At 48.2% G+C, this 71,454-nt stretch overlaps 1 protein-coding gene across 2 annotated transcripts; it reads left to right on the forward strand.

The window, feature by feature from the left end:
* The first annotated feature begins 846 nt into the window (after positions 1–846).
* FAM167A (family with sequence similarity 167 member A) lies at positions 847–43,940 on the forward strand. 2 transcript variants are annotated; one of them, XM_078445593.2, is made up of 4 exons: positions 847–1,171; positions 6,908–7,007; positions 19,800–20,591; positions 40,685–43,940. In XM_078445593.2, the coding sequence occupies exons 3-4, from the start codon at positions 20,226–20,228 to the stop codon at positions 40,946–40,948; spliced, it is 630 nt and encodes a 209-aa protein (XP_078301719.1). In that variant the 5' UTR covers positions 847–1,171; positions 6,908–7,007; positions 19,800–20,225; the 3' UTR covers positions 40,949–43,940. The 2 variants fall into 2 exon arrangements, with proteins under 2 accessions (XP_078301719.1, XP_060509705.1); XM_060653722.3 differs by lacking the exons at positions 847–1,171; positions 6,908–7,007 and adding an exon at positions 19,311–19,468.
* Positions 43,941–71,454: the final 27,514 nt, after the last annotated feature.

Consider the following 71,454-nt stretch of genomic DNA (forward strand, 5'->3'; position numbering starts at 1 on the left):
TAGGAAAGGAACTTGGCCATGTCCCAGACTGCCCTAAGAATGAAGCCAACTTCCAGTAATCAGCCCTGAGGTCAGGGGTTCCAGAAGGAAGTGGAGCCCTTCCGCTCTGGACTGGAGCCCTGTGTCTCCAGTCAGGACTGACCCCAAAGGCCAGGATGGGGCAGCTGAGCTGCTGTCCTGTATATGTTGTAGGTGCCTGGACCTGTAGACTCTGGTGGAGCACAGACTGGTTCTTAGACCATAACTCTCTCCAGTGGTTGACAGGGCACATAGTAGTTAGTACGTGTCATCAGGCACCCTGTGGTTTGTGGGGAAAACACGTGCTCTGGGGCAGGTCTGGGAGACAGACCTGGAAGACGTCTGTTTCTACTTAACCTCTGGTTTGTACTTAGCCTCTCTGAGCCTCAGTTTCCTCATCGGGAAGCTGGAAATGCCCACATCTGTCCTGCAGAGTCGCTGTGACGGTGTGGCGTAGGTTAGGTCCTCAGTAACGGGATTTGCTGCTGGTAGTCTGAACTCAAGCCGCCTGTGGATGGGGTGTAGGCTCTAGGCTCGCTCAGGCCCGCTGGAAGATCGTTCTCTTGCCCCCTCCACCCACGCAAACTGCTGACACTGGCAAAGCCACGTTGCCATGCTTAGGGGAAAAACTGCTTTGGTTTCGGCTTTAATAATAATAATAATAATAATAAAATGGATATTTGGGTTTGGTTTCGTCTAGGCTTTGGCAAACGCTTGTGGTTTGTTTCTACTTGCGGCTGGGCGGCGGCTCTGGTTCAGGTCCCGGCGGGGACCGAGCAACTGGAAGGGCTTTAGGACCCGGCTGCGCGTCTGCGGGACCCCGCGCGTCCTGGTCCCGGGAGCGGCGCGCGGAGAGGCTCGAATGAGAGGCTGGAGGGGATCGGGCTGAAACCGCTCGCGGTGAAATAGCTCCGCCGTCGCCAGGCAACCGCCCTGACGCAACGCAAAAAAAAAAAAAAAAAAAAAAAAAAAAAAAGTCCCTTAAAAAAAGAATAGTGCTGAGAATTCACGGGAGCAGAGAGAAAGGGAGGCAGGAGCCGGCTCAGCCCCGCAGGCTGGGGCCAGGAGGCTGTGGCGAGGGTAGCCCGCGTCCGGAGAAAGAGGCGGGGATCTCGGTGACACCCTTGGAAAGGGCCTCGGAGCGCCTCGCAAGGTAGGTTCGCAACAGAGGCGGGAACGTTCCCAGGGCTGGGGTCCAGGCTGGGGTCGAGGCTGGGCGTCGGGCTGGGGATGGGCCGGGGGCTCGGGGCCGCAGGTCCCTACAGTAGGCTCTGGCAGAGACCAGCCTGGCCCGGGGCTGGGGAGCACCGATCCTGCCGGCCCCTGGGGGCTCAGTTCCCTCATATGGAATGGGACAGCCTGTCGGAGTCTATCTCCCTTCTCCTTGCTGGCCCGTTCCGCGGTTAAGATCTGGATGGAGATTTGGGGTACACGGTCTGAGAGGGAGGAGCCCCACTCAGTCTCTCCAGGTCTACTCCCAGACTGCTTATCATCTCTGAGCCCACTCTGTCCCTTCTGTCCTACTTCAGGCTCCGTGACATGAAGTTCCTGCCCTCCCTAACTCAGAAGAAGTGGCCCAGGGCACTTGGGCCTTGGGTGTTCTGAAGGGCTGAGGCCAGTGTGATCAGAGGGGACTGCGCAGCCCAAAGGGCCCCAGAGAAATGAGCAGCTCAGCCTTGAGACTGCATTCCCTCCCCCCCCCCCCCCATCCTCACTGAGAGAAGGCAGGAAGGTCTTTGGTCCTTGGCTAGTGGACAGGTGTCTCCTTCCACCAAGTCAGGTTGGATATTCTGCTTTTAAAATAATCCCTTATTGCCTATATCTGGTCTTCATTCCCTGTGGCGTATGGTTCCTCCGGAGAAGGTCTGGAAGGCAGGCTGGTTCCAGGCTGGTGGGCCGTGACCTCATCTTAGCCCACAGGCATGTCCTCGCAGATTAAGTTTCCATCCACTCCCAGCCATTCCTGGTGAATCCCAGGTGGGGTGAGCCCAGGTCCCCATCAATAGGGAAATCCCCAAAGTGCCCAAGGGAGACATGGCCGGGAAGCAGCTTTCCTCCTTATGCCCCAGAGATGGTCCTGCCACCCACCAGGCAAGGGATGGCGAGTGCTGGGCAAAGTCCTAGGACAGCGGAGGTGACCATGGCGCCTCTAGCCTGACCACGTCCGCTAGTTTCTGCTAGCATGTTTTTCAGAGGTTTGGCAAAGCAACCACGAGCTGTACTTAGAGTGGATAAAGACGACAGCTCTTTCCTGAGTGCACTTACCAGTCAGGCACCGCTTGAGAACGCTTCGCATCCATTGGACATTTTATCCTCACAATCGCCCTTGGAGAGGACATCGCATCCCCATTTTGCTGATGGGACCCCCCAGAGATTCAGTAACTCTGTGCAGCTCAGGTGCCTGGTGAAAGAGCAGGGAGGGTCAGCCTCACGTGCCTGACTCCTAAGACAGTGCTCTCACAGGAAGGCTGCTTTAGGAGATCGGGAGGGAGAGGCCCAGAGAGGGGAGGAAACCAGTGGCACCCAGAGAAAAAGAGAGCTGGCTGGCAGGGCTCATCCTGTGCCCTGGGAATGTCCCTTGCCATCCTGTGGAGCCAGGAAGCCCATTTCTTGCATCAGTAGCATGAAAGTCCCTGTAATGAGGTCTGGCTCGCTTCAACCCCACTTGTCCCAAGTGGAGAGACGGATCCTCCCTCACCCCCTTTTCCTCTTTGCCCGCCCGAAGTCCTCCAACTTTTCATGCACTTGTTCCTGTTTTGTCCTCCCAAATACACGCATAGGTTTCCACAAAATTAGTAGTCGCGCTTCTGTGCCTACCAGCTTGGCCTTCCTCCAAAAAAGGGACTCTGGCGGAGGAGTAAATCAAGGCGGTGCCTAACTGTTTGCTGAGAGAGACCCACAGAGCCTCAGGCCCACAGGGAAGAAACCGCTTGTTAGGCTTCTCACACACTCGGGTGGTTTCCTCTAGGTAAATTTTGCTAGTGGAAAACTCCCGTGGCCCCACAAGAGCATCTGGAATTTTCAGACTCCTCTGGGAGCTGTGCTTTAACTGGCAATGGCTCTTTGCTTGACTGGGATGTTGAGCTACTCGCAAAGCTGAAAGATGAATGATAACTCTGAATGCGTGGCTCCCCGTTTTACAGAATAGGAGTGAGGGAGTGCTTCCTGATTGGAAATGTCTGAGGACTAGCCAGGATGGCTCTCAATACGCAAATGTACACTGGGATTTGGATTGGGGTGAGAAGAGAGGAAGGCTTCAAGGCAAATTCTGAAGCCGTCCTCAGGCACACCTGGAAGGCGTGGGGAGGGTCTAAAGAGAGGGTATGAGCAGGAAGGGTGAGCCTGGAGGAGGGAAAGGGCTTTAGCAAGCACGTGGCAATCAGCCTGTAGAGTTTGGGTTGCCCTAGAGGGTCCAGTTGCCCATAGGAGTTTGGAAGGCTGCAAATGTCAGCTTTTCCACGGTTAGGACAGTTGCCCCGGTGCGTGAACGCCTAGAGCTTCCCCACCCCTCCCCCCATGTCTGTCTGGAGAAGCTAGGGAGAGAAAGGAAAGGAGAAAGAAGTGGGCAAGAGGAGAAGTGAGAGGCTTGCACTCCCCACACCATCTGCTTTCTTCCTGAATGCTACCCGACCCCTACCTCAACCCTGCAACAGTGCTCAACCCAGAAAAACCCCTTAGAGACGAGATTGCATAAAGCAGCAGCCCGGTTCCCTGTGGGCACTGCCGTCCAAGGAAAGGCTCTCATCCCTAGGGGTAGAGGAGTAACAAGCACTCCAGCAACAGGGGACTTCTCACCCCAGGGCCCCTGCCCAGCAGCCTTTGCAGAGGCCTAGGAAGGGGCAGGGGTTCGGCTTATCCAGAGGTACAGACTGAGCCCTATTTCTTCAAGGCAATCTCTCCAGTATGGCCAGAAATCCCCCTTCCCAGTATCTGATCTAACTGTGGGAGCTGGTAGTAGGTCCCAAAAGATTTCCTCATAGGGCTTGTCCCGTGAGACCTCCAAGGGAAGGTCCAGCTAGGAGCTGGTTTTCTGGGTACATAAGGGGCCCAGACAGGGACCTCCACTGTGGCCAGTTTCAGGGCTTATTGAAGGCTGAGCAGCGTTTCCTCATTCCAGGAAGCCAACAGAGCCTCTGAACATGAGCTGAGCACTTCAGCCCTGCAAGGCAAGCTGGGGAACTCTCAGGGCGATAAGGACCCAGGAAGATCCTGAATCAGGATCCTTGACTGAGAGGCCACTTAGAGCCCTCACTGTGCCCCTACCCTCACCCCCCAGAGAGTTAAAAGTGACAGTACCTCCTTAGGCCTGTGAGCATTTACGTGTGCTGTGCCTTGGGGACACTGAGGTCCGTTTGGTCCTTAAGCCCATTTGGTCATAACTTTAGGTTTTGCTGTGTTGTTTGTTTGTTTACTTGTTTGAAAGAAACCACTAAAAACTATGGTGAAGGTGAAGGCAAATCTCATTAATAGGTTGGATGGAAGCAAGCCTCAGACCAGACTCTGCCACACATGTACACATTTTTTGAACAACTATTTATTTGCAGACAAGTCCCGCAGAATTCATAAAGCTCGTTCTGTGGACTCAGTGAGGTCACAGCCATCTGTCTCTCTAGGCGCCCTGGCCACACCTTCCCCGAGAGCTCCCGAGATTCTTTCACCCTGCCTTTCAAGGTCAAGAGTGCCTCAAATAATTTTGACCAACCCACATATCTTGAATACCTCTGTTTTCACTAAGGAGAATGCATTTCTAACATTTCCTCTGTTAATTATCAAGCCCAGTGTTGAGTAGAGAGCAAGAAAGACATCCAAAGCACCTGCCACAGCCACCTGTGGAACGTCGACCCTGTGCTTGGGGCTGCTGGCCAGGAGCGGGGAGTCCTGATTTGAATGCACCCTTGTTAAATGCACCTTTGTTGCAGCTAGCCTAGTGAAACCATATAACATCTCACTCCATCTACAAAGGGTTTTAAGATCAATAATGGTCATTGCATCACAGATAAGACAATAGTCTTGCCCTCAAGGAATGTGGCTTCTGATCAGGGTTGCACATTAGAAAAGACACTTTGTGCAGCCTAGAGTACTGAGCTGACAGTAAAGTCATGTTCTGAACATTCTGGAGCACACAGGTGTACATGAACTAACTTTAATGGTTTGGTAGCCATTTACCACTTTGACAGGCCAAGGAGAGGCCCAGCCAAGTGTTGATATGGACGGGAGGGGACAGTCCTATTAGAGGCATAACTGAGAATCCACATATACCCTATCTCACTGGATCCTTCAGAGCTTTGAGGTAGGTTCCATTATGAACCAACCCCATTTCATGGATGAGGAACTTAAGACCTAGAGGGTTACCCAAGGTCATAGAATGAGTAGGTGTTAGAGCTGGGCTATCAACCCCTGTCCACCAGACAGCGTGGACATTGCTCAGCAGGCTGAATCCATGCTGGAGGCACCCCATCCCCCACCCCAGCCCCAGCCCCTTAGGACAGGCCCTGCCCAAACACAGGGAAACTCTAAGGACCCTTCAATCCCTGGAGGGGTAAGCACTCCCAGACAGAGCATGAAGTGAACTGACTTGCATAAGCACAGAGCATATCATGAAATTTCTTAGGAAGTCCTTGCTAAATCATTAGGCTTTGGAACTTGTAGTGCAGAGTGAAATAGAAAGCCCATCCTCCAAACAAATTCCCATTTGAGCTGGAGTTTGTTTTATTTGAAGTTGAAGCCAATTATCCTGTGGATTTGGAGAATCCTAAATCTGCCTTGTTTAAGGGCTGAGACAAATCCCAGTCGGGGGGCATTTTGGTGGGCCGCACCCCACAGGGAGAAGGTGCACATCCCCAGGGCCTTTAGCTGTGAAATGGCACCCTGAGTTTCAGTCAACTGTGAACTGTTCCCTACTTTTATAGCCGGAACACCCACTTGAACCGTGTTCTGCTTTGATCTCTGCAAATTGCATTAAAGGCAACTCTGTGTCTGCTTTCTGCCCCCTAATCCCCAACACCATGGCCTTTGGCCAGGAGAGTGCTGTGGTCACATGTGGCATTCGGCTGGGGGGACAACAGGCCGCCTTGGCCCCCGCCTGGGCATCTCTGCCTTGTCAGGCATTTTCACAGAGGAGGACCTTTGCTTTAGACTCCTGAATTTCCCATGGCTAATTCTGTCCCCCCTTTCCCGCTCTGCCCTCTCCCCTGCTCCCCATGGGACTCCAGGCACCTTTCTCCCTGCCTGTCAGAGCACAGCAGCCCTTTCCCAGGGCCTCACAGCCTTGGAAAGGACACTGTGGCGTCGACTCTGGGTGGCCCCGCAGCCCCCTCCCTGCAGCAGCTCTCTGCTTTCAGTGAGACAATAAATTAGATCTTCAGGTCCCTGGAGCCGCGGCCTCTCCCCACAGCAACAGGAAAGCACAACTCTTTCTTGGTGATTTTCTCGGCAACTTCTTGCACTGGGCAGAATGATAGGCAAGGTTTTCACGTTCCCAGCCTTATGTGTAGCAGGAGGCCTGTGCGTCTGCTATGAGCAGCCGGGAGCAGAGCCCATCAATTATTCAGCATGGACTGAGCACTTTGAATGTGCAAAGGTCTTAACAAGAGTTTTTTTTATAGCTTCTTGCCTCACTATATCCCAACGACATGAAACAAGGTTTCCTCGTCTTCTAGACAATAGAAGCTCAATTTGAATCAGAGGAAGAATCCAGGCCCAGCCAAACCCACTCACGAAGCTGTGTGACCCCAGACAAGTTTCGTAATGTCTCTGGTTTGCGGTTTGTCTGTGTGGAACTCTCAGGAAGGTCTCTCCAGCCCAGACCATAATGTGTGGGGGAAAAATTGTAAACTTTTTTTTAAGAGAGTGACTTCAAAAATGTTTGTGATTGTTCTTGTGGTTTCAGGTATGGAAACAGAAGCTTTGAATGATAAATCGAGGTGCAGCCATTAGCACTGGACCTGAGAAACCGAGTTTCACTGGGAGACACTCCCAGAGGAGCGTGGGTAAGTGGGTGGCTTTGCCCCCTACCCTCATGGGTGCAGCTTGGTGACATGGTGACAACCCATGAGCTGCTGTGGTCTAGACTCTGTGCATGTCAAGGGGGAAGGAAGCGTAGAGGCCACAGCACCCAAACTGCAAATTTTGCAGGGGGGAAGCAGAAGCCTGGCGGCGGGGCAGGTGAGTTGCCACAGTGGCTCGGGATGGGGACAGGGTCCCCGGAGCTGACTCTCAGGCCAGGAACTCTTTTCTCTCCCACCCTGGGCTGGGTCTGTCCAAAATGGTTGTCTCATTCCCATCTGCCAGCAGCAGTGCTGTGACCCTGGATGGGAGCAGGAAGGTGGAGGGGAGTGAGGAACACAGGCTGCTGAGCCTCCCTGCACCTGCTGGGGTCCCAGACTGGGATCCACACCCATCGGCCCACCCTCCCTTGCCGGAAGCCTCGGGTCCAGGCACCCCAGCTGCCCCTGGGACTGGCCTGGGAGCCACCGTGCCCCCCAACAGAAACACCACAGACGAAAGAAAGTTCTGTCTCTCATGCTCCCATGCCAGGCACTTCACTCAGGTTCCAAGAAGTCAGGTAACTTGTCCAGGAGGGTTTCACAGTCAAGCGCGGCAGAACTTTCCTGAGGCTCAGGTCCTCTCACTGCCAGGCCCTGCCCTCAGAAGGGGGCTCTAGCCCAGGAGAGAGCCCCCATGCCGCAGCAGTTTTGCTCACCGGCGTCAACAGAGAGGGACTGCAATCTAGGTGCTCGGGTCTCGTCCCCCTCAACTGCCCAGATCAATTTTCTAGGCAAATAAAGCATTGCCATAGTAATATCCACTTTATCTTTTTTTTTTTTAAGTATTTTTTTTTTTTTTTTTTTTTTTTGGGACAGAGAGAGACAGAGCATGAACGGGGGAGGGGCAGAGAGAGAGGGAGACACAGAATCGGAAACAGGCTCCAGGCTCCGAGCCATCAGCCCAGAGCGCGACGCGGGGCTCGAACCCACGGACCGTGAGATCGTGACCTGGCTGAAGTCGGACGCTTAACCGACTGCGCCACCCAGGCGCCCCATCCACTTTATCTTTTTTTAATGTTTATTTATTTTGAGAGAGTGAGAGAGAGCATGAGCAGGGGAAGGGCAGAGAGAGGGGGACAGAGGATCTGAAGCAGGCTCTGCACTGAGAGCAGAGAGCCCGATGTGAGGCTCGAACTCACAAACCATGAGATCATGCCCTCAGCTGAAGTCTGACGCTTAACTGACTGAGCCACCCAGGCGCCCCCATAAGAATATTTAAATGTTGTTATTTGCCCCTGGGATTCCTAAGAGCCTGGGCTTTCAAACATTGAAACTACATAATGTGTGTGTTCCTATTACTTTTCTACATATGAAGCTACTTTGGGGACATGGTCACAATGGTGGAGTAGGAAAAACTTGGGCTGAAATGGTGGTTTCTTCACTTACCTGTGTATGATCTGTCAGGTAGAGATAATATTCCTATCTCAGGCCATTTCAAGGCTTCAGCTAGATGTTTGCACAGTGCCTGGTACATGGTAGCCACTGGAAAATGGTTCTCTTCCCCCTCTTCCTCTTGATTCTAGGAACTTATATATATATATATACATATATATATATATGTATATATATATATATATTTAACATTTATTTATTTTCAAGAGACACAGAGAGACAGAGTGCGAGTGGGGAAGGGGCAGAGAGAGAAGGAGATACAGAACCGGAAGCAGGCTCCAGGCTCTGAGCTGTCAGCACAGAGCCTGACGCGGGGCTTGAACCCACCAACAGTGAGATCATGACCTGAGCTGAAGCTGGACGCTTAACCGACTGAGCCACCCAGGTACCCCTAGGAATTTATATTTTTATTCCTGCATTCAGATAGAGAGAAAATGGCCTCTTATATATTTCTTTTATTTATACAGAAAATACACAATAAAATTGAACTGATGACACCAAGCAAGTAGCTATAAGAAGCATGGGGAAGAATTGGAATCAGATTGTGCCTAGACAGATCCCAGTTAGTGTAGGGAGGTGACTTAGTCCCCTTTTGGTGGCAGGGGACAGAAGTCCAGCTTAAATTAGCTCAAGTAAAGGAGAGGATTTATTAGTGCATAGAATTGGAGGTTTACGTCTTTGGGCACTGTTGGGTCAATGGCTCTGAAGATGTCATGTCTCTGTCTCTGTCTCTCCTTTGGTTCTCCTTCCTAAAGGCTTATTCCTTCTCAATGCAAATGAGTTTTCTCCATGAGGCTGAGAAGATGCACCTTGGAAACTCCAGGCTGAAAAGCCACCCTATTTCTTCAGATGCCTATATTTAAATCCCATGAAAATATTCAGAATAGCACTGGTTGGCCATGCACACATCCATTGGACCAGTCACTCTTGCCTGAGTAAGGTCTCAAATGAATGTCTAAGTCTGGGTCACATGAGCACCCCTGGGGATGGGGGTGATGGGCAGGGATCTATGACTCACAGTCCCTTCTGAACACTGAAATGACACAGGAATAATCCCCACAGAAGGGATGCTGAAGACATTTTTGTCCATCTAACAGGTACATCATAAATGTAACAAAGTAATGTGGTCCAAGGAGATAAATGGTCATTACCTAAAACCTAGTTGGTGCAGAAAAGTTCAAAAAAATGTTGTTAGGGGAAGAAGCAATCAGTTCCATTCAGAAAGAACATGTAGAATGAGGTGGTGTTTGAAATAAGCTTAAAGACTTAGTCATAGTCATACATGAGGTCATGGGGGGAGGATAAAACATAAAGTTGAGGCCAGCTCCCCAAGCTACTTGCTCACCAATTCAGACTCATTCTGACCTTGAAAGTCTTACCTATGATCTTGCAGAAGGTCTTCTACTGGACAGGTGTGGAGGTAGAACTATTCCAGCTAGAATGTGTTCACCAATTCACAACATCGTCATCCTCAGCATTTATGGAGCACCTACTGTTTGCAGAGCCTGTGTTCAGGACACAAAAGAGAAAGTAACACTCTTCTTATTGAGGAGCTAGACATCTGGTCAGGGAGATGGGACACTCCCACAGTTCAAGGTTGAACAGGCCATTGTGAGCAAGCATGACAGAAACCAGTGCCGGGAGAATTCAGAGAAAAAATGACCCGGCAGGTGAGGTGTCCTAGCGAACTTTTGAGAGGGAGCAACCCCTCAGCTGAGGTTTAAAGCAGAGCTTTAGTCTTTGTGAGGAGCCGGGAGGTCCCAGGCAGGCCATTCATTCATTCAATAAGTTTATTGAGCACCTACTACGTTCTGAGTGCTAGGGGCACAGTAGTGAACAAGATAACATCACTGCCTTCACGGAACTTACATTCTAGTGGGTGAAACATACTGAACAAGTAAACAAATCAACATATAACATCAGAGTTATATGGGGAGTGATAGCAGCTACAAATTAAAATGAAGGGAGGATATCTCCATAGGATGGTAAGAGCCGGTCTCTGTGCGGTCTCTGTCTAGCATTGGAGCAGACATGAGTGAAGTGGGTGCATGAGATCAGGCAGAAGTCAGTTGATGGAACCGAGGCTGCAGGGCAGGGAGTACAGTCCCAGACTCTTAGAAGATATGGCTGGATTGTCACAGTGGCTTGCTTGCTGCCTGGAGGAGCCATCCAGGCAGCAGACAGACGACTTCCAGGAAGTAGAAAATGAAGGGTTCTTCCGGGTTCTCCCCCTGCAGGTGAGCTGTCTGTAGATCATGGGGGCATTGAGGAAGACCCCACTGATGTGCACACCCCGGATACATCCCCCTTCCTTACCATCATCCCCGACCACATGCCCAGAACACACATGCGACAATATAACCCATCACACACACACACACACACACACACACACACACACGCACACACACACACCCCACACAATGTCCTAGCACATTTCACCCCCTACCCACCATCCAGTCTCTGCAAGATGTCATTCCCCCATCTCAGGCGCTCCCTTCCAGACACCGACTCAGACCAAGACATGGAATAAAGATGAGCTATGTAGGGCCAGACCAGCGGGTGTCCCCTCCTGCTTCAGTCACCATGGCAACCTCTGACAGGAGAGAAAACACGGGCTTTCTGGCAGCTCCTTGGAGCTCCCTGGCTCCTTTGGGCAGCTCTGTAGGGCGCAGGGCTGTGTACCCCCCACCCCCTCCGGGCCTCTCAGCCTGGATGTTAGCACTCCTGCAAGTCTGCAGAACACGGACTAGAATTTCACCGCCTGCCTGGGCCACCACCACCCGAAGGTCAGGCCTGGGTGGGGGCCCTGGGCTCTCTGATTAAGATAAGCATCAGGGTTTTATGGTTAAACCTAGCCTGAAAAGCCTGCCTTGTCAAAGCTCCGCCTCCACGTCCCAGACCTCTTGACCCTTCACCCACCTGTGGGGGAGGGGGGGGAGAATTAGCTGCTTTAGAAAAGGAAAGAAATAAATTCAGGTGTGAGTTGTGGCCTGGGCCACCCTTAATTTAAGTTTATTGAACATGCCATCGTCTACCAAGCCCTTTCCCTCACTCTCCCTCTTCTCAGCCTCACCACAGCTCTGCAATAAGGACACTGCAAGAGCCTCACTTTCCAAACAGGGGCTCTTGTGACTCTCAACTAGAGAAGGGACCACCCTGCTCTGAGGGACACATGGCAATGTGGGGAGGGGAGATTTTTTTTGGTTGTCATGCTGTTTTATGACACTGCTTAGCCCTCAGTTATGTACTTTGTCTCCCCAGATGAATTCTGCATTCCCCCTCATTGCAGTCAGGGCTCTTGGTTGTGAAGGACAGAAAACAGTGTCACCTACGGCCCTTCCCAAACTGGCAGGAGGCAAAGACCCAAGGGAGAAAACAGGCAGAGCCAAGACAGCTCCAAAACACAAAGAGTGGCAGGCACAGCCCTGTGAATTAAATTATTTGCCTGAGACAAACTCGGTGGGGTGCTAGGTTTTTACTCACACGATATCCCCAAAACACTTCTGACTCCAGATGTGTGAGTTTTCCGCACCAAACAACCCTCCGGCTCTCTGCAGGCACCAACTGGGTGTTGTTGGATTTAGCTCCGTTTCGACACCATCTAGCTGAAGTTGGTGTCAGATCCTGCCAGGCGAGGGCTCGGTCCCACCAACGGCAGCCACTTCACATGCCAACTGCAAGTCCCAGGCTGTAGCCTGTACTTCTGACCTACTGGCTCTAAGTTGGGAATTGTCCCCAACCCCCACCTCTGATTAACTAAGTTTGCTAGAATGGCTTAGCAAAACTCAGGGAAGCATTTGCTTACATTTACCTGCCAAAGGGAGAGGCACATAGGGCAAGGTGTGAGGATGGGGTGTAGAACCCCTCCAGGTGTGCCCCTCCCGAATTTCCATATGCGCACCAACCCCTCTTTGAACTCCTTCAGTTAGGGTTTTTATGGAGGTTCATTAGGTATGCATGATTGATTAAATCACTAGCTGCTTGTGATTGGCTCAATCTCCAATCCCTCCCCTGCCCAGGGCAGGGGTGGGGCTAAAATTTCCAACCTTCTCATCACAGAGTGACAAGCAGCCCCATGCTGGTGGGGGGGGGGTGCTTTCCAAGAGTCGCCTCATTAACATAAACTCGGGTAGGTTTGAAAGTGGGCTTGTCATGAATAATGAGACACTCCTTTCACCTCTGTGGCTCTAGAGCTACTTCAAGAACTAAGAACAAAACCCAGATATGTCAACAAGAAATATTCTTATGCTCTTATCACTTAGGAAATTCCAAGGGTTTTAGGAGCTCTGTATCAGAAACTGGGGATGGAAACCAAACACTGTATATATTTCTTATTATATGTCACATCCTCCAACAATCCTTTAGCAGGGATGGTCTGGCTAAGAGGATGCTACCTCATCTGCACTGCACAGCTGCCTCCAAGGCTCATGCGGCCACAAATGAATCCTAACCATTTTTCCATCTGGGCCTCACACACACCAGATCCTGAGGCCTGGGTCTGGGCATCTGACTGGCCAGGCTCAAGTCACAGGCTCACATCTGGCTGCCAGGGCACGGGACAGGAGGGAGGGAGGATCTGATCCTCCCCTTCCAGTGAAGCAGAGGTACCCAACCTGCCTGCTGTCCAGCACAAAAGGAGGCACTCCCTGAAAACAGGATAAGGCAAACAAACAAGACAAATACCAACAAATATCCACTGTGTTGTTTTATATTCTTTGTCCAACGCATGCTTATGTTGGTTATAAATGTCAGAAACACAGTTTCTCCCTGTGGTGAGCAAGATGGCCCCCAGCAACCCCAGGTCAGCATGGAACACAGCTGGTTTCTGGATAATTCTGGTACAGAAACCTAGGAGAGTTCTGATTAGCCCGGATTGAGTCAGGTGACCACCTACTCAGGACAGAGGGCATGCCCATCCCCTAGGAAACACACAAAGAAATGCTCTTTCCAGAAGAGGGAAAGGACCCTGGGTAGAAATCACCTCGTGATGCTGGACACAGGAGAGGTCCTCCAGTTACACCTGTGATGCTGGAATGCCCTTCGTGCCAGCTCCCAGTCCTGGTGCTTGATGCAAGACAAAGCTATTCCTGTCTTCCTAGGGCCTGGCAGCCTGCGTCTGGGATTCTGAGGTCAGGGCAGGTCTCATAGGATGGGTGGTGAGGGTACCAGGACCAGGTCCCCTCTGCTTCTCTGAGCCCATCCAGACTGGCTCAGACTTGAGCAAGTATAGGCCACAGTGCACCGGGTGGGGGCCGGGAGGAATCTGTTCTTTTGGCTGGTTCATGCCATAAACATTTATTTTTATTTATTTATTTATTTATTTATTTATTTTTAACTTTTTTTTTTTTGAGAGACAGAGACAGAGCGCTAGTTGGGGAGGGGCAGAGAGAGGGATACACAGAATCCGAAGCAGGCTCCAGGCTCTGAGCTGTAAGCACAGAGCCTGACATGGGGCTTAAACCCACGAACCATGAGATCATGACCTGAGCTGAAGTCAGACGCTTAACTGACTGAGCCACCCAGGCGTCCCCATTCCATAAACATTTAGAGAGAGCAGCATGGTGTTAAGTGCTATGTGTTCCAGGATACGAAGCCTGGTTCTCACCCTCATGAAGCTCAGAGTCCAGTAGAGGAACCATCAGGAAAGTGTCCTGTAGAAGTGCTGTGGCTGGGTTGTGAGCCAGCCCGGAGCTGTGCCACAGCGGTTAAATCCCAGCTTTCCCCTTCGTTAGTCCTGTGACCTCAGGCAAGCTACTCAACCTCTCTGTGCCTCAGTCTCCTCATCTGTGGAATGGAGACCATGCTAATCCTTGCCTTATAGGGTTGCTGTGATGATTATGTGTGTTAGTACATGTACAGCTCCTAGAACAATGCCTGGCGTGGTCCGCTGTGCCTAAGTGTCAGCTAATGTTGTGATGACATAATTGTTTCTCCGACATGCTCTCCTTGCATCCCAGGCACACGCAGCTTGGGCAAGTCAAGGAAGACTTCTGGAAAAAGAAAACCCCTGAGCAATGCGGGGTAGAAGGGAGGGAAGGGTGTTCCAGGCTGAGGGACCGGCTTGTACAAAGCCACGAGGGTGCCAGGGAGCGTGGTACTCACTGGGACAGGGGTGTTGGAGAAGAAACGGAACAGTTCTGGCAAAGAACCCCGGACTGGAAGGGCCAGGCACGAGTCTGGGGATCCAGACAGGGGGAGGGCGGCTTCTGAGTTTTTCAGAACGGAGAGCAGTAAGGAGTGGGAGCCACCAAACTACCCAGGCTCATACTACCTTCACCCTTGAGAGAGACAGAGACAGAGAGAGTGCGTTAGCAGTCCCTGTACCCTTCCCTGCCCACGGAGTCCATCTAGGAAGTGGGTTTGAAAATCGTCCAAGTAAACAGATTAGGTCATAACGAGACCAGGTCATAATTGGCTGAATGACTGAGCTGCACCCACCTGGCTCCTCCAGCGGCTCAGGAATTAGCTTAAGGCGGGCACAGCCTCCTTCGTGGCAACCACAATGGGCCAGAGTGAGCCAGGAGCGTGTTTGAGCAGCGGTCCTCCTGTGCCGTGTGCGTCCCCAGGTGCTGGCATGTCACTGCCCAAAAAGGCTGATGCGCCCCTGAGGCCTGTCCTCTGCTGCGGGGAGTTTCATGTTCCCCTGCAGCCGGGTGGCCCGCCTGGCAGGGCACGCCTGGGCCTGGTGGGGTTAGGGTCTGGCCTTGTTCTTCTGGGTGCATCCTCTGGCTTCCCTCCTCCTTGGGCTGTCTGCCTTTGCAAAGCTCAGAGTGAGAGAAAATGTGTTCCTCGGAGCAGGAAGGACTTAGGTTAGATGTAAAGAAAGCCTGTTTGCCCAGGTGTCAGAGGCTTCTTCCTCCCAGGGCCTGCACTCCAGAGTCCCTGGTTTGTCCCTACTGCCCTTTCAGACCAGAAAGCTGTCCAGTGCTGGCCTCTGCTCCCCTGCACTTGGCTGGCACCTCTCCACCAGCTCAGCACCCACTAAGTGCCCACATCCCTGGAGTGACTTGAGTGGGTGACCTTCCGGCTCAGCTCGCAGCAGCCCAGCTGGAGGGGAGGGACAGCTCCATATGGGGCTCTCAGGCACCAGGGCATCCAGAGGGTACGCTCCCTGGGACAACGTCTGATGACCAGGAGACCGGAGAACAGATCCTTTTTCAGCAAATCCTCACCACCTGGATGTGCTGGGGGCATAGGAAGCAGGCTAGGGCTCTGTCCCTACCTGCTATATGCGACAGGGATGTAGTGATCCCAGGATGAGTCCTTGACTCAGACCTCTCCACACCCCACACATGCCTCAATGATAATAATAATCCTCAGGTGGGTACAGCTCTTCAAAGGTTGCAGAGAGCTTTCATGTACAATCCAACTGATCCTCCCACCATCCTCATAAGGCCGGTTGGGGTAAGAAGCACCCTTGTACAGAGTAGGAAACTGAGGCCGAGAGGAGAGAGCTGAGCCCATGCACTGGGTTTATGGGTAGCAGATCTGGGACCAGGGCTGAGGTATTCGGCCCCCTGCCCTTGCTCTTACCAAGTGGATAACACACTGTCAAGGCTGGATCACCGCCCCCCCCCCCCCCCCCCGGGGATCCTGAGCTGCGGACAGGGGTGTTTAAAATATGAGCAGGGAGGGAAGGGAGTGGGGATACAGAGTGGTGTTTTCCTAAGCTGGGCTGTTTTTCTTCCTGTCGCAGGCCTGCTAGTCACCGCTGCATGGGGAGAATCTGAGCAGGAGCCCTGAACCTCTGGGGGGAGGTGGGGCCGGCTGACTTCATCTCAGTCGGCTTCCAGGGAAGGATGTAGGGTGTACTTCAGGGACCAACAGGGTGACTGCTCAGTGCAGTGCAGAGGGGTTTATGTGGTAATCTGACTGATGTAGCACTGATAGCTCTCATCATCTTAGGTATAATATTTTTGGGGGGGTGGCGCCTGGGTGACTCAGTCGGTTAGGTGTCCAACTGCAGCTCAGGTCATGATACCACGGTTCATGGGCTCGAGCCCCGCGTCGGGCTCTGTGCTGACAGCTCGGAGCCTGGAGCCTGCTTCGGATTCTGTGTCCTGCTCTCTCTGCCCCTTCCCCGTGTCCATTCTGTCTCTCTTTCTCTCTCAAAAATGAATAAGCATTAAAAAAAAAGAAGAATATTTTTTAAAGTATAACTTTGTCTAGGGCTTACTGTATAGCAGGTACCATGAAGGGCTCAGTATTTGTTACTTTAGTCCTTGAAATGACTCAGGAAGTGGACATTATTACCCCCAGGGCCGGCTTCATGAGCGAGGGACCCAGGCAGCCCCACTGGGCCCGGGCTTGTTAATGCTCTCCTGTTGCCATCTTCAAATTCTTTTTTAGTACTTTTTTAACAAGGAGCTCTGCATTTTCATTTTGCGCCAAGCTCAGCAAATTACGTAGACAGTCCTGGTTACCCCCGCTTCGTAGAAGAGGACACAGAAGCACAGAGTGGTTGTGAAGGGACGGGTCCAAGATCACAGAACTGGGCCCCTGGCGGGGGGGGGGGGGGTCTAACCCCAACGCCCACACCTTCTGGAGTGGAGAGGCCGACCAGAGTCAGAAGTCTGTGCTCAAGTCCCACTGCTTGGGACTCTCTGTGGTCATGGGTGACTCACTCCATCCCTCCCAGCCTCGATTTTCTCATTTGTGAAATGGGATGATCCCCTCTGATCCTCGGGGCCATCATGAGGCTTGAGGGAGAGGATGCACACGCACACGAGTAAGCTCAGAGGATCAAAGGATCATCATTAGCTGACTCACAGCGCATTGGCGTTCCTGTTGATGCCTCCTCCAAGTCATTCTGACACCGTCTTCACGGGCCTTCCCTGAGAGTTAAGAGAAACTCCCCCTGCCCTTAGAGGCAGCCACATAAAGTCATCGAGTCCTAGCTGTTTCCCACCCCAAAGGGAAGACCCTTCCCTTACAGGTTCTCCCTCTGGCCACGGATGCCCCTGCCCTCTGCGGTGAGTGTGCAGCTCGGGGAGAGAAAAGGGGGACTTGGAATCCACGTGGTCTCCTAACACAGCTGTGGTGTGGGGAACACTGCTCGTGGTTTGTCTGCAATTAGATCCTCTCCAAAAATCTTCACTGGAAATAATCAGAGCTCCCCTGTCAGTGGAGAGAAGTCCTATAAGGTAGCGCCGCTGGGAGGCCCGCTCAAAACAGATCCTGGTACCTCTGCAAAGAGGTAGAGGTGTCTGGGAGGGGCTGCCAATGGGTCTTTAGATTTGGAGAGAGATTCTAAAGAAGTCTGTATGACCTTGAGGCTGCCCAGAAACACCCTTAGAGAACACCCCATATTTGCAGAGCAGCTAAACCTGCAGAAAGTGTGAACAAACCTTAGTCCCGTCAATCCCCCAAACCTCGGAGGTGGCTATTAGCACCCCCATTTTATAGGTGGGGAAACTGAGGCTCAGCAAGCCTGACAGCACCTACAACTAGGCCATCTGATCCTTAGCCTAGTGTTTCTATCTCAAGACCAGTGGTTCTCGACCCTGGCCACTCACTCACATCACCTAGGGAGCTTTAAAAATATGTGATGCTTGAGTCCCACCCCAGAGCCCCTAGGAGTGGGGCCTGGGGAATCCATTTTGGTAGAAGTTCCTCAGGGGTTCCCAGCAGTGTGGTTAGAGGTGAGAACTAGGTTTCTCTGCCATTAGTTGGGGTAGAATATTTCTCCTCATTCCTCAGGGATGTCCCAAAACGGGGGCCAGCCTCCGAGCAAGGGGAGGGCCGCTAGATTTCCTTAAGTCACATCACGTTGCAGGTGGGGATTGTAGAGACAGTCCAGAAAGACAGCAATCTCTCTTCTTCTTTTTAAAGTTTATCTTGGGGGGGTGGGAAATGAGTGGGGAAGGGGCAGAGAGAGACGGGGACAGAGGATTCAAAGCAGGATCTGCGCTGAGAGTGGAGAGCCCGACGCGGGGCTCGAACTCACGAACCATGAGATCATGACCTGCGCCGAAGTCGGACACTTAACTGACTGAGCCACCCAGACGCCCAAGAGCCTCGAGTGTCTCCATGGCCAGGTGGGAAAGAAGCCCCACGTCCCCCCTGGGGGACTGAGGCTGTGTTTTTATTTCCCCCTCCCCACTTCTCTGCCTCCTCCTGTGCCTGCCCACCCACAAACCCCTGCCCAGTTCCCATGATCCAGACGAGTAATCAGAACTCTTTGTTTTAGTTATTCTCCTTGCAGAGATCTTTTTAGGTGCACACAAGTCAATAAAAAATCTGTCCCTTCCCTTCCTCTTCCACACCAACAGTGTGCTCTCCAGACTATGAGCGTCCCGTTGTGTTTTTTTCATGTAAGCTTTGTCTTTCACATCGTTCCGTGCCAGTTCATTCTTTCTCTGCATGCCCTCTGCACACAATTTTAAAACTCCCCTAAGAACCAAAGATTTCTCTCCCCAGTCCGAGTTAAATGCCCTGCTCTGATGAGCCCATCGCCACTTGCTTGGACCTTGTGGGCACAGGGACGCGGCTGGGAGACTGGGGCCTCACTCTGACGCCTGGTTGCTTCCCTACCGTGCACTCTGACAGGAGGCAAGAGCCTCAGCTCAGACCACCTCTCCAGAGTTGGGAAGGCCAAAGCGGATCAGAGAGCCACAGCCTTGTCCATAAGGCTCTGCCATGTGGGCATTTCAGGTGAATATTAGACCCATCTTTCTAGAATGGTGAGTCACAAGCTTGGCTCGGTTTAGTAATCCTCCTTGAGTGAGGTCGGTCTTCCCTCCTCTGCTGCAGGTTTATTTGCTTCCTCCTCTGAAGAGGTGAGGTAAGGTGTTGTTCTTGGAGGAAGAAGCTGAGAGTGTGTAGTAAGACCTGAAAAAGCCAGTGGACGGGGGCTGTGGTGGGCAGGGTGGGGCGGGGTCAGCGGTCCCGGAGGCGGCACAACTGGGTCTGCCTGGGGACCCACAGGTAGCTGTTGCTCAGAGGAGAGACCTGAGCCTTCAAAATCCGACCACCCAGACTCGTCTTTGCTAATCCCCAGGAGCTCTCTGGTGAGTCATAAACCTCTCAGAGACTCAGGTTCCTTGCGTGTAAGATGGGGACAAAAAGAAGTAACCACAGACTTGTGGTGAGGATTAGAGGAGATAATGGAGGTGGAATCGTTTCATAAATGGTGAAACACTGTACAGAGCGTTGATTCCTTATTCTCTGCATTTAGTTAAGGCTTTGAAGTTGCCTTGCTTCTAGTCCCGAGCCAGTAATCAGCAGCCTTGTCACCTAGCCTCTCTGAGCCTCAGTTTCCCCTCCTGAGGAGCTCAGGAATGAGGCAGGCCTCCTGCCAGGGGAGGGACCCGTCCTGACATCGTTTCATCCTTCCTGCAGGGCCTCCCCCCAGCAGCAGCTGCTCACCGCCTGCCCTTCCCCTGCGGAGGGAGCCCAGTCCCGCTTCCCTGCCAGTCTCTGATCCGCCTGTGCCTCAGGACTGACAGATCTTCTTGGCAAATCTGCCCCCCAAAGATTCCTGCTACCGCTTGTCTATTCGTGCCTTCTGTGAAGCATGGCAGCCATGGGACTCCGGGAAGAATTTTAAATCCTGAACCTCCACAGCCGCTCTGGAGGGAACTCTGCGCGGCTCATCCACAGTCCCTCTCGGCTCCGGGAGCTGCTCACATCCTAGCGATGCCCTCAGGCGCCTTCACCCCAGCTGGATGAGATCATTCCAGAGCTGGACCCAGCCTTGCCACCCACCAAGATTTCCGCAGTGCCCCCCACCACCTCCCATGTCTGGCTCCCCCAGCAGACTCTAGAATGTCCGTGCCCCAGATCCAAGTAGAAGAAATGGTAGGTGGGGAAGAAGAGCCTGGAGCCGCCCTGCCCCCCGATGACCACCTCAGGAGCCTGAAGGCCCTCACGGAGAAACTGAGGCTGGAGACCCGAAGGCCCTCCTACTTGGAATGGCAGGCCAGGCTGGAGGAGCAGACGTGGCCCTTCCCAAGGCCAGCTGCTGAGCAGGGGGAGTGTGGAGAGGAGGAGCCCTCGTCCCCCCAGAGAGAGCCCAGGCAGCATGCCCCACGTAACGGGGGTGCCAGCCGGGCTGCTGGGCCGCAGCCCGCCGGGAAGCTGGAAGGCTTTGAAAGTATCGACGAAGCAATAGCCTGGCTCAGGAAGGAACTGGTAAGTGGGTGCCCCTCCAAGAATCCCCAGAAAAGATGCCTCTCTCTCTCTCTCTCTCTGTCTCTCCTCTGTGTCTCTCTTCCTCTCTCTCTGTCTCTCCCCCTATCTCTATCCCTCCCAATTGCATATCTGTCCGTTTTCCTATTACCAAGGGTAGATCTCATTACTGTGCGGTTACATGAGGTCCACGTGCCAATCAGCCCCTCCTCACAGGTACTTATGGAGGAAGAAAGTGTGCCCTGAGACCCCCACCTTCTCCATTGCCCCCTGGAGCAGAGTCCCATACTCTCGTCCCTGGACCGCTAAGGGTGTTCCTGGAGTGTGATGCCCCTCCTCTCTGAAACCCTCCCACCCTCCATCCAGCCTGGGGCTGGTGGCTCCTGAGGGCGCTGTGCTGGAGTGCAGGGCTGTGTGCTGGGGGGCTGCTGTGAGTGGCTCAGGTTCAGCCCAAGGTGCTCTGTTCCTACTGAGCAGTGTGTGAAGAACTGCCCAGAGGGTGGCGTAGCTGATCAGGCCTGCAGTGAAAACTCTGGGCTGCCCCCATCCCCCCCCCCCCCCCATGAGTGGGAATCTGCCCAGAAGTCAGGATGGGGGTGGGGCTGGGGGGAATGCGCATGAGCAACAGGTATGTTTGGGGCGTTCACAGCTTGACCTTTTCTCTGCCCACGGGCACAGCAGGCTCCCATCAGTGGCACCTCTCAGCAGGTGAGAAAGGGGATGGTGTTCACAGCTTTGCACCCATAGCCCAGGGGAGAATCACTGGTCCAGGCATGATGCTAATTGTCCCCATAATCTCAACTCCTCTGCCTCCTCATCACCTGTGGCCCAGGTCACACCTGTCCAGTCAGGCCACTCTGGCCACAGGTGAGCCAGCACCCAAGGGCCAACTGACTTCCAGAGCCACTCATAACTCCTGCATCAACAGGGTAGGCGGAGGCCCGCCTGGTTTGTTCTGCAAAGTCCTGAAAAATAAATCCCCACTGGGGCCTGGAATTCCTCATGGGGTGAAGTAAATAATTGGGGTAGGGGGAAGCGAGGATCAGGGACTCAGGTGTCTGATTAATTGGAAATCTTTTTTTGGTTTTAATCTTTAATGATGAAACTGCTTCTCAAACACACCATTCTGCTGTGTCTGTCCTTAGTAATTGGAGTGTGAGCTGGCTTGTGTAGGAGGCAGGCCACCTGTGGATTCACACTGTGTCTCTGGGCACTCCACTGCCGCTGGGTACTCACGGGGGCGTGGGGGGCGGTTAACAGGTGAGCAAAGAGGGACACGCAGTGGCCAAAATGGCCCATGGAAGCTACTCTTTAAATTCCTGAGGCTGAACTGCTTTAATTTGTTTTCATAAAGAGAACAAAAATATCCCCATCAATCAAGGATTCAATTACTTGGCTTTGGGTCCATTTGAGGTTTTATGGCTTCTGGGAGTGGAGGCTTTTGCTTTCTAAATAAATTTAGCATTCTTTGTGGGCCCCCCTTTGGGGCGGAGATTAGAGAAGGAATTCCCTGTGTGTAAACCAGTAGAGAGTTCTCTAGAACTTGTCCTCCTTGTCCTCTAGATGAGAGAGGTGTCTCTCAACCCCAGCTGCATATTAGAATCACCTGGGAAGGCTCAAAACGTCCCAGAGCCTAGACAGGCCTCAGATCAATCAAATGAATGTCAGTGGGGCGGGACCCAGGCATCAGTAGATTTTAAAGCTCCCCGGTTGCTTCCAAACTGCAGCCTTGATCGAAAAGCATTGCTACAGATGAGCAGGCTGTGCTCCTTTTTCTTGCCCAGCCATTGCACACCAAGTAGCATGAGTGCCCTCGCCAGCCTGTGCTGAGAGACGGCAGGTGGGCCAGGTGAAGGACAACCACGGGTAACATAGAGAGCAATGCTCTGTAGGCAGAGAGAGATGCGCTAATTGTCAGGACTGACCTGGCTGCCGAAGGCTGTCTTAAAGAAGTACAGGGAATATCAGCATTAAATAGTGCTTTATATTTGTGGTATTTTCTTTTTCCTTTTTTTTTTTTTGTATACAGTGTGGTAGGGGTTTTTTTTAGTTTTTTTTTTTATTTTTTTAATGTTTATTTATTTTTGAAAGACAGAGAGACAGAGCATGAATGAGGGAGGGGTAGAGAAAGAGAGGGAGACATAGAATCCAAAGCAGGCTCCAGGTCCTGAGCTGTCAGCACAGAGCCCGACGTGGGGCTCGAACTCACGAACTGCGAGATCATGACCTGAGCCGAAGTCGGATGCTTAACTGACTGAGCCACCCAGGCGCCCCATTTTCTTGTTTTAGTTTTTATTTAAATTCCAGCTAATTAACATGCAGTACAATAGTAGTTTCAGGTGTAGAATCTAGTGATTCAACGCTTCCATACAACTCCCGGTACTCATCACTCACAGCAAGTGCATTACTTAATCCCCATCACCTATTTAACCCCTTCTCTCTGGTAACCATCAGTTTGTTCTCTAAGGTTAAGAGTCTGTTTCTTGGTTTGCCTTCTCTCTTCTTCTTTCCCTTTTCTTGTTTGTTTTGTTTCTTAAATTCCACACATGAGTGAAATCATATGATATTTGTCTTCCTCTGACTGACTTATTTCGCTTAGCATGATGCTCTCTAGCTCCATTCACATCATTGCAAATGGCAAAATTTCATTCTTTTTGACGGCTTAGTAACATTCCATTGTCTATGTATATACCGTCTGTTCTTTATCCATTCATCAGTCAGTGGACACTTGGACTGTTTCCACAATTTGGCTATTGTGGATAGTGCTGCTATAAACATGGGGGTGCATGTACCCCTTCAAATCTGTATTTTTGTATCCTTTGAGTAGATAGTACTCAATCCTAGGTCGTAAGTAGTTCTATTTTTAACTCTTTGGGGAGACTCCATATTTTTTTCAAGAGTGCCTGCACAGTTTATTTGCATGGTATTTTCCACCCTCCCCAACGTTTCTCTGTGCTAATGGGGGTGGGTAACAGTAATCATAATAATAACAATTCTGAGATTTGTCACCAGATGAGTGTTTATTGTGTGTCAGACACTTCACATGCATTACTTACCTCTTTGGATTGTCACATCACTTTCCTGTTAACCCCGTGTTACAGAGGAGACGACTGAGGCTCAAAGAGAAATGTGGCAATAAGCGAGAGAGTAGAAATTTGAACCGTGGCCCAACTGGTTGCATTGTCCATGCTTTTCTTAGCCACCATACTACATAGGATCTTCCAAAGGCAATTGATTTTGCTTTGTGATTCCTAAAAATGTGTGTTCACAAAGATGCTAGCAGTCAACAGAATGCATGGGAAGGGAAGGGCGGGGGAAGGAACCAGACTGAATGAGAGTCCGGTCCTCCTGCCATTATTACATCAGACCTGTGTGATGGCTATTACTGTCTCCATTTTACAGATGAGTAAAGTGAGGCTCATAGAAGTCAGATGCCCTGCCTAGGATGATATGACTCGTAAGTCGCAGAGCCAGAGTGTGAACTCAGCCTTTACCACTGAGAGTAGAGGGCTATGGGGAGAGAGGCAGGAGGTGAGGCAGGAGAGGCGGCCCTCCCACAAAGGGCCCCATTGGGCATGCTGAATCAGCAACGACAGGGGTGCATTTGTGTTCCAGAAATCACTCTGGAGCACCTTTTGGAGCAGTGACTCCCAAACTAATGTACACGCAGATTGCCTGGCTCTCTTGTTAAACTGAAGATTCTGATCCTATTGGTCTGGGATGGGGGTCCATGATTTCAAATTTCCAACAAGTTCCCAGGAAATGCTACACTATTGATCCATGGACCATACTTTGAGAACCAAGGACTGAGAGGCACGTAAGACTGAGGCCAGGGGACCAAGAAGGGACTTCAGAGGGAAGCCCCAGGGATCCCCAGGCCTGCACCCCAAGCCGTGCTGCTGCCATAACCACCTTTATAGCTTGGGGCTCAGCCAGTAAAAGGGCCTCTGAGAAGGAAGTCCCAGCATCCCACACTGAGCTGTCCGAGAACCAGATTCCATCAGATTGTATGTCTGAGGTCAAAAGCAGCTCGAATGCAGACTGGCAAGCCAGCTTGAATGTGCACTTCTCCCCGCTTATCTTCGGGGATTAAATAGTAACAAAGGCCACTTGTAAAATCCTTGGACTGTTGAGCAGAGTTCAGCGTCTGAACAACAAACCCATTCTCACATTTTTAAAATTTTAGTCAAAACAGTAAACTCCATGCCATTTGTTTTCCTAATTCGTCATCTGTTAAGTCATTGAAGATGTCATTAAAAATTAACCTGTTTTCTGAACCCAGTGAAAGTGGTTTCAAATAACCTTTGTTTTATTTTAAGCCCGGAATTAAGTTTTCTCTATACCTGGGCAGGCTCTCTCTGCCAGTTTGTCAGGCTTCTATGCAAATTTGTCTTTTCTCCCGATGTGGCCAAGGTAACAGACTAAAAATCTGTAATTCAGTCAATCAGGCCGCTGATTTCCTTACATGATGCCAGACCCTCAATTTGATGGAAGTTTTGGCTCAGTAGTGGGTTTGTGCCCAGGAGAGGGCAGGCCTGAACAGCCCTATGATCACCGCAGGGCTGTCCCGGGAGCAGTTAATAAACTCAGTGAGGCTTTGTTGTCAATGTTGACTCTTCTAGAGGCAGACCGTGCTGGGTCTGGATGGACAGACTAGTCCACCCCCAGCCTCCTATGAGGCCAGCTCAAAGGCAGAGAGTGACTGCCTGAATCTTATTTTCAGGGCAAGAAAGGATCCTAAGAGCTCCTTTGGGGGTACACTCTTCCTCTCCAATTTCACCACAGGGAAAATGACAAGTCATTCTTGACATGCTCCGGGGATCTGGAGGCAGGGCACACGTTTCCTTCAGGTTCCTGTGTTGGAGGATACAAGGAAGGTGGAGATCCTCAAACCCCATTGGTGTTACCCCTCCCAGCTAGAAAGGCCTGGCCCTTGGCTTTCCAAGTATCCAGGGACCCTGTGGCCTTCTGACTATGGCAGGCTCTGTTTGCAGGAGACTGACTCAGACGCCAGTCAAGTGGCCGTGGTACATCTCTGCTGGTTCCAGACTGTTCGTGTTGCTAGCAAGTCCCAGCTTCTGGCTTCTTGCCTTTGGGGAGGCCTCGCGAGGTGGCCAAGTGGCCTAGTGTGGGGGCATTCCTTCAGGAAAGGGTGAGCTGGGACGAGCCTGAGCCTGACGCTATGGGACTCAGCTCTCTAGCTGAGTCTGGAATTCAGAACATTTCACAAACCTCTCTGACTGTGCTTGGTCCCAGAGCTTGTAGCACAAGTGGAAAGGGGACCTTCCCTTCTGCCTTCTCTCGTCAACCCTGCTAAAACGTTCCCCTTGCCAACCTGAAAGAGAAAGAAAAGGGAGGAATCTTCTCTTGGCCTGTGTGGTGCCCAAACTAAAAACAAAACAAAACATTCCAGCTTCCTAAAGGGTTGTCTTCGTGGCCAGAATCCTTGGGCGCTGGCAGATATTTTTTTCTCAGCTTCATGCAGGTGTTTGATCCCTGCAGAAAGCCCCCAGAAAGGTGTTTATGGTTGTTAGAAAAAGGGAAGAGGAACCTGACAAGTTTTAATAATTCTAGGGCCTGCCGTGGCAGGTGGCAGGAGGTCATGGACCTGAATTCAGCTGGGCCCTCTGGCCACAGCTTGATTTCAGCCTCTCCTGACTAACCCTTTCTTGCCTGTGCTGCCTGCTTGGCAAGCACATGACTGGTGTGTCCCAGGCACAGCTGACAAGGCCGGGGTTATCCATTTCTGCTGAGCCATACAGCCGAATGGCAGTTCAAACTCACGAAGCATCTTCTGGTGACACGAAGTGAGAAATGTGAAAGTGAAGCCACGATAATGCTTCTAGGGAACATCCAGGGAGCATGTTATGGTCCCCAAAGCACTTTTATGTACAGTATCCTGTGAGAAGGCTTGGAGGTATTTGCTATTCCCATTTTACAAAGGAGAAGACGGAGGCTCAGAAAGATGATAAGCCTGAGATCAGAGAGGTTAAGGGACTTAACCCCAAAGTCATATAATGCAAGGGCATGGCCAAATGAAGACACAGACCCACATCTCCTGGATCTGGATCCAGATCACTCACCTTGTACCAGATATAGGTACTCACGTTCAATACTCTAGTCAGTGGGACCAGGAGTTGTCAGAAAGTCTGTATTTCAAACTCTGCTTATTACATGTGTAAACAGGACACATGTAAAGGGTTACAGAGAGTTATTAGCAATGCCTCATAATCACCCTTATCCGGGACTGGGGCAGCTGTGGCCACTCCATGATAAGGATAATCGTTTGCTCACAGCCATCCAGGGAGGTGCTGGCTGAGCTGGGGTTTGAGTCACAAGAAGTTTTTAGTCCGAGGGTTCCTTTGCCCAATTCTAAGTCTTCTCCATGTAGCTGGGGGCCTTCAGCCCGTCCAGCACGAACAGCCTGCAAGAGAAGATTCTGTTCTGTTAATCTGGCCACATACTGGCCCTTCGGTGGTTATTAAAGTATTTGTAAACAAAGGCACCAGCAAAGGAAATAGGACAAAACATCAACGATCTTTCCTTCTGGGTGCCAATATTATTCTTTGGACTTTTCTGTAGCTTCTGAAGTTTCCAAAAAAGGAATATATTACATATAATTGGGAAGAAAAAAGATTTAAACATAAAAGGCAAAAGAAAGAAAAGCTCCAAGCTCCTGCCTGTCTTGCCAGTGTAATCAGTACACATTCCTCACTTTGTAATCTACAGATTTTTCTAAAAAGGCATAGAATCTCCTAGACTGAGATAAGAAAAGTAAGGCCTGGATCCCCAGAAATTCCCCTCTCAAGGTGAGAGCTGATGGGGTGGGGTTGGAAGGGGGTTGACCAGTGAGATGAAGCCCGAGAATCAGGTCCTGTCTCTTTCCTTCCCTTGACTGTCTTGCAGTAGAGAGGAAAGGGAGACCGGAGCCAGAAGCAGGGGCCTGATGGTGGCACCCATCCAGAATAGCAGCTGTAAGGGACAGGCGGGGTTCCTTTCATCCAGTCCTCTCTTCATCCAGCATAGCCAGAGTCCACTGAATGCCTGCGCTTAGAGGCTATGTGCGGGTGGGGGCCAGGGGGAATGGGCCAGGGTTCTCTATCAGGTGCCCCCCTTTGTGGAGGAGACAGACCCAAAACACAGTGACACGGTGTGGCAAGAGCTATACTAGAGGTATAGAAAATACAGTTTCAACAGGCTTTAGGGAGCTCAGGTGCATGCGGAGTGGTCACTGTGTTCCAGGCATGCTGGACGGTGAAATTAACCAAAGGGACATACACAGATCCCTAGTTTCGTCAGCACCCGAGTGAATGCTTGGCTTTAAGCATGACTGACATCAGGCTTCTCCTGAGTCCCCATTCACATTCTTCCTATAGTAATTAAAACCCAATTCCTCTGATGGGCACCCTCGCAGTTACAATACATTAGTGTGTAGTAACTGTTGGAAGAGGCCCCCGGGGTATTTGTTAAAACTACAGATCCCTCCCAGCCCTCCGTGGAAATTCAGATTCCATAAAGCTAGGGTGGTGTCAGGAGCGTGACAAGTGCCTGCGGGGGGTTCTAATGCAACTGGGTCCCTAACCAGTCACAGGTGAAGTGGGAAGACCATCAAATGTGTAACTAAACTAGACTTCCAGTCAGGTTCTACTATAGCCTAGGTGCGTGACTTTAGGAAAACGAATTAACCTAGCCCTAGGTTTTGTCATTGTGAAATGGAGATAATACATACCTACCTGGCCGAGTGTTATAAAGGGAACACGAGGAGGACGGGGGTGGGAGGGCAGTGAGCACTTACTGAGTTCCTAAAGTAGTCAGGTACTATGTACTAAATGTGTACATTTATATCCATCACACCATGTCATATGCACGGTGCTCTTTTAAGGTAGGCACCAGCCCCATTTTGCAGATGGGAAAACTGAGGTAAAGTAGTTTGGCCAAGATCAACCGGCAGGGCAGGGGTTTGAACCCAGATCTGCCCGGCCTCAGAACCTCTGCCTTGAAGGGGAAATACAGATTTCCTCCTGTGATCAAATGAGCACGAACGCACTTTGTGTTTCATGAAGTTTTATGCTCGTTGAACATATTCTCTCAACTCCTGGAACTCTGGCCAATTATCCTCCAAAGCTTACTTGATTTTTCACTCTTTCCAAGAATTCCCCCCCACCCAGAAGTCTTCATTATTCTAATACAAAGGCCACATAGGATCAGAAGAGGCTGTTCCAGCCCAGGCTGAACAGCCCCTTTCTGAGGGATGTAATATTTTACAAGCTTCTGGAACCACCGCTGTCCCCAAGCTGCCACCAGGTCAAAAAAGAAAAAAAGAAAAAAGAGCACTGCCCAAAGGCTGTTGTTGGTCACGTCCCGGGGCACAATCCTGAGCCAGACACAGCCAGTGAGCAGGCAAAAGCCAGGGAAAGGTGACAGAGAGGCTCCCTCAAGGCGGCTGAGCTTTTGGCAGCGGAAACGGTTTCTAGGTCTGCACCAAGGTCCTGGCACTCAGGAGCCACGGCCCACAGCAGCTGGGCCAGCCGGAGCCCAAGGGCAGCTCAGGAGCCAGGGGGGAAGGAAAGTCCAAAGCCAGTCGGAAGTTCTGGCTTCTCTGCCTCCTGCACGGCTCCCCGCCCAGGGCAGGCGTGCCCACAAGCATGAGGGCCCGAGGAGGAGCAAACTCCTCTACCAGTGCTCATTCTAATAGTGCTAGCTAGAACAGGACCGCAGAATGCTAGAGCAGGAGGGAGCCAAAGGGCGGATCACCCTCGTCTTTCAGTGAGGGAGGGACATATGTAGAGAATGTACCCATCAGTCAGCTCTCACAGGCCCCTGCCCGGCCCTCTCCAACCTACCCACTCCTCAGCTCACACTCTGCTGGCAGCCCCCGTAGCCACTGCTGGCCACAGTCCACCGTACTCACCAGTTTGTGACCTTCCTAAGCCGCTGGGGCATGTGGGGGAGGGGGCACCCCTGCCTCCTGCCCTAACTCTGGACTGTGACAGGGGAGGTGGGTTCCAGACACTCCCCAGGCACAGCAAATACTCTCCTGAGGTGGGTTCTGAGTTCACCCCAGTGCCACAGGCTGCTGTGAGGTCCCCAGGCAGATGAGGCCCAAACCATCTGTTCTTCCTAAGGAGGCAGGCTCCAGGGTAATGGAGTGTGAAAAGACTTTGGAGAGCAAAATGGCCTCAATCGTGCCTGGAAGGTGGGGCAGAGAATAGAGTGGCTTCGCTTCCTCTTGAAGGCACAGTGAGATTCTATAGATAGAAACTACAGGTGCTTGGGAGCCTTGGTTACACACACAAGCCCCAGTTCCGCAGGGCTCTTGTCCCCACAGCAGCTCTCCGTCACTCATGGTCAGCCAGTGCTTCTGGCTGGTTCGTGGGCTTGCTTGGCATCAGGCGTGAAACTCCCACTCTATCAGTTTTCAAGCCGGGAGGCCCAGAACCCAGGAAAAGTCTAGAAGTCCCAACACTGGTGATCTATAGGTCTCCTCGGGGCTCTCTATGGATGCCAGGGTGCCTCAGCACCCTTCATTCAATTGACAACTGTCCCGGCCGAAGCTGGTCTCCAGGCAATCTCTTCAGGAAGAGATCCCTGCCTGGAACAGTTAGTGCTTCCTGTAGGTACAAGTTCTGAAGGCAATGCAAGGAGCTCGTGGAAGAGCAGGAACACAGTCCCCACAGGCATGTCTCCTCTCTGTCAGCTCCCTCACCCAGAGACACCCCAGCAGGGTGTGTTGGAGGAAGCCAGCCCTGCTGGAGTCTGGCTGGAGACCCCGCTGCAGCCCAGAGTGAGTGACACAGTTCTAGAACTGGCTGTTGGCCCAGAGCGGCCCCCGCTGGCCATCCAGGGCAGTGGCTGGGAAGCTGGTGAAGGCCCCACACTGGCCAAGCTAAGATGGCCCTGCCTGGAAGGATCCCCGGCCTCCGTTTCAAACCCTGAAGTGCTTTGGCATTACCAGCTCTGGGAACCCAGACAAGCCATGTGATGAAGGAGATGCTAAGACTCCCCTACCAGCCCCACCGGGCTGTGCTTACATGTGAAAAACAGCACAGGCGTCAGGTGCAAGTAATCACCTGCAACGTGTGTGGGAGGCATGATTTGGTGACTAGCTCTGCTCCAGGCCCTGTTGGGGAGCAAAGAAGAATGATACAGGGCCTCGGCACTCAAGGATTCCTATAACAGTAGGAGTGATGAGTGTCATATGGGAAATAACAAAATGCTGAGCCCTGCAGCTCTGACCCTGAAGAAGGGATAAAGTGGAACTTAAAACCTCTGGAACCTCATGTCCTATACAAAGTGCCTTCTATATGTGTTATTCATTGAATTCTCAGAGAGGATATTATTACTATGCCCATTTCACAGATAAGGAAATTGAAGCTCAGACAGCTTGAGCAACTTGGCCAGAGTTGCACCACTAGTGAGTAGTAGTGAAGGACTTGGAACCCACGAGCCAAGACTCTGTTCATTCTACTCACTGCCTCTCCAAGGCCTGGAGGGTAGCATGGGTGAGAAAGTCAAGAATCGTTGCCCTAGGATTGTCCCAGCTGTAGAAAATCAAAACCTGGCTCTGAGGAAGTATCACCCATTGATTGATTCATTCATTCATTGATTCATTCATTGATTCATTGATTGATTGATTGATTGATTCATTCATTCATTCATTCATTCATTCAACAAACGGCTTTTGAGTGCCAGAGTTATGCACCAGGCACTGGGATGGGCCTGATGAACACAGTCTTCATTTTTCCTTGCTGTTTTACCACCTGGTGGGGAGACAGATGAGTAAAACAAACACAATCGATGTAGGTGCCATGGTAGGAGGCACTCATGGTGAGGAATATCACCCAGCCTGCAGGGTTTGGAGCAAAGACTGGGCCTGAACAATGATGGGAGGGGAAAGAGTGGTTTTAGGAGAGGGAATAAGGACCTAGCATGGCTGCCGTGGAGGGGATGAGGCTCAAAATGGGAGATCTGAGGCTGGAGAAAGCAAGGGAGCCTGGAAGGCTGGTTGTACCTTTGAAAGGTTTGCAGAAGGGGAGAGACTTGTCCATCAGCCTCTTGAGTGTAGGGCCCAGCACAGACAGTGGGAGAGGAGGCAGGAAGGAGCCCAAGGTATAGAGTGCGGGGTGACTGTGAGTAGTGAGTATGCAAGTCTGGGCTTGTCCTTCCCAACATTCCTTTCTCAGATGTACAGTTCCCAGGCCTACCTCGTGTCCAGGATGCAATCTTATCAGGTAGGGGAAGGTAATCAGCATCCCCTTTCCATATAGGGGTCGCATCACCTGCCCAGAGCCACTCATCTCCTTAGGGCTGATCTAAGACGGTGTCATAGTCCCTTGGTGCCACTGCAACAAAATACCACAGACTGGGTAGCTTATAAACAACAGACCTCTAATTCTCACAGTCTGGAGGCTGCAAGTCGAGGATCAGGGAGCCAGCAGGGTCAGGAGATGGCCCTCTTCTGGGTCACAGACTTCTCACCAAGTCCTCACGTGGTGGAAGAGGTGAGGGATCTCTCTGGACTCTCATAAGATCATCAATCCCATTCATGAGGGCTCACCCCTCATGACTTAAGCACATCCCAAAGGCCCCGCCTCCAAATGCCATCACATTGGGCATGAAGATTTCAACATGTGAATTTTGATGTCATGCAAGCATCGAGACCAAAGCCAGCTAGAACCCAGAGCCTCTTGGGACAGATCTGGGAATTGTTCAGAGTGCATCACTCTGTCCTTCCCAAAGGCCGGCCTCATGAGTAAAGATGCAGTTTGGCCTAGGACCTTTCAAGTTTGAAAACCAAAGACCTTATCATATACATAGAGCTTGACTCTTACCACAGAGGATGGACAGTCCCTGGCAGGGCCTGAAGCGCCCCCTGCTCTCTGGGCTGGCTCTGAGGTCTGCTCGAACTTTCCTTCCCAGCAGACAATGGCTCCAAGGGGAGCACAAGAGCCCCTCGGAGGAGCCCAGACAGACAGACATGTCATATTCTGCCCTAGGGGATGGGAGCCATGGTGCCCTTCAGGCCACCCACACCCCAGGCCAGCAGCATCCAAGAGAACTCATGTCCAGCTTGGCATCTGCCCAAAGGCAGCAGCCGCAGGGAGTGTGTGGTGGCCTGTGAATGCAGCCTCCACTTGCCGGGAACGGTGGCCTACTGCCGCCAGAGTAGGGACTTTTGAGAAACACTTGAGTCAACAGCTCTGCCTGAAAATCAGTCCATGCACAGTTTGGTTTCTAGGGGTGTTTGAAAAAAAATGAAAAAAATTTTCCCAGACCCTGAAGTTGCCTCCAGCAGCACATTTCAACGACACCACTTGCTTTCTTTCCTAACAACGTTATTCTGGCTCTTTCTCAGAGGCCAAATCCAAGATCAAATAATGAATAATATTTTCTCCAGGCTTCTAAGTGTGCTCCTACACAGTGCTGATTAAAACAATAATCTGGACCTTTCGGCTAAGTTATATAAAAATCACCAGACAGCTTACAAAAACTATTTCTAAGGTTCAAGAATTAAGACTCGGGGAGAATAGAGCGCATGCTGTCCTTTCATGCATGGCTGAGAAAATAGCCCGGATTTTATACTCTTCCTCTCTTCAACATCATTCAGAGACTAATTGGAACTGTTGGGTTGGGGTGGCTTAGATACGAGCCTCAGAAATGGGGATTAAACAAAATGCCCTTGATCACCTTGGGATACTTTCTGTCTTCCTGGATTTGTGCTAATCCCAATGGTCCTCAATCCAGCTCAGTCATATCCCCTCTGGTTTGCCCTTGGTGCTTGGGTTTCTTCGGGGTGAGCTTTAGAGACAGATTTGCAAACCTCTGCCCCAAATGTGCTTACAAGTGTGCATAGGGCCTTGTCTCATGCCACTGCGCCTGTCTTGTTGTTTTCTCCAAATTAAGGGAACAGAAACTTTCAGGGGCAAAGGTGCAGGATCCTCCAGAAAATGAAGGACTAGAGAATAGAAATGAAACAGATCACAGATAGGGCTGCCGGGACGACTTGTGTGGACGGAGGAGGCTGTGTCTGACCCGCCAGGTGTGACCACTCGTGTTAGGAAGCAGAGTCTGCTGTGGGTTAAGGCGGCATGTTCCGAAGAATTGCTTCTTGTGCTCCCAATAGTCTGATAGTTACATGCCTTTTGTATTTTTTCAAACTCCTTAAATCTTCAGGACATTTTAGACCCGTGGATAGCAGGTCCAAGAAAGCATTCGAGCACATCCCAGTGGCAACTGGGAACGAAGGCATTCGCTTCCCTGGAATGCCAAAGCATCAAGGAGTGTTCTAGACTGAGCAAGTGAACACAGAGCTGGTGGGCAAGGTGTGCTGAGGAAGGAAGCAAATTCTCCAGATGGCCACAAAAATGCCGCTTCTCCCAAAGGCTGCAAGGGCCATTGCCAAAGAACAAAATACAGTAAAAGCTTGGTTTGCAGGTAAATTTTTCTGCAAGTGCTCTGCAAGATGGGCAAACATTTCTAATAAATTTTAACTTGATAAGTGTGGGATGTCTTGCAACGCTAGTCGTATGTGACGCCGCACGTCACACGATCACAATGGAGCCAATGGTTCTTGAAATTCGCTTTGATATACAAGTGCTTTAGATTACAAGCATTTCCGGAACGAATCATGCTCGCAAACCAAGGTTATACTGTACTCTCTCCACCTCCCAGAGGTGGTCTGAGCCCCTGTTTCTGTGGCCACTGCTCCTCCAACCTACCTCAGAAAGGCCTTTAACCTCCCAGACCACTCCACTTCCTTCAGGATCTGCTCGGTTCCCAATGCCACTCAAGTTACAGAATGCATCACACAGGGGTGCCTGGGTGGCTCAGTCACTTAAGCGTCCAACTCTTGATTTCAGCTCAGGTCATGATCTCATGGTTCGTGGCATCGAGCCCTGTGTTGGGCCCCACTCCACACTGACATCATGGAGCCTGCGTGGCTTCTCTCTCTCCCTCTCCCTTTGCCCCTCCCCCACGTGGGCTCTCTTCTCTCAAAATAAATAAACTTAAAAAAAAAAAAGAACGTGGGGTGCCTGGGTGGCTCAGTCGGTTGGGCATCCGACTTCGGCTCAGGTCATGATCTCACGGTTTGTGAGTTCAAGCCCCACATCAAGCTCTGTGCTGACAGCTCAGAACCTGGAGCCTGCTTCTGATCTTGTGTCTCCCCTTCTCTCTGCCCCTCCCCTGCTCATGCTCTGTCTCTCTTTGTCTCTCAAAAATAAATAAATGTTGAAAAAACAATTAAAAAAAAAGAACACATCACACAGATGAGCCTCTGACCACCAGGATAGGTCCTCATCACCAATGCCTGCAACATCCACACTTACTGAAGGGAGAGTGATGAGCCATCCCTGTTTGCCGGGGAACAGGGAGGCTTCCGGGACATGGGACTCTGGGGACAAAAACCGGGAAGGCCCTGGGCAAATCAAGTCAGAATCATCACCCCAAATCTGTAGTTTTTTCTGTTTCTTTAATTGTGGTAAAATATAACATATAACATACAATTACCATTTTAACCATTGCTTTATTTTTTAAAGATTAAAAAAAATTAATGTTTATTTATCTTTGAGAGAGAGAGCAGGCGGGGGAAGGGGCAGAGAGAGAGGGAGAGAGAATTGCAAGCAGGCCCCACGCTGTCAGCTCAGAGTCTGACATGGGGCTTGAACTCAGGAACCATGAGATCATGACCTATGCGAAAGTCAGACACCCAACTGACTGAGCCACCCAGGCGCCCCCCTTTTAACCATTTTTAAGTGCACAACTCATTAGGGACATTCACATTGTTACGCGGTCATCAGCACCATCCATCTCCAGAAGTGCTTCCTTCTCCCCCAACTGAAACTTTGTCCCCATTAAACATTAACTCCTCATTCTTGTATCCGCCCCCCCACCCAGCCCCTGGCAACCCCATTCTGCTTTCTATCTCTGTGAGTCTGACTACTTAGGTCTGTCATGTAAGTGGAATTGTAAAGTACTTGTCTTTTGTGTCTGGCTTCTTTCACTTATATATCATCCTCAAGGTTCATTCGTGCTGTAGCACATGTCCGGATTTCATCTCTTGCTATGGCTGAATAATATGCTGTTGTATGGACAGACCATATTTTGTTTATCTGTCCTCCCGTCGACGGACACATGGGTTGCTTCCCCTATTATGAATAATGCTGCTATAGACACGAGTGTACGAGTATCTGTTCAAGTCCCTGCTTTCAATTCGTGTAGGGATATACCCACAAGAGGCATTACTGGATCATGTGATAACTCCATGCTTACTTTTTGGAGGAACTACCATATTTTTCTCCACATGAGTTTACTGCAGCCTTTGTTTTTATTCCACCCCTCCCAGAGGCAGGAGTCAGCCCCTCTTCCAACTCCCCTGAGACTTGGCTACAGAGACCTCACAGCAGAGCCCTCTCACATTAGGTACTTCTGTGAATTTCCTCGGCTGGCCATCCTACATTCATTGGCTATTGCAGCAGGGCCACCGATTGTCCACCAGCTCCTTCGTGAGCTTCCTCACCCGGTAGGAACACAACCTTTTACCACAATGTGCTGACATTTCTCCCCCTTTCACCAAGTACTATGCCCTAATTACAGGATTACTGGAATTGTAGGCGCTCCTCTGAAAATCCAGCAAATGCCTTTATTCTGCAGGAACAACAGGCCACCCTGGGAAGGGGGATTGGAAATCAGCACGTCCTACAGTTGAGTCTTTGCCAGGGAGAGCATTAAACTCACACTGATAGTTGAGTCACAAGGACCAGGTTTTAGGGCCAGTGTCTCAGTGTCTTTAATAAAGTCTTAAAAGTGGGAAGTTCTGGCCAGTTTCCACATTCTACACCTTGGCCTGGAGAGAAAGAGCTTAAACGGTGAACCTCTTACCTTTGTTTGACTGGCACTATTCAGCTTACTTGGCATATCCCTTATTATCTAATATGCTTCTCATAGTCCTTGAAATAGGCATTATCGCTTTTCTCTAGATGAGGAGACAGAAGTTCAAGGAGAGTTAGTGATTCGCCCAAACCCACACAACTAGTGAGGAGGGGGTTCCACTGGAATCCAGATTCGAACCCCAGATTCTAACCCTTCTACTGCCTCTGGGACCCAGACCACCTCCAGGTAAATGGGAACCATGGGGAGGTCACCAGCTCTGGGGTCTGATGGGCCCCCGGGTGATCCGAGTGCACCTTGCCCAGCCTGGCTGATCCTGAACAGTCCCTTAACTTCCCTGAGTTGGGTTTCCTCGTCCGTGAAACAGATCGAAATACCTATCATCTAGAGCTGTGAGCATATGCGGCGAAATAATCTATATGACCTGCACCTGACAGTATGTGGCAGGAGATGGGGGATGATGTCACTGCTGCCCACGTGCATCTGTGGCAGACAGGAAAGAAAAAGGAAGGAGGGCCTTCATCCCCAGCCCAGACCCTGCTCTGTAACCATGTCACAGCTCTCGTTCGGCACCCTCCTCAGGAGCTGCCATTCTCCTGACGTCCCCTAAACATTTCTGAGAAAGTTTCATTTATCAAAAAGCCTCTTAGCCGTGTGAACCTTGAGGACATTATGCTAAGTGAAATAAGCCAGTCACAAAAGGACAAATTCTGTATGATTCCACTTACATAAGGTACATCGAGGGGTCAAATTCATAGAGACAGAAAGTAGAGTGGGGGTGGGGAGTGGGGTGGGATGTTAGTGTTTAACGGGGACAGAGTTTCAGTTTTACAAGATGAAGAGGTCTCAAGATGGTGATGGCCACAGGTCAATGGGAATGTGCCTGCTGCTACTGAGCTGCACACTTCAAAGTGATTAAGATGGTAAACATTTTGTTATGCGTATTTTATTACGATGAAAAAAATTTCGGGGGGCAAAAATCCTTTTAGCCCTGCACATTTTGCTTAGGTTTTTTTTTTTTTTTTCAGCCATGGGAGCTTATTTCTGTATGGATTTGGTCTGATTCCCAACGGAGTTCCCTCTTCAGTGGGGCCTCAAATTGATATTTAAGGCACAGAGTCACCCTTGGAAAATCCTTTAGTGTGAATAGGTCCAACACCACCGGTTTTCCCTGTGGTGTTGGAACAAACATTGGTTCTCTGTGCCTCAGATGCAGTAGCTGATTTACATGCAGGGGTCATAACAAAACATATACTCTGAGCGACTCCTAAAGCAGGTACTCACACTAAGGCACCCTCAGAACCAGGACCCGCTGGGGAAACAGCAGGTTCCCAGTCCCCTCGTGTTCCTTTGGGCACAACGATGGCCAGAATCCTCAGCCCTGTTGAAAGCGTGGTTTTATTTCTCTTCTTTACTTTATTCAGAGTTGAATGAATCCAAGGTAAATAAGTCTGTGAAGTGACTCCACCAAGGTGGACTTTGTCCAGTCAAAGGGAACAGGACATGTGCCTTCCTGTCACTCCTTTTTTTCCAGCTGACTCTGATGGGATTTCAGTCCTAAATTGTTCTCTGACCTTTGACTGGATCAATTGGCCATAGAAAAGTAGACCTTTTCCTCTACCAGGCACCCCTGCGGGCTGCATCTCACAGACACTCCCGGACACCTGCTCAAGCCTGAAATTCTCCAACTTTAAAGGATCTTTTCAGACCTAAGATCCAACTCCTGGTGACAAAGTTCAAACCTAAAACATGAAGTTCCTATCTTTTCAAAGAGCTCTATCTCCAAATTACAGAATACCCCCAAGGAGAAATGGGGGGGGGGGTTCAATCAAGACCCCAGAAGCAATGAGAGTGAGCGGACACTATCTTTCAGACAAACTTGACCACCATCTGCTTCAGAAGGGTTTTAGACAACACCTGGCCCCGTTCCAGGCATGACTAAGGGCTGCATAACAAATGAATGAATGACCAACTGCCCTGTGATGAACCTGCCATCATTAGTTTGGTGCTCTTCTAAATCAATAGAATTTCTGGTTGGCAATAAATTTGGGTTTTTATGTCCAAGGATTGAGAAGTTAGCTAGTAGACTGGGGGCTATGAACTTTAATACCAATTTCGCCATTAAAAACTTTGCTGATCCCCATGCAAGACTTTTTATCCTGATTTTTCTCATCTACGAAATGGAGAGAAAGGGGATCCATAGAAGTACATTAAAAATGAAAGAAAAAAAAATAAATAAAATGCTTACTGGCGAAGTCACTTACTTTTCTATGAGGGAGGGCACTGGGTTCCAAACCTTAACAGGGGACAAGTGCAAACAGGTGTGTTCACTTGCATAACAACGGAAAGGTTCCCTCTGGGATCTCATGGTTGATTTCTCCAAATCAGTTTGGTTCCAAGCACCAGGCAAAAGGCATAGATGAGCTTGAAGACACAAAAATACTAAAACAAGAACCACTTGCAATTATAGGCAGAGTAAACAGTGAGAAGGAATCAACTATCAGGCAAGTGGGAACAGCTGATAACCTGTCCCAGGGTTGTTAATGGAAAGTGCTCTGTGCTGGGAGCCTGAGGATGTCCTGTGAGCTCCAGCCCCCATCTCTGCCATGGCATAACTGTGACTGAGCAACTCACTGACACCCTTCCAGACTTGAAAAATGCTCATCCAAACTGCCAGCCCTCAGGGCTGGCTGTACTGTCCTGACAAAGTCAGCACGTGAATGGATTTTGGAAACCGTAAGGGTGTTAGACCAGATATCATGAGCCTTTTATTAGTTCACTGAGCACAGAACTAGCTCCATATCAACAATACCTGAAAAGGCAGAACTTCCTTGTCATTAGTTTGGGTTCTGGAATCTGATTGCCTGGGTTTCTCATCTCAGCTCTGCCATTTATGACCTTTGTGATCACATAGTAACTGACTCTGCGAGCTTCTGCCTCTTCATTTCTAAATTGCGGATGATGATGGTGATATTGCTTAGCGGAGTTGTAGTAAAGATTAACTGTAGCATGTTAATATACTTTTTATAGACTGAATCTTTGGGCCCACCCCCCCAGATTCATATGTTGAAGCCCTTACCCGCAGTGTGATGGTATTTGGAGGTGGGCCTTTAGGAGATGGTTAGATTTGAGGACATAAAGGTAGGGGCTCTATCATGAGATTAATGTCCTTATAAAAAGAGAGCAGAGGGGCTCCTGGGTGGCTCAGTCGGTTGAGCGTCTGACTTCGGCTCAGGTCATGATCTCGCAGTTTGTGGGTTCAAGCCCCACCTCAGGCTCTGTGCTGACAGCTCACAGCCTGGAGTCTGCTTCAGATTCTGTGTCTCCCTCTCTCTCTGCCTGTCCCCCACTCACACTCTGTCTCTCTCCTTGAAAAATAAACATTAAAAAAAGAGAGAGAGAGCAGAGCCTTCTTTCTCCATCATGTGAGCATATTGCAAGAAGGTGACCGTCTGCAAGCTGTGCGGGAGGCCCTCAGTAATAACGGAATCAGCCCACCCCTTGATCTTGGACTTCCAGATCTCCAGAACTATGAAAAATAAACATCTATTGGTTAAGCCTTCCAGGCGATGGTAATTTGTAGAGCAGCCTGAGCAGACTAATCCATACCTGAAGAGCTTAGAACAATGCGGTTCATAGTAAGATATTCAACAAACATTAGCATGTTTTTTTTGAAACTTTGTTAAGAAACACTGCAGGCATTGTAAATTGTTTACAGGTTTGCAGAATAATATAACAGTATACCCACCACCGGACATAAGGTATAGAACATTACCAACACAGCGGAAGCCCCCATCTGCCTTTCCCCATCACATTCCTTCCTTCCCACCCAGAGGTAACCATGCTCCTGAATTTGGTATTTGTCACTCCCATGCATTCCATTATACTCTTACTCCATCCGTACGTACCTGTAAACAATGAGACTGCACTTTAAGCCAGGACTGACATGCATCTATTCCAGGATTTAGACATTGAATCTAGCCTAACACAAAGTACTGTTTGGGAAACCCATCTGTCCCCATTTGTCACCTTGCTATGTATATCTTTTCACCTCCTGGAGCAGGGAACGTGCTAATATCTCCAGGTAGACCAACTGATGATGCAAGGTATTAATTAGGTCTCCTATCAGTGGGTCTGTGTTTGTCAGAGACTGTGGAGCTGTAACCCCCAGTCCAGCTCTCTGCTGATGCTCCCTTCCTCCCTTCCAGATGGAGATGCGGCTGCAGGACCAGCAGCTGGCCAGACAGCTCATGCGCCTGCGCAGTGACATCAACAAGCTGAAGATCGAGCAGACCTGTGACCTGCACAGAAGGATGCTCAACGATGCCACCTATGAGCTGGAGGAACGGGACGAGCTGTCTGATCTCTTCTGTGACTCCCCGCTCGCCTCCTCCTTCAGTCTCTCCACACCACTCAAGCTCATTGGAGTCACCAAGATGAACATCAACTCCCGGAGGTTCTCTCTGTGCTGAGAAGCCCTAGAAGGGGGCAGAGGAGCTAGGAGAGAGTGTTCGGGAGGTGGGGAGGGGACATGGGAAAGGAGTTGAGGCTGAGTCACCCTGAGTGGGTCTCCCCAGAGAAAGGGCTTCCCTGTGACTGGTGAACCATGGACCCCCAGACTCCTGGCAGGTGCTCTCTCAGGGGTCCCAGCTTGCTGTGGAACCCAACAACCCTTGACTGTCTGTGACCCCAGTGTTCATCTCCTTCCAGATGTTCAGTGAGACCTGGCTCCCAGGATAATATGTCTCCATCCTCCCCTCACTGACCTACATTCTTGTCTCCCAGAATCACTGGTGCTATGATCTGGGATCCCAGAGGGGACCCCCAAAAGCTGTGATTCTTGCCAAAAGCTTCACCAAGAGCACTGGGCATCCAGGGAGATGAGTAGGTATGTCAGATGAGCCCATCTCCTGTTGCCGTCTTCTAAGTACTGGCTCAAATTCACCCTAAATAGGTGACTCAGCAGCCCTGACAGGGACCCACCAGGAAGGGAAAACCAGAAGGAGTGATGAAGTGGAGCTTGGGAACCCAGGCCCCACAGCTGCAGCCAGTGCCTCCGGTGAGTGGCTGGGCCAGGCTGCTGTCGGTCTTAGACCTTGGCCCTACCAGTGCCATGTAACTTGTTTCTAGCGTGTGCCAGGACACGCCCGTGCAGCTTGAGGGGGGCAAGCACAGATGCCCTCCGTTGCCTGCCCTGGCCACACACACCAATCCCAATCTCCAAAGAGCCCTGTTGCCGCCACCCTGCTCCTCCAGGGGCGTGGCTAAGTGTATAAGGCAAGTCTGTCAGCAGATTTCCCACAACCCAAATTCTCCTGGTGGTGTCACCTCTATGTCCTTCTTGCCCTCCCCAGAAAGACTGGAGGGACCTCAGAAGCTTGCCCTGAGCCTCCTCTGAGATTCTGTGCCTGATTTAAATAACTAATTTTAATTGAATCAGACTGTTACTAATCTGTTGCTAACTTGTTAATAACTGTTTGATTTTTGTCCAAATGGTGATGCCAGTTGGGTAGGTCAAGTCCAGAAGTTAAGGATTTGACTTTAAAAGGTTCTCCCTAACAACAAGCATGGCGATCAGGAAGGTGAGGACTAAGACCTCGACAGGGTAGGAAAGCGAACCTGGTAGAATGCCACGTGGCACGTGTTCTCCCACCAGCGGGGTGGGGGGAGGGGAGGGTTGGCTTTTGACATCATCTGGTCACGCCTTCTTGTTTATAAAGGAGTACAGTGAAGCCAGGAAAGGAAGATGACTTCCCTTAGGTTACACAGCTCTTTAGTGGCTATAGAATATAGACAGGTTTAATCATTATTAATAATGCCTAGACAGATCATTTATTAATGAACTTGAACCCCAAAGATGGTCCTAATGCTTTGCCAAACCCGCAAACTGCCAACCCCTCTACTCTCCACCTCCTTCAGCCCCCATATGTAGCTCTCACTTTGCCATTCAGAATATTTGGGTCAAACTCAGAACAATGGCTGGAAAGTGGACCCACAGAACACATATTACCAATCATAATTCTGTAGTCGAAGTATAGTGTTCTTTCATGTTTCATCTTCCTGTATAGTCTCATCAGGGCCCATTCACACTTATACACATGCGCGTGCACACGCACACACACACACACACACCCTGACCCACATGAAGAAGGTTGTTTTTCTTTTGTGGACGGGCAGTGAGAGGATGTAAATGAATGTTCCCTAATTAGGAAAGAACATGGTCACTTTCTTGTGATTTCAAAGAGCCAGAGGATTTACACTTCCTTCGAAGAAGGTATATCAACATAGCTAAGATTTGTTTTCAGCCTGACTCTCTAAGCAGTGAGGGAAGTCTGAGGCCCAGAGGATTGGTCCACAGAAAAGGCCTCAGTGGAATGCCTGGCCCTTTAGACCAGCTCCCTTCAGGCAGGAAAGGAGGGAGATTTTCTCTACCCCACGCTGTCTCTCCTCAGGGATTATGTACAAACACTGCCAAGCCCTCCAGAGGCATTTTTTCCAGGCTTCTCTGAGATGAGTCCTGGGGATGGTGGGGTAGCGGGCTGGCCCACACCCACTCACCACTCACTCTGGAAGGGCACACAGGTACACATACTCGAACTACGCAGGAAAGCCCATTCCATATTCAGCAAACAATGCCAAATTGCTTTTTTCTTTCTAGAAATCAGTCATTACAGTAATTGAGAAAAATTGGACTCAACTAAAGCTGAGTGATTTTGTTGATTTTGTCAACCCGATTGAATTGGCATCAACTGGGCAATTTAGTTGTTCGGTTAACCTAATGGTCCCTTCCTTGCTTTGTTCTCTGAGAGGAAACCGAGATCAAGGCATACTTTTTTGAATAGGTCTCAGCTCTTTCGCTTAGTTCACCCCAAGAGAATTTTATTTTGGAATAAGGATGGACGAGAAAGAGGAGGGGACCAGAGGGGAAGAGTGGAGGGGGAGAGACCAGGTACATCTCCTTATTCATCATCCAATGTCTGTTAGCTCCCTTATTTTCACAGGGAACACAAATAACTCAACAAGTCAGTTCAGTTTTGTGAAGAGTCTGCCTTGTGGGGGGTCAAGAGATGTCTGTGAATCAGCTGCAGGCCCACCTGTGTCGCCAGCACCCTAGGACAATGCTCTGGCTTACTGTGTGTATACAATACTGTTTGCAGTTTCATTCATTATCTGCCCATCTCTCTGTCGTCCCCGAGGACCCTGGGTGTAAAACGTGCGGTTTCCATCGACACTACTGTGCACGGCACTGTGTGATGCCTTCATGGACTCAGCAGAGATCACAGAGGCCTGGAGAGCCTGGGTAGGCTTGAGCTGGCCTGATCCAGCCCCAGACCTCCTCCCTGTAGCAATACTAAGTGCTATTACATAATCAATGGACAATTTATAATCTTATTTTTTATGATTATTTGTTTCTATATTGCTGTTAGAAGAAGTGAAATAAAAATATTTCAAAAGAGGATACTATGTAAGGAGAAGAAATTTTCTTTCTTTTACCTTGTTCCTATTATAGCAGACACACAAAGAAAGAGAAAGAGAGAAAGGGAAGGGACAGCAGGAGAGAGGGTAGTAGGGTGGGAGGAGAGGAAGGAAGGAAGGAAGGAAGGAAAGAAGGAAGGGAGAGAGGGGGGGAGGGAGGAAGGAAGGGTGGGTGGGTGGATGGATTTGGGATTTACTTTGGAGGTAAAGCCAACCAGACACACTGATAGCTTGGATGCGGCGAGTGAAGGAAACAGAGGAATTAAGAACAGCTCTCTGGCTGGCAGCTGGATGGAGGGGGTGCCATTTACTGAGATGTAGAACACTTTGAGGGGCGCATGATTGGGGCAGAGGGGCGGCCCCAGTAGTTAGGTCTCAGCCATGGTACATTTAAACACCTATTAGAAATCAAGTGGGGAGTGAGTAGGTGGTTGGATAAAGGGACCTTGACTTCAGGAAAAGGCCAATGTTAGAGACATAAATTGGGGGTTCTGGATCTGGGTATTTGGATGATTTTTAGAGCACCATAGCTGGATACATTCTTCAAGGAAGAGAGAGAGGACATAAAAGAAAGGGATTAAGTACAGCATCCTGGGACTCCAACATCTAGAGGTCTGGAGACTGAATGGAAGGTGATGACCAGAGTATGGGGAGAGCAGAAGTGATATTTCAGGTATTCTTCAGCTTCTCCAGGGACACAGCCTGATGCTACATTAGCTGCCCCGTGGCCCCAGCTAAGTGTATGTCTCAAGGACTGGTGACGACAGTCAAAACAGAGGCTTCCAGAGCCTCCTGCCGATCTTAACTATCTTGTTCGGAAAGGGGGTTTTGAACTCTGTTGACGACATTCCTTTTGGCTTCTCAGCAGGAGCAGAAGCATCTCCCTGGTCCTGATTCTATATCAAAGCCACACAGCCTGTGCTTTTGCCAGCTAAGGGAAGAAGGCTGTGGTGGGAGCCTTGGAGGAAGAAGGCAGTGGGGCCAAAGACGGCCCTGCCAGCCCACTCAGGGAGATCACCACCTCAAGCCCTCTGGGATGGGAACCACTCAGGCACACTGATGCTTTCAGACTCGGCTATTTTTAAATACCCTGTTCACAGGCTCAAAGCAAACAGTGATGGAGACAGCCAGGCGGTTGCTGAAGGAAATTGATTCAGGAAAGGAAACCTCAAATGTTTGAGGGCTCTGGAAAGCAGTCCTCCACCACTCACTGCGAGGTGATAAGTTCACTGTGGACATGTCCCTGACTGACAGGGACAGGCACCGGGACTGTGTGGAATTTCCCTGGGAAATAATCCAGCAAGGCCCGGTTCGGCTTCATGTAGTGTATTTCCTAAACCATTTCATCGATCGCTTGTCTTCTCACCTGTTTCTCCACGCTGGGACGGCTAAAGCACTGAGAAAGGCTAACTTGCTGAAGAACATCCCGAGTCCCAAGGGAAACCTGAGTTAGGAAATGACAAGCCGCCCCCCTCATCTCCCTCCTGGAGACTCGCCTTCCTGGGCACCGAAGGGGAGGCCTCCGCCCACTGCACTGTGAGCCTCCCCGGAGGGGGTGCCATGGCTGGGTTCGGGTAGCATGGGTAGCATGGGGCTGGAGGGCAGAAGGAACGCTCTCTGCCCTGTCCTATCTGTACCAGTCAGGCTTTGGGTGGGAAAGTGCAAGTGTCAGCATTCCAGGAAGGGAAGGACCTGATTTGGGAATTGGGGGCTACAGAACCATTGGAAGAATCAGGAAGGCGCCGCTGGGAGACGTGGCTCACGGAGGCCATCTTGAAACTGCGCCGGATTTCCACAAGCTCGGCAGGCACCTTCCGGGGCTTCCTGCAGGGCCTGCGTGGTAACTTTTCTAGAGCCCGTCTCTTCTGCCGGCGCCTACTCTGGAAAGTAACGGCTTCGCATGCTGTCATAGGCTGTGTTGTGTCCCATGTGATTTATGTAGAGATAGGGCCTTTAAAGAGGTAATCAAGGTAAAATGAGGTCACTAGCATAGGCCCCTATCCATAGGACTGGTGTCCTTACCGGAAAGGAACATCAGGACACACACACAAAGGGACATGTCCCCCCATGTGAGGACACAGGGAGAAGGTGGCCATCTGCAAGTCAAGGAGAGAGGCCTCAGGAGAAACCAACCCTGTGGACACCTTGATCCCAGACTTCCAGCCTGCAGCTCTGAGAGACCATACCTGCCGGCTGTTGAAGCCACAAGGCTGTGGGCCTTTGTGTGGCTGGAGCAGACTAAGACCCTTGCTGTTCCTCCATCCCTCCCTCTTCCTACATCCCTGGTTCTTGCAGCTTACTGCCCCCCACCCCTGGAAGTGATTCTGCCCTTATTTCTTTGCTCATATTTCTTTGGCCAGAACAAATCATGTGGCCAAGCCAAGCCTCCAGTGGAGGAGGAAGTGCAAGCTTACCGTGCGCCCAGTGCCGAGGCGAGCCAGAATGTTTTGGAACAAGCTATTAGTGAGCACCCCACCATTCTTCCCCACCTCACCCTGAGTGACCTGCAAAAGCCCATCGCCTGCGGCGCGGCAGACACCTGGGCCAGCAGACCCCAAGGAATGCATCAGACACGCAGGAGGGGGTGAGAAGACAGGACAGCTTCAGCCATATTTTTAGTCTCTTTCTGTTTTTAATATGCTTGAAATGTGCACAATGCATTTGTACAGTGATGTATTGTATGAAGTGTGAACCTGTCGGCGGGGTGGGGGATAGGCACAAAACTTTTTACCGATGGGGCACAACATCAAACAAGCGTGAGACCCAGCCTTAGCCTGCAGAGACAGGTACTGGCTTTATTCTGCTGTCGGACCCTGGGCTGGGCCAGATGGGACTCAGGGATGGATGCTTTTCTTCTGAGAGGTCACACAGGTAGGTCCTATGGCAAATGTCCCTCTGTGGGCACCAGCAACTTTAGTCCTTTGGTAAAAGATACAACATTCCTTCCAGTTGGCTCTGGGCTCTGCTCCCCTTGACCACAGAGCAGAAAACAGGGTGGAAGAGGAAGGGAGAGAGGAAAGGGAGAGGAGGCCAAGAAAGAAAGAAGGCAAAGGAAAAAGCAAACGAGGGGAGGATTTTCTAAAGCACAGAGTTGACATCAAGTCAGAAAACATGAAATAACCTTCTCTTCCTGCACTGAATCCCCTGCCTTTTTTTACTTTAAAGTTTATTTATTTATTTTGAGAGTGAGCCAGGTGTGTGTGTGGGGGGGGGGGGTGCATAAGAGAGAAGGGGAGAGAGAGAGAGAGAGAGAGAGAGAGAGAGAGAGAGAGAGAATCCCAAACATCTCTGCACTGCCAGTGCAGAGCCTGGAGCTGACGTGAGGCTCGAACTCACAAAATCACGAACCTGTGAGATCATGACCTGAGCCAAAACCAAGATGTTTAACCCACTGAGCCACCCAGGGGGGAGCCACCCCTCCCCCTTTTTAATAAGGTCCTTAGAACAGGGCCCAGAAATCACAGTTTCCAAGTTTGACTCTCAGGGAGCAGGCGTGGATCCAAGGCCTAGCAGCCAGAGGAATTGCCAGGCACCCCACAGCCTATTTGAGTCCACACCCCAGGTTGAGCAAAACCGCTGATCTCAGTGCCTGCTCGGACTGTCTGTCCCACCTTTGACAGGCCACTTCCTGCGCAGCTCCTCGGGGGCCCTGCTGAAATGACCAGAGCTCAGCCCACAGAGGGCGAGGCACCTGGAAACCCTGGGGAGCCTGGGGGCCAGACACAGGGAGGAAGGAGTTCTCTACTGCTGCTTCCAGCTGGAGACAAAGGAACACAAAATGTCATCTGCTGAATCCTCCACCCCCTTCTCCCCCACCCCAACCTGAAGTTGGGGTGGGGGCTGCTCTCTGAGCTCTGCTAACTCTAAGGAAAGACAAGACTGAATGAACCATCATAAAAATGTTCCAGGGGGCCCCAGGAGACGGGACTAGATTTTCTAAAAGCAAGTTTCTAAGTTTCCAGCCACTTCTATTTCTAGCAGAGGAGACAGTGAGTCTCCCTTAGAAAAGCCTCCTGAGTGGTCTCTTTCAGGAAGTGGATGAAAGGCAAGTCAGCAACTACTCCTCTCTGGGAGGGTGAGCCAAGAGTCTTGGTTCTGACAAAGACCGTCCTCCCCAGCTCCCACTGCGATTGCTAGGAAGGAGTAGACAATTTGGGTCGGGGCCTAGAAGCCTTCCAAAGAACGGGATCTCGACTCCTTTACAGATTCTGAAGTACGGAAGCATCTCTGAAGCGCCTCTAAAACCGAATGCCTGACTCCTTCAGTGGGGAAGGCTGGATGCCATCAGTCACAGATGTGCTGAACTTACAGGACACCCAGGAGCCTCCTCATAGGGGCTGTGACACTAGGAGCCCAGATCTTAGAGGAGATGACAGCCTCCCCTTCAAGGGGGCAAAGCAGAGAACAAGGAGCAGCCTTGGGGAGTGATGAGTCTCAGGGGAGAAGGGAGAGGAGAGACACAGACTTGCCATGTTTGAACTCATGATTAACTCACAACCAGAATTAAATCATACAAAATGTAAAAGAAGCCATGGCCTTATACCGACCCCACCCTGCTGAGGTGGGATATGATGAGGGAAACAAAGGCAAGAGAAATGTAGCTTACGTTAAATCTCCTTACAGCTTGCATCCCACTGAGAGACACCTTCCTCAAGCAACTCATGGCTGCCTTACTTAATGTTTTTGTTTTATTAAAGACTAAAAGTAACCTTATGTTAACAGCAGCTAGCCCCTCAAGGCCTCCAAAGCCTTGCTTTCAAATTCCTGAGAGACTTACGCTATCCCTACCCCCACTAACTTAAGAGTATATAATCAGTCACTCCTCACAACCCAGGGCAGCTCTTTCTGCCCATGGGTCTTGTCCCCATACTTTAATAAAAAATCACCTTTTTGCACCAAAGACATCTCAAGAATTCTTAGCCATTTGCTCACGAACCCCATCAGGGTATATCACATGCTGTCAGGTCAGAGAGCTTTAGCCATCAGAAAGTGATCTTTTCCTCGTACAAAGAAGTAGGTCCAGGGGCGCCTGGGTGGTTCAGTCGGCTAAGCATCCGACTTCAGCTCAGGTCATGATCTCACAGTTCATGAGTTCGAGCTCCACGTCCGGCTCTGTGCTGACAGCTCAGAGCCTGGAGCCTACTTTGGAATCTGTGTCTCCCTCTGTCTCTGCCCCTCCCCTGCTCACACTCTGTCTCTCCTTCCAAAATAAAAATGAACATTAAAAATATATATATTTTAAAAAAAGACAAAGAAGAAGCAGAAGCAGGTCCAGGAGCTGAAGTGACTAGCTACAGTCACTGCCCAGCTGGTGCAGAGCTGGGAATGCATCCTCCTCCGGGGCTTCCCAACACCTTCTCTTTCCTGCAGCCCCTCCATCTCTATGTCCCCTTGCCAGAACCTTCCAGAGGTCTGAGAAAACAAATCTGTGAAATTCTTCCTTCTGTAAACAGTCGGGTTTTTTGGACCTTTGTCATCCAGACCCAACTGTGTTAAAGAAATCCTAAAGTGCCCTCTGCTGGAGAAACTGAAGAATCTATTTACATGTGGGATGCTCCCCTCCCCCCACCCCCCCGCCCCCAAGTTTTAGCAACACCAATCATTTTCACCTTGGTATTTGCTTATTTTCTTGGTGTTTGCGATTGCCATCACTTTCCATGTTTGCTGAAAAATTCCAAGTTCAGATGCTATTTCCACCACTCAGAAACCAAAATCTCTAGTTGGAGCACTCTGTCACCATTTAATTAATCTGCTAATATATTTTAATATCCTGTTGGTGCCAAGCACCACACCAGCTCCAGGGAAGCAAGATGGTAGAAACCAATGGCGTATATACAACACTTTGGTTTCCTTCCTGCTATCTCAGCTGAAATTCATGTTTTATCTCCGTTCCAGAATGCAATCCTTTTTAAAGAAAATAAAATGGCCATTAACCTGAAAACACTACAAGTTTTGAAATCTCGTTTCATGTGGTGCTTTTCCTTCTCACTTTTTCGAGCTCCAGTTCCTAGTTATTGTGACCATTTTCCAGATTATAATGGAGAAGCGAGGAAGTTTTGCATCTTTCCATTTGTTCTCTCTTGTTCTCTCAAAGCTACTCCTGGACTACTCCAGAGTTTCCCCTTTCGCTTGATTCCAAAGCTCCCGCCATCTTCCTCAGCCTGCAGCTAAAATCTGGCTTTCTCTCCAGGAGAGAGAACTTTCTAAGACCATGACTCAAGTAATTCAATTTTCCTCTTCAATCTGTCTGCTGTCTTTCTCTCTTGCTCTCGCTCTTGCTCTCTCTCTTCCCATGAGTTAGAAACAAAATGATTACATTCACAAGCCCTTTCCCTTCCTTATAGTGTGTTTCCTCATGACTGATTGTTCTCAGTTGGATATGTCTCCATTCATTTTGATTTATGGTCTTGCTTGCTTTTTTTTGTTGTGGTTGTTGTTTTTTAACCTTTCAGGGGAAGATGCCTCTCTGATTTGCACCCCTCTCTCCAGAAGGCCACCTTCCTTTCTAGCAGACAGTATTTTTTCACCTTCATTGCCCCTGGCAGCATACCAAAATGTAAACTAGCACCGCAGCAAAGTCCATGTGATACATTACTAACAGAGTTTGTTTAAAAGAGGGGGATGGGGTAAGGAAGGGACTTTCTAAAGCTTAATATTAACCTAAGTTCAAGGAATAATGCAATTTATACCTATAACCTTTTTCTCAAAACCTGAATGGAAAAATGACTGAAAGGAAGGAATAAACAATCAAAACCATATAAACATCCTCTATAACCTCAGGAGTTTGGGTGTGTGATTCTCTTTCTGGACCAGCTCAAATTCCAGCCTGCAGTTTGTCACCAAATGTCCAATTGTTAACCGTGAACATCTTGACTTTACACAAATAAACTGTACAATAACTCTTAACATCAGAATATTTCTGACCAACTATCTAGATAAGTGATTAATATATATTAATATGTGTGTGTGATTTTATCTCTGCCCCTTTACACATTTGATGTTCTTTTCCTGTGCTTATGCTGACTTCACAATAAGACTGTAATTTTCCTCTTTATAAACTCCTGGGACCTAACTCAGGACCCAGACTGGTCAGGTCCCTCAATAAATGTGAGGAAAATGAATAGCCTCAGAATTATTTTATGTCTCATCTACCTCAAGTGTTTACAGAAAGTGGCTGTCTGGATCCTGAGAAAGAATAGCATTGTCCCACGGTTATGATTGAGCTGAGCCGGAAGTGGGCATTCAGGGTGGGAGGTCACTTCCCCTGGTCTGGGTCTCTGGCTCCCTCTGCTGGTGCTCTTTCCACTTGTCCACGAATAAGGCAAATCAAGACTTGGCCTTCTAGGCATGGCCAACCTCAAAGTTTCCTTGGTATGAAGACTTCACACCTGAATCTCAGAAAAAATCAGGCTTAAGAATCAGACAGAAAACATTATTTTAGAACATATTAGAGATAGCTGTTGAAAAGAAGCATCTTGAGCATCCCACGTCTTAGAGGAGCCAGAGGGCATGAGTGGTAAATTAAATGAGTCTGTGCAGATCTGTCCTTCCCTAGACCTATTTGAAAAATCCCCAAATAATTGGAAAACTAAGCAGCATTTTACTAAATATCTCATGAATCAAAAAAAAAAAAAAAATCAAGGGGAAATTAGAAAATATTTCAAGCCAAGCGAAATGGATGATATATCAAAATTTGTCATATTCCAATTAATGCAATAATTAGAGTTTGGGAAATTTGCTTTAAATATTTATACTGGAAAGGACTAAAATTCCAAAATAAATTTTATAATCTTCTACGTTAAAAACTTAGAAAAAAGAGGGGCGCCTGGGTGGCTCACTCCATTAAGTGACTGTTGATTTCAGCTCAGGTCATGATCTCACAGTTTGTGAGATTGAGGTCCACATCAGGCTCTGTGCTGACAGCATGGAGCCTGCTTGGGATTCTCTCTCTCCTTCTCTCTCTACCTCTCCCCTGCTCACACTCTCTCTCTCAAGATTAATAAATAAACATTTTTTTAAAAAGAAAGAAAAAAGAGCAAAATACCTCATATAAGCAGAAGGAGGTAAATAATAAATATTAACACAAAAATCAATTAAATAGAAACAAAAGCCATCGAGAAAATCAATGATACTGAAAGTAAGTTAATTGGAAAGATCAGTAAAATTGATTGATAAGCCTCTAGCTAAAATGATCAGTTAAAGAGAAAGAGGGAGATTACACACAAATTACCAACAGCAGGAATGTATGGGAGGGGTGCCTGGCTGGGTGAGTCAGTAGAACATGTGACTCTTGATCTCTGGATTGTAAATTCGAGTCCCATGTTGGGGTAGGGATTACTTAAATAAATAAAATCTAAAAAAAATAAAAATAAAAGTACTGAATGGGAGCAGCACTATAGATTCCTACGGAAGTGATAATAATGGAACATTATGAAAAAACTCAAATCTAAATTTGACAATTTAGATGAAGTGGAAAAATTCCTTGAAACACAGAGATTATTGAAACTGACTAAACAAAAACAAAATCTAAGTAACTGTAGGTACTACAGAAATTGAATTCTTAATTAAAAGCCTTCCTACAAAGAAAACTCCAGGCCTCACTGGTCTCATCAGTGAATGCTTTCAAAGAGTTAGAAAGAAGAAGAAGACTGTTTTATGCAGTTTTTCAGAGGATAAAGGAGAACATATTTTCCTACTCATTTTATGAGAACTTCATTATTCTGAAATCAAAACTGGACAAAGACTTACAAAAAGAAAATAGAAAAGTATAGATTAATATCTCTCATTAAAAAAATACTAGCAAACTCAATGTAGCAATATACAAAAAATAAGATTTATCCCAGCTATTCAAGGTTGACTAAGATTCAAAAATCAGGGACACCTGGGTGGCTTAGTCAGTTGAGAGTCTGACTCTTGATTTCAGCTCAGGTCACAATCTGAGTTGTGGGATCGAGCCCTGCATTGGGCTCCATGCTGAGCACGGAGCCTGCTTAAGATTCTCTCTCTCTCTCTCTCTCTCTCTCTCTCTCTGTCTCTCCCCCTTTGTTCTCCCCAACTCACACTCTAAAATAAAATTTAAAAAAATTAATTCATATAGTTCACCATAACAGGATAATTTACAAAAAAAAAAAAAAAAGATCTTCTTTGGGGCACCTGTGTGGCTCAGTTAAGCCTCCCACTCTTGATGTTGGCTCAGTTCATGATCTCATGGTTCATGGGTTGGAGCCCCATGTCAGGCTGTCCTGCTTGGGATTCTCTGTCTCCCTCTCTCTCTCTCTGCCCCTTCCCCGCTCACACTTTATCCCTCTCTTTCTGTCAAAATGAATAAATAAACATTTTTTTAAAAAAGACCATCTTCACAGATGTAGGAGAAAAATTGAAAAGTTTCTATTTTCTTTCTTTTTAATGTTTACTTATTTTTGAGAGAGAGAGCTTGTGCATATGTGTGATGGAGAGAGGGGTGGGGGAGGGGCAGAGAGAGAGGAGAGAGAAAATCCCAAGCATGCTCCGTGCCATCAGCATGGAGCCCAAAGGGGAGCTCGATCTCACGCATTGTGAGATCATGACCTGAGCTGTAATCAAGATTTGGACACCTAACTGACTGAGCCACCCAGGAGCCCCCAAAAATTCTATTTTCATCAATGCTAAAATCTCTTAGCAAATTAAGAATAGAAGACTTCTTCAAACGGATGAAGAAATATGAAAAACCTAGAGCTGACCTCATACTTCATGGCAAAAGACTGAATGCCTTCATCCTCAGTTTGGAAACAGGTAAAAAATGCTCTCATAGCTTCTTTTCATCACTCAACTGGAAATTCCAGCTTATGTAATCAAGAAAGAAAAAGAAATAAAAGGCAGAAAAAGTGGAAAGTAAAATTGTCTTTAGTGCAAAGTACATGATCATGTATACAGAAACCCCCAAAAAACCTACCAAAAAGCTATTAGGACTAATAAATGAGATTAACAATGTCTCAAGTTACAAAGTCAATATACAAAAGTCAATTGTATTTCTATGTATTAGCAATCAGAACTTGAAAAAGTTTTAATAGGCATCCCAAAACATGAATAATTAGGGATAAATTTAAATATAAATATATTAAATATAAATATAAATAAGATTTATAACTGAGAAATATAAAACATTGTTAAGAGAAACCAAAGAGGCCCAGAATAAATGGAGACACATACCATTTTAATGGACTGGAAGACTCAATCTCCCTAACAGGTATCTACAGATATGATACAACTCCAGACAAAATTCCAGGAGGGTTTTCTTGCAGAATTAGACAAGTTGATTCTGAAATTTACAAGAAAATACAAAGGACTTAGAAGCACCAAAATAAACGTAGAAGTACAAAGTTAGAGGCCCTCACTATCTGATTTCAAGACATTATGCAGTAACAGTAATTAAGACATTGTAGTACCAGTGTAAGGATAGACATATAGATCAATGGACAGAAGAGAGAGTACAAAAATTGACCCCCACATATATGATTAGTTGATTTTCAACAACTTGGCAAAGCAATTCAGTGGGGGAAAGTGTAGCCTTTTCAAAAAATTGGACTGGAACAACTGGATACTCCTATTATTCATACGGAAAAAAAGTGAACCCTAGCCTTCACATATACATAAAAATCAACTTGAAGTAAAGCATAGACCTAATACAAACGCTAAAAGCATAGCACCTTTAAAAGAAAACATAAGAGAAAATATCTATGACCTTCAAGGAAGCAAAGATTATTTAGAAAAACAACACAAAAGGCATAAACCAAAAAAAAGAAAAAAAAAAAAAAAAGAACTAATTGGACTTCATCAAAATTTAAAACTTCTGCTCTTTGAAAGGTATTGTTAATGGAAAGGTAAACCACGGTCTGGGAGAACATATTCTTCATATATGTGTCTGATAAAGAATTGGTATCCAGAAAATATAAACATAAAAATATAAACATTTAGAAAACATTTTCGTGGGGGCTGGGGGGGTGACTGGGTGACTCAGTCGCTGAAGCGTTCACCTTTAGCTCAGGTCATGATCTCATGGTTCATGAGTTCAAGCCCCACATCCAGCTCACTGCTGTCAGCACAGAGCCCACTTTGGAACCTCTGTCCGCCTCTCTCTGTGCCCCTCCCTCTCTTGCACTCTCTCTCTCAAAAATGAATAAACATTAAGGAAAAAAAAGACATTTTGGGAATTTCTTACGTTGTTGAGCATATACTTACCATGTGACCCAGCAACTCTACTCCTAAGTGTATATGCCCAAGAGATAGGAAAACAGATTTCCACACAAAGACTCGTACATCAATGCTCATAGCATCTTTGTTCATAATAGCAAAAAAAACACAAAAAACAAAAAACAAACCTAGAAACAACCTAAAATGCCCTTTAGTAAATGAATGGATAAAAAATTGTGGTATATTTATACAATCGAACAGTATTCAGCAATCAAAGGAATGAGCTACTGATACAGTAGCATACATGAATCTCAAAAAGATGATGCTGACCCAGACCATACTTTACACACTGTATGTTAGCCAATTTGACAATAAATTATATTTTTTTAAAAAAAAAGTGATGCTAAATAGAAGAAGTGAAACATTAAAGAGTACATGCTGTATAATTTCATTTCCAAAAGACAAATTCAATTTACAAAAGACTTCACTTGAATTTACAAAAGACAAATTCAAAAGTCCATGCTAGACTCTCCTGATCCGCTCAGGACAGTTTTCTCCTGGGTGTGGTCCTAACACCAACTATTATTTCCTTCTGAAATCCTGTGAGATCACTCACAGACAGAAAGCAGATCAGCGGTTACCTGGATCAGAGGCAGGGGTTGAGTGGGGATGAGACACAGGGGATTTGGGAGGTAATAGGAATATCCTGTATCTTGGATGTGGTTGTATGAATGTATCAATTTGTTTGAGCTCATTGAAATGGGGTTTGGTGGCATAATAAATTATACCTCAGTAAATTATAACTCAATGAAGTTAATTAAAAAAAAAAACAAACCCTAAGCAGTCTGGGAAAAAAGAAGGTTTAGAAAACACTAACAAATAACATGAAAAGGAAAAGCACCACTTTATGGAGTCCTGGAGACAGGGGCCAGAAGAAAGGAGACGTAAAGCAAGTGAAGTTCTGTGAAACTCCTTTCCCCTCTCTTGGCCTCAGTCATACCCATGGCACAAGGGACAGGATCTGTGTGCGGTCATCTGTGTAGGTTCTGCTTTTTCTCCATTATCAGGAGATAATGTGTGCCTACACACAGTTACAATCACCATCACCATGAGCCTTTCATAGCTGCATTGGACGGGATGGTCTGTGGCCAGAGGTCTTCACCGATGCTTCTTATTCAACCCTCATGTCCACTCTTGGCTAAGAGGCTGTGTGGTCTCCATTACTACAGGAAACGAGACTGAGGCTCGGAGAAATTAATGATTTTCCCTAGATCACACAGAACACGGCAGACCCTGGATTCAATTCCGAGTGCCAAGGAACTTTGTTTTCCATTTTCTCTCACGCTTCGCCGCCCATCCTTTTGTCCCTGGAAAAAGTAACTCAGTTGTTATGTAATTGACTAGAATCATCAGAAGCAACAATGTATCATTAACAGAACAGAGTGATAACAGATCTAAGAAGTAGTACTGTGATGTAAGGTTCATTTTCTTGTTCATCCCATTATTTCCCAAAGAACCGAGCGGCTATGACTCTGCTTGTTGTGTTTAACTATGCTTTACTTAGTATTTCAGTTCAACAAATATTCTGCGAGTGAGGCATTATTAGAAAGAAGCTGGGCAGTCAACAATGAATGAGACATGGTCTTTGCCTTCTGAGAGCTCAAAAGTCAGTGCTAGACTCTCCTGATCAGCTCAGGACAGTTTTCTCCTGGGTGTGGCCCTAACACCAACTATTATTTGCTTCTGAAATCCCGCAGAGTCACTCCCAGTGACTCACAGAACACAAGGGGAAGATAAGGGTCTACGTCCGGATTTTCTGTTTTCTAAGAAGTACAACACGGGCAGGATCTGACAAGTGCCAGAGCACTGGTGGCCACCATAGGACAGAGTAATTTAAATCAGACCTAGCGTGCAGAATCCAGAACAAAATGCTGTCCTGTACGGGGCTGTAAGCCTCAAGTCTGACATCCTCAAGCTACTTGAGAATTTCTAATGTTACTTTACAGTTTGGGGTGGTTTTTGTTTAATGTTTATTTATTTTTGAGAGGAGAGCGCATGAGCAGGGGAGGGTCAGAGAGAGGGAGACAGAGGCTCCAAAGCTGGCTCTGAGCCAGATGCAAGGCTCAAACTCATGAATCGAAAGATCATGATCTGAGCCAAAGTCTGATGCTCAATCTACTGAGCCACCCAGGCACCCTGAGGTTGTTTTTTAACATAACCGCCAAATCAAGCAAACACAGTCCACAGGTCTCCTTATGTCTTCCCCTACAAATTTTAAAACACCCATTTCAAATCACAAACATTTCTCTGGGAAAGGAGGTGGTGTAGAGAGAGACACCTTTGTGATAAGCACCATTCCCTTTATTTATGGCCAGGCTTCTGAAGGCAGGGGGAGGAAAGCAGAGGTTGTTATTCTTGTTGTCCAGGGTGAGAAGCTCACATACCAAGAGGTAGTACCATCAGGACAGAATGGACACCCCTTGCTTTTGAGATCCTCGATCCTTTTTAAAGTTTTTACACATTCATCTTTCATTCTCTGATGCCACATCACACACATTCATTTGAAAAATTAAAAAAGTGAACTATACCTAACTTTTTTCCTGTCATAACCTGTAACATTGATAACCTTCAGTGCATTTTCTTCATGTGAAACACATATGGAGAAGACAGCATGACACAGACCTGAGTTTTGGCTTCCTCGGACACACATGGTCCCTGCATAAATGACCCCTTGCTCATGAAACACAAAATTACCTTTGCCTGTCTTCTCACAGCCAAGTTCGGCAAACACCAACCCATTAAATGCTTTTTCCAGTTGGGTCTACCTGATCCACGCTGGGGTGCCCTCTGATGGCAGAGATTTGTATAACTGTCGAACACCAAACTGTTCACTTTTTAAAGTCACTCCGTATTTGATTATGTCCTCCGCCTTGATGTAAGGTCCATGAAAGACATAATCTTTACCTTCTTAGCTCCCTGAAGTATCCCTTACAGTTAAAACAGTGTCTGGCACGCACTAGGTGTTCTATAAATATTCATTGAACGAGTAACTGAAAGGATGAGTAAGTTCTCCTGCCCGCACTAGGCTGTCTAGTAGGCTCTTTTGTGTTTTGTTTTTTTAATGTTTATTTATTTTTGAGACAGGGAGAGACAGCATGAACGGGGGAGGGTCAGAGAGAGAGGGAGACACAGAATCTGAAACAGGCTCCAGGCTCTGAGCCATCAGCACAGAGCCCGACGTGGGGCTCGAACTCACGAACTGAGAGATCATGACCTGAGCTGAAGTCGGACACTTAACCGACTGAGCCACCCAGGCTCCCCCAGTTCTTTCATGTTTTTGCTCGTATTCATGTGCAGTGTGTAGCTGAAGCCCATCTCCTAACTTGTCAATTGAAACTCAGCCCCAGCCTCTCCACAATGAGACGAGCTTCCCATGCAGCTGCAGTCTGAAAGTACTTAACAGAGAGAATGATCATGTAAATCATATGCAAATCAAATCAGCAAAAATACTTTTCTGTTTCATATCTAAACAAACTGAATTATATGGATACCACAATGGCTTATCAAGAGATATAACTTATTATGAAAATAAACCATCAAATCATTCTAGTAGTTTCCAAATCATGTCTTCATTTTTAGAAGTTTTTGCAGTAATTTCCTTTTTTTTTTTTTTTTAATGGCTACCAGATGACACTCTTGCCTGAGCTATAATTCAACTTAGGGAATCACATGAAACTCTTTCAACAACTTCCACATTAGATTGATATTTGGTGGTGGGTTTTTGTCTTAAAAAGTACATTTCTTGGGGCTCCTGGGTGGCTCAGTCAAATGTCCGACTCTTGATTTCGGTTCAGGTTCATGATCCCAGGGTCATGGGATCAAGTCTGCATGGAGCTCCACACTGTGCGTGGAGCCTGCTTAAAACTCTCTCTCTCTCCCTCTGCCCCTCTCCCCTACTTCTGTGCTCTCTCTCTCTCTCAAAAAAAAAAGTACATTTCTCTTAGCATCAACAATTTAGTTTTTGGTGCTGACTGTTCTCTTGGCTTCTACCAAACTAATGGCAACTTCACTAAAGAACTTCTTAGCACATGTAATACTATTTGATATTCCTATTTATTCAATATTTCTATTATCAAACAGCTCATAAAAATGTTTATTGAATTGTCATATTAAAGATTTCGTTTAATTTTGTCAACCATGTTCATCAGCGATTCCCAGAGCTTTGTGAACATTAATCAGCCACACTGAGAGAATTTAAATTCATTACGACTTTTACTTTTGTCATCAAAAATGCATTTACATATAATTCAAGATTAATAATATTTCTCTTATAATTGATAGTTTCTTTTATCTTAAAATGACATACCTCTTCACTGTTTCCTCATTTGTTATATCTTCTGCTTCTCTTATTATCTCTATTTAGATTGACAGGTTAATTATTTTATCATTCATCAAAATAGTCTATCAGCTTTAATACTGGAAATACTTTCCTTATATAGCTGAACAAAGTTTTGAGTTTTGGTACAATATTATTTACTTAAGTCAAATCGCTGATTATAAAAAAAATTTTTTTCCAGGGCACCTGTGAGTAGCTCAGTCAGTTAAGTGTCCGACTCTTGATTTTGGCTCAGGTCATGATCTTGCCATTCATGAGATCGAGCCCTGTGTCAGGCTCCATGCTGCTGACAGGGCTGACTGCCTGGGATTCTCTTTCTGCCCCTCCCCTGCTCGTGCACATGAGCTCTCTCTGTCTCTCTGTCTCTGTCTCTCTTTCTCTCTCAAAATAAATAAACTTAAAAAACTTGTAACCACTCCTATTTCACAGTTTCTATGTAAGTGACTATTTGTACATCTAAATGTGATTTCCAGCCTGCTCTGCAACACTAACAAGTCAGATTATCCCTTAAGGTTATTAAACACTGCAAATATCCCCTCTGCTTGTTAGGAAATTTAAGCACATTATCTGTAGGTCCATGCATTGGAAAAGATTTCTGCTCTGTAGGAACAGTGTAAGTTTCACATTTAGCTCCAGAGTCCTCAGCTGTTAAAGCCAAAGAACCTTTCCCTCCATAAATTGTCTCATCACCAAGCAGTACTCAAAAGCACGGGGCCAGGCCATTTGTATCCACTGCCCTTGCAATAGGCACTGTGCCAATGGACCGATGCTAGGTACCCAGCACCTGGATGTGCCTGATTGCCCTCATATTCGTTCCTCACCCTCTCCCTGCTCTGCTGTGTATTAAGGGGGCATCCTGAAGCCTGCAAGCTTCCTTCTCCACTGTCAGCTGGGTTTACCCCAATGGGAGGCACTAGTAGGGACAGAAAGGTGGGAGAAGAGAGAAGCCAGAGTATTTCTTTCCCTCCATCTCTGCCTCTGGTGCATCTCTAGAAGCACCTGCATCTCATCAGCTGTTCTAGTCCCTCTGGGGCTCAGATTCTGCCAGGGGACCTGAGCCCCTGGCTCTGAGGACCCTCATCACCTCTTCCTTCTGTCCCTTCAGCTAGGGATGGAATGCCTTTCTGCCGTTCCTGTTCTTGTACTGCCCTGCTTCATTTTGAGCCGCTCCATCACCTGGATAACCAATTTTTAAATCTGCATTAAATCTCCTTTACAATACATGCGTTTTCCTGGTTAATCTTTGACTGATGTGTTGCCATTTCAGAGCCAAATAATAACATTCCAGGAGGAGGCTCCGCCTCTCTCCCCTATTGGCCTCATGCTCTCCCTTCCACATCTCCCACAGCTTGAGTCTGCCCATTTACCATTTCTTTCCAACTCTGCCTTCAGCAACATCATGTTTGTGGTTTGAAGCCACCCGTGAAGAGAGCAGTCACACCATGGAAACCTGCAAGCGCTATGAACCCAGCCCAGGCCGCCCACCCCATTCCACCCCCAGCCAGTTGTTGAACATTTACCAGCACACCGCTAGTGGAGTGCTTGATGAGTAGCATAATGGACACTTGGCCATTTAACTAGGGACAGGGCTTCTCTGTGGAGGTAGGTTTCCAGCTTGCCCCACCTCGTCTTAATTTTTTTTTTTAAACGTTTATTTATTTTTGAGACAGAGACAGAGCATGAACGGGGGAGGGGCAGAGAGAGAGGGAGACACAGAATCCGAAGCAGGCTCCAGGCTCCCAGCTGTCAGCACAGAGCCAGACGCAGGTCTCGAACTCACACGGACCGCGAGATCACGACCTGAGCCGAAGTTGGACGGCCAACCGACTGAGCCACCCAGGCGCCCCACCCCACTTAGTCTTAAAAGAGAACTGGCCCAGTATGAACACAACTGTTTGGCTCTGGGAAGCCTTGGCTAAGTGCTGTCTCTGGAGCAGGGTTGGCACTATGGTGAGATGAGGCAGGAATTTGCTTCAGGCACAAAATTTTAGGAGGCATCCAAAAACTCAGTAACCAAGATGACTGGTATTTTAATGCAATATTTTTCAAAGATCAAAATGAATATCCCCAAGCCCATGATGAACAAAGTAAAAAAATTTTAGGTAAGAACGGGATTGGACAGGTCTGACATTGGGTGAGGTGAGTAGGGTGAGTGATGCTGAGTCTAGGTAGATTTTTGTGTTGGTTATCTTTCGATAGTTGATTCATACAGGGTTTTTTGCATTAATTTTGATTTCCTAGTTGCATTAGCAATGATTTCTTGGCTATGACACCAACAGCACAGAGAACAAATAGATAGAATAGATAAATTAGGGCTCATCAAAATAAAAAACTTTTGTACATCCAAGTACATCATTAATGAGATTAAAAAGACATGCAAAGGGGCGGCTAGGTGGCTCAGTCAGTAAGCATCCGACTTCGGCTGAGGTCATGATTTCACGGTTTGTGGGACTGAGCCCCGCGTCGGGCTCTGTGCTGACAGCTCAGAGCCTGGAGCCTGCTTCGGGTTCTGTGTCTCCCTCTCTCTCTCTCTGCTCCTCCCCCACTCACACTCTGTCTCTCTCTCTCAAAAATAAATAAACGTTAAAAAAAAAAAAAGACATGCAAAATGGGAGAAAATACTTGCAAATTACATATCTGATAAGGAATTAATATCTACAATATATAAAGAGCTCCTAAAACTCGACAACAATCAACCCAATTTAAAAAAAGGAGCAAAAGACTTGAATAGACTTTTCTCCAAAGAGGCTATACAAATGGCCAAATAAACACATGAAAAGATACTCAGCATCACCAATCATCAGGGAAATGCAAATCAAACTGAAAATGAGATACCACCTCACACCCATTGATTGAGATGACCAGGATTAATAAAGCGATTTTAAAAAAGAAAAAAACAAGTTTTGGAGAGGTGGAGAGATTGGAATACATGCATCGCTGATGGCAATACGGTACAGCTGCTGTGGGAAGCAGTGTGGCAGTTCCTCAAAAAATTAAAACTAGAACTACCAGATGATCCAGCACCTCTGCTTCTGGGTCTGTAGCCAAAAGAGTGGAAAGCAGGGACTCAAACAGATATCTGTACCCCCATGTTCACGGCAGCGCTATTGATGATGGCCAAAAGCCGGAAGCAACCAAGTGTCCATGGACAGATGTGGAAATAAACAAGATGTGGGATATTATTCAGCCTTAAATAGGAAGGACACGCTGCCACACACGGCAACATGAATGAACCTTGAGGACATTATGCTAAGTTAAACAAACCAGTCACAAAAAGTCAAATACTGTTTGATTCCATTCATGTAAAGTTCCTGGAGTAATCACATTCATAGGGACAAATCAGAATGGTGGTCTCCAGGGGATGGGAGTGGGCTGTTCGTGTTTAATGGGTACAAAGTTTCAGTTTAGGAAGACGAAAATGTTCTTCACATGGTGGTGGTGATGATTGCACAACAACGTGAAATGTACTGGAAGCCATTGAACTATACACTTTTTACCACAATCTTTTAAATACGTCATTAAAATATGATTCACGTTGGCACTTAAGGGGTTTTTGGCTCCTCCTTAAATTCTGCACCTGAGAAGAGTACTTCATTTACCTCACCCCAGTCCTAGGCCTGCTCTTGAACATATGTCAGGCAAGTGGAAACAATTTTCTGGTTTTCTTGTTAGTAGAATGACACCTCTCCTCTACATGAGCATGGCCATGGCTGCTGGTAACATTCTGCCCCTGATTCCAGCAGCTGGAGAGGAGGACCTGGTTTAGGGTGGGGGCGGGGAGGCAGAGTGTGGCTATGGATTTGGAATGCTGAGTGATGGACTAGCCATGGAGAAATCTTTGAGGCAAGATATAAGGCGCCGAGAAAAGAATGCGCCCATGGGAAGTGACCCATTACAAATGGCAGCAGAAAAGTGGTCTTCAGAGAGCAAGCATGCTGGCCACACAGTGTGGTCAGGACTTTCTCTGAGCCTCAAGCCACTCCAAGAGGTGCTGGAGAGCATGTAGGATTGAAGGAAGGGCTCAGGGACAGGGCCTCAGGGACAGGAAAGGCCTTAGAGCTTCTAGGCCTTTCCCCCTCCATCCATCTCTTACCTCTGTCTACCTGGCTCAGTTCTGAAGACAGCTTTTCTTCCCACATCTGGGAAAGAAACCTCCAACACCGTGGTTCACATTCCTCCAGCTTAGCAAGTTTAACAAACAAAGAATATTCTCTTTCCATTGTCCACTTGCCTTCTTCAAAAAAGGAATTATTAGTTTGCTCAGGCTGCCTTAAAAAAGCACTGCAAACCATGGAAAGAGCCCAAATGTCCATTGACAAGTGAATGGATAAAGAAGATGTGTATATATATATATATATATATATATACACACACCCACACACATACCATGGAGTATTACTCGGCAAACAGAAAGAATGAAATCTTGCCATTTGCAACCATGTGGATGGAACTAGAGGGTATTATGCTAAGCGAAATAAGTCAGTCAGAGAAAGACAAATATCATATGACTTCACTCATGTGTGGAATTTAGGGTACAAAACAGATGAACATAAGGGAAGGGAAGCAAAAATAATACAAAAACAGGTAGGGGGACAAAACATAAGAGACTCTTAAACACAGAGATCTAACTGAGGGTTGCTGGAGGGGCTGTAGGTGGGGGGATGGGCCAAATGGGTGAGGGGCATTAAGGAAGACACTTGTTGGGATGAGCACTGGGTGTTATACCTAGGGGATGAATCACTGGAATCTACTCCTGAAATCATTATTGCACTCTATGCTAACTAACTTGGATATAAATTAAAAATAAATAAATGAATAAATAAATAAACAAGAACAGCCAATAATAAATTCAAAAGAAAATAAAAACAAAAGCACTGCAAAACAAGGACCTGGAATAACAGAAATATACGGTCTCCCTGTCCTGGAGACCAGAAGTCCAAGATCAAGATATCAATGGATGGGCGCCTGGGTGGCTCAGCTGGTTAAGCATCCGACTCCCGCTCAGGTCATGATCTCACAGCTTGTGAGTTTGAGCCCCACATCAGGCTCTGTGCTGACAGCTCAGAACCTGCAGCCTGCTTCAGATTCTGTGTCTCCTTCTCTCGCTCTCTGCCCCTCCCCCACCCACAATCTGTCTCTCTCTGTCTCTCAAAAATAAATGAACATTAAAAAAAAAAAAAAAGATATCAATGGGGTTGGTTCCCTGTGAGGGAAGGGTCTGTGTCAGGCCCCTCTCCTTGGCTTGTAGATGACCGTCTTCTCCCTGTGTCTCCACATCATCTTCCTTCGATACATGTCTTTCTCTGTCCAGTTTTCCCCATCTTAAAAGGATATCATTCATATTGGATTCGAGCCCACCTTTACGATTGTATTTTAATTTGATTATCTAAAGACCCTACCTCCAAATAAGGTCACATTCTAAGGTGCTACACACTAGGACTTCAACATAAAATTTTTTAGGGGGGACCCAATTCAACCTATAACAGATATCATTGGACACCACTGTTGCCAAGGAGACAAGGACACTAAAATGGATCACACAGCATCCCCATGGCAAGAGGTGAGGTACTATGCAGATTCTCCCTTCTTCCCCCAAAGAAGGAACATCGTGACGATAATAAAAACATTGGCCAGTACATTCAACAATAAAGTTTATTGAGCAAATCCTCCCTTTACACTGAGTTAAGGAGATTTTATGCTTTGACTCTGTTACAATGTGAAATAAAATGCACATAAATTATGAGGTGCCTGTCCCGTCTGTCATGTTTGAATTCATAGCCGCTTTTACCCTGCGTCACTATTGGGGGGGGGGGGGGGGGGCGGGGAACAGCAAAGGAGAGTAGAGCTCTGAGGTGGAAACATTTCCAATTTCCTCGTTTTCACTTATTCAGAGATTGGTATCTTTTAGGCCCTGAGCTTGTGAACCAGTATTAATTTTAATATAAATAAGAGAATGCCTGGAAAAAAACAGCATACTAGAAAAAACACTGGTCTGGGGGTAGGAGGCCTGTCTGGAGGCCCAGCTCCAGTGTCAACAACATTTCTTTCTCCAGGACTCAGACTTTTCGTGTATAACACGGGTCTTACGCTGTTCAGGAAGTATCTGGAAGATGCCGTTGGATTAAAAAAAACAAGGTGCATATCTACAAAAAGAATTGAAAGCAGGGACTCAAGCAGATATCTGTACACCCATGTTCACAGCAGCATTATGCACAAGTCACCCACCTGAGTGGACGTGACCCAAGTGCCCATCACGGGTGAATGGATAAGCAAAATACATACAAATGAGTATTATCCAGCCTTAAAAGGGAAGGAAAGACTGACACAAGCAACAGCATGGATGAACTCTGAGGATATTATGCTAAGTGACATGAGCCAGTCACAGAAGGGCAAATATTGTTCGATTCCACTTACGTGAGGCCCCGAGAGCAGTCAAATTCGTAGAGACAGAAAGTGGAATGGCGGTGGCCATGGGCTGAGGAGGGGAGGGAAGAATGGGGAGCTGTCGTTTAGTGCGTCGAGCATCGGTTTTGCACGATGGAGACAGCTAGGAGATGGATGGTGGTGATGGTGGCAAACCATACGAATGTACCTAATACCACTGAACTATACATCAGAACACGGTTGTGAAAATACAGGAAATCTCATTTGAAATGACTCTGGAAGCCCTGACCTGGGCACTGTCATGCATATACCACTCCCGCATTCTGTACAACCAGCAGGAAGAAGGAAGGTAACTGTCTTGATTAAGGAAGACATTTTTACATAGGAATTTTATCTCCTGATTTTAAGGGGGGGAAAAAAAGGAAAATCCACCACCCCCTGCTCCAGCAACAGGGCACTCACCACCACCGGCAGTCCATGGAAACTGCTACAACCTTGAACTCTGGTTCTTCCCCTATGAACTTGTGATTAAAGCAACCTTCCCCTAATGTCTTCCTAAAACCTAATAAATCTGACCTTCCCTTTGCCTCTTCAGGCCTCCCTATGGTTCTCCAGAGTTTGCTTGTCCCAGAGTGTAATTCCTCTACTATTCCTACATAAGCTCATTTCACTGGTAAAATAACTGGCTATTTTATTGTTAAGATCGACATGGTTGAGATGATAAATTTTATGTTATGTGTATTTTTGCAGTTTTTTTTAAATTGAGGAATAAATGAAAGGTGCAAACCAGTATATGTTAATGGATTACTTTTAGGTTTAAAAAAAGTGTGTCAGGGAGTGGGTAAGAATCTAGTATTTGATTTGCTTGGATTTGCATTTTTTTAATTTTTTTTTTCATTTTAGAGAGAGTGTGTGTGTAAGTAGGGGAGAGGGGCAGAGGGAGAGAGAGAGAATGTTTTTTTTTTTTTGGTTTTTTTTTTTGAGAGAGAGAGTGAGAGAGCACAAGTGGAGTGTAGGCCAATGGGGGAGAGAGAGGATCCCAAGCAGGCTCAGCACTAACAGTTCAGAGCCTGATGCGGGGCTCCATCCCATGACCCTGGGATCATGACCTGAGCTGACATCAAGAGTCAGATGCTCAACCAACTGAGCCACCCAGGCGCCCCTGGACTTGCATTTTTAAACCTCTGGAAAGATGCCTGCGAAACGGAGAATAAAGTTTACCTAGGGAGGTGTGGGAACTGGGCAGCTGGAGGACCAGGGCAGATATGACACTTGTCACAGTATCCTTTCTGAGAAGTCCTAGTTCTATATAAACAGGTCTCAGAAATCCCCAGCTGCTTATGGAAAAGCAGAAATACCCTAACTCGAGTGTTATATAATGATCACATGGTCTCAGAATGCTAACACTTTCTGGCAGGGGTTTACCTTGACCTGTCATTGCCCAGTGCCTTGTTTTCTACCTTATCTCACTTGAAAACCAGAACGAGCCTTCAAGCCAACCCAGCAAAGCACTTTTCTCTGGAAAGAGTCCCACTCCCTTGAGAGGCGTGGGGCCAGGGGGCACTGAGCTAGCTCAGCCGGGAACCTTCTCTCTAGGGGTAGTTCCATCTTTCTCCTTGCCTTTCTGTCATCTCCATGGACATCTTGCATTCGGGGATCCTGTGCTGGCCAGTTCCCTGCCCTGCTTGCCAAGCTCCTCTTGGACTACTAGGAAGGTTCCAGGGAGCCCTGTCTCGAGTTTTACTGAAGGTTGACCACACCTGTGGTCAGGAAGCAATGAGAAGCCATGCTGAGAACGGACATGCTCGGGGGCGTGCTCCCTTTGCTCCGAAGTAGCTGCTTTTTACCTCTCCCCTCATCTTTCCCTGCTCAGGGAGAGAACCCAAGGCCCCAAGTCCTATTCCACGCCGCCCACCTCTTCTGGGGCCTGGACCTCCAGTCTTGCCCTCCACCTCCCACACTGGAGCCCGGCCCGGTTAGCACCGTCCTGCAGTCAGGAGCTTGCACATGGGTTTGAATTCTGCTTACCAGCTGTGTGTGACCCTGAGGGAGGTATTACCCTACTCGTGCCTGGGGTCCCCCTGTGTAAAATCATAATAAAGTACCATGAATATGTGCACTCTCCTGGAAGGAGAGTTTCTGGGTAATGGCATGGTTCTTCTTGAGCTAGTTGGTGGCCTTGCAGGACTTTTCTTTATAATTATTAAACTACATTTTTGTTTTACGCACGTTTCTAATACGTACGTTCTATTGTACAGTTTCCCCAAAAAAGTGATTCAAGAAAGGCGGACCTACAGAAGAAAATGTTCAGTGTTGAATGAATGCCAGTTTAGTCACCCTCCCTCCCGCTCCATACCAACTCAGTTCTCGTCCTTCTTAAATCCCTTTGATTCTCCACTATTGCAAGTCTCTTCTTTTTCCCAGCCACGCTCCTCAGATGGCTAATACAAACCTGCCACCGGCACTTGTCTCTCCCCTGTCTTCTTGATGAGCCAATCATGGGCGGCAGGCCATGACTTGACGCATCTGATTCCCCACCACATTGCTCTCGGCCATGGCTGTCAGGAGAGAGTCTCTTTCCCAACGCTAGTCAGCCTCATCCAGATGTACAAGGGTATTCTCGGGCACAATTCCAGGGGTTAGGCTCTGTAAGTGATATGAAGCAGTATCACCTGCCCTCGCATCAGAATTACCTGGGTGCTTTTTTTTTTCTGAAAGAGAGAGAGACAAACCAAAAAACCCTCTTTTTTTTTCTTTTTTTTTTTTTTTTGATTTGTTTATTAATTTTTCAGAGAGAGAGATAGCACATTCAGGGGAGGGGCAGAAGGAGAGGGAGAGAGGGAGAAGTTCCCAAGCAGGCTCCACACTGTTAGCATGGAGCCCAACGTGGGACTCGAACTCACAAAGTGTGAGACTATGACCTGAGCAGAAATCAAGAGTCGGTGGCTTAACTGACTGAGCCACCCAAGCGCCCCTACCTGGGTGCTTTTAAAGACACTGATTTCTCAAGGCCCACCAGGGAGGGACATGCCAAGAAGAAAACCCAAAAAGAAAATTCTCATCCACCAGACACCTACTATGGTACCAGGTACTTCCATACATCAGCCTATCTATTCTTCCTCTAGTTCCATGAAGTTGGTGCCATGATTGTCCTCATTCTGCAGGTGAGGAAACTGAGGCTCAGAGAAGGTGAGTAATTTGCAGTGGGTCACATGGGCGGGAGCAGTGGAGTCAGGATGTGAAACCACGACCGTGTGGCTCCCTGGGCCATTTTTCCCCCTGGGAAAAATTCCCTGAGAATTTTTCCCCCATGAAACCATGCTTTTCCATATCACTAACTTAGTATCTGGTAAAGCAGCGTTTCTCAAAAACATTCGCATGCCCTTGATTTGCCTGGGAGCTTGCTAATTCTGACTTGGTGGGTGTGGGGTGAGGCCTGAGAGTCTGCATTTATAACAAGATCCCAGGCGGTCGTGGTCGGTGCACCTTGCTGTGAGTAGTAACACAGGAGAAGAGGCAAAAGTGCACATTACTGGGACCCAGGCAATCACTGGTGTTTCCATTTTAAGGGCGGGTAAGCTAAGGTGCTATAGACTGAATGTGTCCCCGCCAAAATGCATCTGTTAAAAACCTGTCTCACAATATGACAGTATTAGGAGGTGGGGCCTCCCAGAAGTAATTAGGTCATGGGAGTGGAGCCCTCATGAATGGGATTGGTGTCCCTGTAAAGAGACCCCAGAGAGCTCCCTCTCCCCATCTGCTGTGTGAGGACACAGAAAGAAGATGCCACCCGTGAACCAGGAAGAGGGCTCTCACCAGACAGGGAATTTGCCTTGATCTTGGACTTTCGGCTTCCAGAACTGTGAAAAACAAGTATGTGTTGTTTAAGCCACCCAGCCCATGGTATTCTGTTATACAGCCGGATCAGACGAAGACGTAAGGGCAGGGTAACTAGATGATCCCCCTCAGCCTGGTGGTGCCCTCACCACGCTGCCTCTGTTCTGCCAGTTCAATCACACAAAGCCCAGCCCTCTCCCCACTTTCCCTGAGGACTTGAGACCTTGGGAACTTCACTATAGATGTGAGAGGCGACAGGGAGCAAGTTCGTCTCAGGCCACATGCCAGCGTCTCCCTCAGCTCTGCTGCCTTTCTGGAAGGCCACACTTGGGACCTGTAGTCCCCTGGGAGGCGTGGTCAAGTCCCTGCTCCCGGAAGTTTCTCTCTCAGGGAGCATCTGCCCTGACTAGGTCTCTGACGTCCTGGGGAATAAATGCTCTTGGTTACCTCTTCCACTAAGAAAAATATTGACAGCCCTTTGCAAATGTTTGTCCTTGTTGTTTTTAATGTAAATTCTCTCTCCCTACATGCCACAGAAAGAGACCAAACATGATCCTTACTTGTCTCTTCCAGGCTTTCTCCAACTCCTTGTCCCATTCCTAAAGATTCCATGGGGCCCTTCTATGAAGCACCTTTTGCGGTATGGCTTCCCGGCTTAGTCTAGGATCAGTGTCGCCCCACTGTTTCCACCTTGTGGCACACAAAGGAGACGAGAATACGCGTGCCACATGGATGCACCCACCGCAGCTGAGGTGTGCTTGCCCCGAGGGTCCCCAAGGGTCCCTGAGGGCCATGGGTATCCGTATCTCTGCCCATTTGTGTCGCATTTACAACACCTCAGCTGAGAAGCCCTGGGTGGAGATTCTTGCCCTCCCTTTGAGGACACTGGTTTCCCACACATTCTACTGATGCCATCTGTCCTAGTGGTAACTGGTTAAAGCCCACATTTTTAGGGCTTTATGGTGACCTGGAGGTGGATCTGAGTTCCAAGCTCGGTTCACAGAACACAAACCCACCCTGTACCACAGAGAGGGAGCCCTGCCTGCCCTTGTACCCCCTCGGGGGACAGAGAATAGTGAGCTAGAATGGTAAGCTCTGTCTCACCACCCCCCACCAGAATTGTTCATCACTCTGTCCCCTCTCTTGTACCCTGGCCTGAGGCCCTGGTTCTCCACATCTGTGCAACCTGCTACGAGATGCCACACAGCAATGGGCAGGAGCTTCTTCTCTGGGTCCCGGGTGGCCCCTATTTCTAACCCTGCCCCTCCAGGGCCTGCCTGGCGTCAGCGGGAGAGTCTGCCCACAGGCACATTTGCAGGCACAGTCATCAATGTCATCGACCAAAGCAGCAGACAGGCTCAGGCTTCAGAGGGTTGCTTTCAGACCAGAGGTGGGGACCTGCTGGTCCTCGCTCCCTGAGGCTACCCATTCAGTCCCACTCCAGGAAGCTGAGTATCTTCCACTGCACCTGCCCCCACCCAGCCTGAGCTGGAACCATCCATTCCAAATGGGTCGTTTGGTCTCATTTCCCAGCGACAACCAGTGCAGCCTCCCTCTCTCCCCCTTATGAACTGAGTTTCACAAAGAATGAGAAGTCAGGGCCCTCTCAGATCTCTAAGTTCCGGAGCTATGATTTTGCCACAAATCACTCCCGCGATAACTCGCCCATCCGTGCTGGTGTGTAGCCTACATTCCCCTCAGATGCCTTTGCGGTCA

This window comes from Panthera onca, chromosome B1 (assembly GCF_046562875.1).
Source record: "Panthera onca isolate mPanOnc1 chromosome B1, mPanOnc1 haplotype 2, whole genome shotgun sequence".
Lineage (NCBI taxonomy): Eukaryota > Metazoa > Chordata > Mammalia > Carnivora > Felidae > Panthera > Panthera onca.

Coding starts and splice junctions, on each gene's coding strand:
- FAM167A (XM_078445593.2), top strand. CDS start 20,226: ATGTCCGTGCCCCAGATCCAAGTAGAAGAAATGGTAGGTGGGGAAGAA. Junction 20,592..40,684: donor CCTGGCTCAGGAAGGAACTG/GTAAGTGGGTGC, acceptor CCTCCCTTCCAG/ATGGAGATGCGGCTGCAGGA.